The sequence below is a fragment of the Lucilia sericata genome, unplaced genomic scaffold, assembly GCF_015586225.1.
Source record: "Lucilia sericata isolate MDLA Ls3-8-SP2 unplaced genomic scaffold, ASM1558622v1 Contig001148F_arrow, whole genome shotgun sequence".
Classification (NCBI taxonomy): domain Eukaryota; kingdom Metazoa; phylum Arthropoda; class Insecta; order Diptera; family Calliphoridae; genus Lucilia; species Lucilia sericata.
Window position 1 is genome coordinate 1 of NW_023995119.1, and position 72,089 is coordinate 72,089.

Here is a 72,089-nt window from a genome sequence, read left to right on the forward strand (position 1 = left end):
TGGTTCTTACTCATGGTTTATGTCAGGATTATTTTGTTTGGCTAATATTATGAAACGAACAGGAAGACGAAGATTATTAATTAATAAGGGGATATTAAATTTTATACCTTCTATAGCATTATGATGATTTTTATTAAGATCTGCTAATATAGCTGCTCCACCTACTTTAAATTTATTAGGAGAAATTTCTTTAATTAATAGAATTGTTAGTTGATCATGAGTTTCTATATTTATATTATCATTATTGTCTTTTTTTAGAGCTGCTTATACTTTATATTTATATGCTTATAGTCAACACAGGTAAAATTTTTTCTGGAATTTATTCTTTTAGAGGAGGTTCTGTTCGAGAATTTTTACTTTATTTTTACATTGATTTCCTTTAAATTTGTTAATTTTAAAGGGTGATATATGTATATTATGATTATGTTTTAAATAGTTTAATAAAAATATTGATTTGTGGTGTCAATGATAAGAGATTTTCTTTTTAAACCGTGAAATATATATCAATTTGCTACAATTAGTTTTGTAAGATTATTTTTTTTTAGATTGTTTTCTTTTTTTATAGGACTTGTTTTTATTATAAATGATTACAGAATTTTTATTGAGTGGGAAGTTGTTTCGATGAATTCAATAAATATTGTTATAACTTTATTATTGATTGAATAAGTTTAATTTTTATATCTTTTGTTTTAATAATTTCTTCATTAGTTATTTTTTATAGTAAGGAATATATAGAAAGTGATTATAAAATTAATCGATTTATTATATTAGTATTAATATTTGTTACTTCTATAATATTATTGATTATTAGTCCTAATTTAATTAGTATTTTATTAGGATGAGATGGTTTAGGATTAGTTTCATATTGTTTAGTAATTTATTTTCAAAATGTTAAGTCTTATAATGCTGGTATATTAACAGCTTTATCTAATCGAATTGGTGATGTTGCTCTTTTATTAGCTATTGCTTGAATATTAAATTATGGAAGTTGAAATTATATTTTTTATTTAGAAGTAATAAAAAGTAATATAGAAATAATAATTGTAGGAGGATTAGTTATGTTAGCTGCAATAACTAAAAGAGCTCAAATTCCTTTTTCTTCTTGATTACCAGCTGCTATAGCAGCTCCTACGCCAGTTTCAGCTTTAGTTCATTCTTCAACTTTGGTAACTGCTGGTGTTTATTTATTAATTCGATTTAATATTTTATTAAGAAGTTCATGATTGGGTAATTTATTATTATTATTATCTGGATTAACAATATTTATAGCAGGGTTAGGAGCTAATTATGAATTTGATTTAAAGAAAATTATTGCTTTATCTACTTTAAGACAATTAGGATTAATAATAAGAATTTTATCAATAGGTTATTATAAGTTAGCATTTTTTCATTTATTGACTCATGCTTTATTTAAGGCTTTATTATTTATATGTGCTGGGGCTATTATTCATAATATAAATAATTCTCAAGATATTCGATTAATGGGAAGTTTAAGATTAATAATACCATTAACTTCTTCTTGTTTTAATGTAGCTAATTTAGCTTTATGTGGTATACCTTTTTTTAGCTGGATTTTATTCTAAGGATTTAATTTTAGAAACAGTTTCTTTATCTTATATTAATATATTTTCTTTTTTTTCTTTATTTTTTTTCAACAGGTTTAACTGTATGTTATTCTTTTCGGTTAGTTTATTATACAATAACTGGTGATTCTAATTTTTCTTCTTTAAATATATTAAATGATGAAGGTTGAGTAATATTGAAAAGTATAATAGGTTTATTAATTTTAAGAATTTTTGGTGGGAGAATGTTAAGATGATTGATTTTTCCTACTCCTATAGTAGTTGTTCTTCCTTCTTATTTAAAATTATTAACATTATTTGTTGTATTGTTGGGGGTATTATAGGTTATATAATTTCTAATGTTTCTTTATTTTTTTATAATAAGGCTTTAAATAATTATAATTTTTCTTATTTTTTAGGTTCTATGTGATTTATACCTTATATTTCTACTTATGGAATTATTAATTATTCTTTAATTGTTGGAAATATAGTAGTTAAATCATTTGATCAAGGTTGATCAGAATATTTTGGAGGTCAACAATTATATTTAAATTTAGTTAAAAATTCTCAATTAAATCAAATATTACAAAATAATAATTTAAAGATTTATTTATTAAGTTTTATTTTTTGAATTATAATTTTATATATGTATATAATTTGTTTATATTCAAATAGCTTATATTTAGAGTATGACACTGAAGATGTTAGGGAGATTAATTTAATCTTTGAATATAGTGAATTTTTTTTAGTAATTTATAAAAAAAATATTTTTAATTTTACAATGAAAATGTAATGTTTTTATTAAACTATATAAATAAAGAAGTATAAATGGAATTTAACCATTAAAAGAAAAAAGTTAGCAGCTTTTACTTGAACATCATACTTCTTTAATTGGAGTATTGATCTCATTTCTATCATTAACAGTGATAAGCCTCTTTTTGGCTTCAATTAAAGAATAAGGGTAAAATTACCTAAGATTAGGTCGAAACTAATTGCAATAAATCGCTTCATATTCAAGGTAGATTGAAATTTCAATACTTTTTGAATGCAAATCAAATGTTATAATTAACTACAACCCTAATTAATTTGATCAGTTTAATATTCCTTGATTTCATTCATGATAAAGACCTAGTAATAAAATTAAAATAAAAATAATTGATGTAATTGTTCATATTATTAAATTAGAAAATTTAATAATTAAGATAATAGGAAGAATTAAAGCAATTTCTACATCAAAAATAAGAAAAATAATTGTAATTAAAAAAAATCGAAGTGAAAAAGGTAATCGAGAAGATGATTTTGGATCAAATCCACATTCAAATGGGGATGCTTTTTCTCGATCAACTAATGTTTTTTTTTGAAAGAATTGAGGCTAGTAATATTACTACAATTGAAATTAATAAAATAATTGAACTAATTGTTAAAATTGATAAAATTATCTATACTATTAATAATAGACCATATGATTGGAAGTCAAATATACTTTTTATACTATATAGATTAATTAATTAACCTCCTCATCAGTAAATTGAAACATAAAGGAATAATCAAACGATATCAACAAAATGTCAATATCAAGCAGCAGCTTCAAATCCAAAATGATGATTTTTAGAAAAATGATTGTTTAAGTGACGAATTAAACATACTAATAAAAAAGTAGTCCCAATTAAAACATGAACTCCATGGAATCCTGTTGCTATAAAAAATGTTGAACCATAAACAGAGTCAGCAATTGTAAATGGAGCTTCAATATATTCGTATGCTTGAAGAATAGTAAAATAAATTCCTAAAATTACTGTAAAAAATAATCCTTGAGTAGTTTGGGAGTGATTTCCTTCCATTAAACTATGATGAGCTCAAGTTACAGTAATTCCTGAAGTTAATAAAATTACTGTATTTAATAAAGGAATTTGGAATGGATTAAATGGAGTAATTCCTATAGGAGGTCATATAGCTCCTAATTCAATTGATGGAGAAAGACTACTATGAAAAAAAGCTCAAAAGAATGAAACAAAAAATAAAACTTCTGATAAAATAAATAAAATTATTCCTCATCGTAAACCTGTAGTTACTGCGTCAGTATGAAGACCTTGAAAAGTTCCTTCTCGAGAAACATCTCGTCATCATTGGTAAACAGTTAAGATAGTAATAATATTACCTAATAAGAATAATGAAACATCATATTGATGGAATCACTTTACTATTCCAGCGACAGTTGTTATAGCTCCAATTGAAGCTGTTAATGGTCATGGACTATAATCTACTAAGTGAAATGGGTGGTTTGAGTGAGTTGACATTAGTTTACTTCACTAGAATATAGGGTTCTAAGAACAGCAAATACATAAGATTGAATTATAGCAACAGCTGATTCAAGAACTAATAAAGCAATTTGTGTAATAATTAAAAGTCTTAATAAAATTGTTGATATAGAAGGACCTGTATTACCTAAAAGAGTTAATAATAAATGTCCAGCAATTATATTAGCTGTTAATCGAACAGCTAAAGTACCTGGTCGAATTACATTACTAATTGTTTCAATGCAAACCATAAAAGGTATTAAAACTGCTGGAGTTCCTTGAGGTACTAAATGAGCAAATATATGTTGTGTATTATTGATTCATCCAAATAATATAAAACATAATCATAAAGGAAGAGCTAAAGTAAGAGTTAAAGTTAAATGACTTGTACTTGTAAAAATGTAAGGGAATAATCCTATAAAATTATTAAAAAGAATTATAGAAAATAATGAAACGAAAATAAAAGTTGATCCATTAGCTCCTATAGGTCCTAAAAGAGTTTTGAATTCTTTATGAAGAGTTAATAAAATATTATTTCAAAAAATATGGTAACGAGAAGGTATTAATCAATATCTAGAAGGAATTATTAAAATTCCTAAAAATGTTCTTAATCAATTTAATGATAAATTAAAAATACTAGAAGAAGGGTCAAATACTGAGAATAAATTTGTTATCATTTTCAATTTAATGAATTTGTAGATTGTGTTTTATTAATTAAATTTGATTTAGGTATAGAAGGAATAAATGAATAATAATTTATTACATTAAAAATTACAAAAGCAATTGAAAAAATAATAAATAAGCTTAATCAACCAATAGGTGCTATTTGAGGAATTAAAAAATATCAATAAATTGATAATTTTAGTTTGACAAACTAATGTTATATATTTAACTAATTTTTTCATTAGAAGTAAGTGCTAATTTACTATAAAATGGTTTAAGAGACCAGTACTTGCTTTCAGTCATCTAATGAAGAATTTATATTATTAGAAATTCACTTAATAAAGTAATTTACTGGAATTCTTTCAATTACAATTGGTATAAAACTATGATTAGCTCCACAAATTTCTGAACATTGTCCGTAAAATAAACCTGGTCGGTTAATTAAAAAATTTGTTTGATTTAGTCGACCAGGAGTTCCATCTACCTTTACTCCTAGTGCTGGGATAGTTCAAGAATGAATTACATCAGCAGCAGTTACTAAAATTCGAACTTGAGAATTTATTGGTAAAACTACTCGATTATCTACATCTAATAAACGAAAGCTATCAATTGATAATTCGTTAGTAGGAATTATATATGAATCGAATTCAATATTTGCAAAATCTGAATATTCATAACTTCAATATCATTGATGACCAATTGCCTTTAAAGTAATTGAAGGTTCATTAATTTCATCAAGTAAATATAAAAGTCGAAGAGAAGGGAAAGCAATAAATAATAAAATAATTGCAGGTAAAATTGTTCAAATAATTTCAATAGTTTGTCCGTGTAATAAATATCGATTTACATATTTGTTAAAAAATAATATAAACATTAAGTATCCTACAAGTACAGTAATTATTACTAAAATTAAAAGTGCGTGATCATGGAAAAAGATTAATTGTTCTATTAAAGGAGAAGAACTATCTTGTAAACCTAAATTTGCTCATGTTGACATTTATTATTCTAATAAAAGTAAAATACTTTATATATGGAGCTTAAATCCATTGCACTAATCTGCCATATTAGAAATTAGTTAATAAAGGCAATTCAGAATAACTATGTTCAGCTGGTGGAGTATTTTGTAATCATTCAATTGATGAATTTAATTGAACAGGGAATAAAACTTGACGTTGAGATACAAGACTTTCTCAAATAATAAAGAAGAAGAATAAAATTCCTAATAAAGAAATTGTTGACCCAATTGTAGAAATTACATTTCAAGTTGTGTAAGCATCTGGGTAGTCTGAATATCGTCGTGGTATTCCTGCTAATCCTAAGAAATGTTGAGGGAAGAATGTTAAATTTACCCCAATAAATATAATAGCAAATTGACTTTTTAATATCTTAGTATTTAAAGTTAATCCTGTAAATAAAGGATATCAGTGAACAAATCCTGCTATAATAGCAAATACAGCTCCCATTGATAAAACATAATGGAAGTGAGCTACTACATAGTATGTATCATGTAAAATAATATCAACTGAAGAGTTAGCTAAAACAACTCCAGTTAAACCTCCTACAGTGAATAAAAATACAAATCCTAAAGCTCATAAAGTAGCAGGGGAATAGTTTAATTGAGTTCCATAAAGAGTTGCTAATCAACTAAAAATCTTAATTCCAGTTGGTACAGCAATAATTATAGTAGCTGAAGTAAAGTAAGCTCGTGTATCAACGTCTATTCCTACTGTAAATATATGATGAGCTCAAACAATAAATCCTAATAATCCAATAGCTAATATGGCATAAATCATCCCTAATGAACCGAATGTTTCCTTTTTACCTGATTCTTGACTAATAATATGAGAAATTATTCCAAATCCAGGTAAAATTAAAATATAAACTTCAGGGTGTCCAAAGAATCAAAATAAATGTTGGTATAAAATTGGATCACCTCCTCCTGCAGGGTCAAAGAATGATGTATTAAGATTTCGGTCTGTTAAAAGTATTGTAATAGCTCCTGCTAATACTGGTAATGATAATAAAAGTAATAAAGCTGTAATTACTACTGATCAAACAAATAAAGGTATTCGATCAAAAGTAATTCCTGTTGATCGTATATTAATAACTGTAGTAATAAAATTTACAGCTCCTAAAATTGAAGAAATTCCTGCTAAATGAAGAGAGAAAATAGCTAAATCAACAGAAGCTCCTCCATGAGCAATATTAGAAGATAGAGGAGGGTAAACTGTTCATCCTGTTCCAGCTCCGTTTTCTACTATACTACTAACTAATAATAAAGTTAATGCAGGAGGTAAAAGTCAAAAACTTATATTATTTATTCGAGGGAATGCTATATCTGGAGCTCCTAGTATTAATGGAACTAATCAATTTCCAAATCCTCCAATTATAATTGGCATTACTATAAAAAAAATTATAATAAAAGCATGAGCTGTAACAATTACATTATAAATTTGATCATCTCCAATTAAAGCTCCAGGATGTCCTAATTCAGCTCGAATTAGAATTCTTAAAGAAGTTCCAATTATTCCGGATCAAGCTCCAAAAATAAAATATAAAGTTCCAATATCTTTATGATTAGTTGAAAATAACCATTGTTGCGATTAAATGGCTGAAGTTTAGGCAATAGACTGTAAATCTATTTATGAGAATTATTTCTCTTTAATCATTGGCCTTATAGTCAATAATGACATTAGACTGCAATTCTAAAGGAGTAAATAATTTACTAAGGCTTAAAAGATTATTCTTATATTTATAGCTTTGAAGGCTATTAGTTTATTTAACTTAAAGCCTTTAAAATAAAAAATATAAAGAAGAAATTAGGAATAACCCAAAAATTGAAATAAATGAAAAAGTTATAAAAATTTTCATATAACTAGATTTGAATATAGAATAGTTTAATCAATTATTTTCATAATAATTTAATATAAAAGCTCTATATGATAATCGTATATAAAAATATAAAGTAATTAATGTTATTAATACTATAAATGTTAATAAAAATAATTGATTATTAATAGTTAAAGATTGAATAACAATTCATTTAGGGAAAAATCCTAAAAATGGGGGTAATCCTCCTAATGATAATAAATTAAAAAATAAAAAAAATTTTATAACCTTTGAATGAAAAAATAATGAAAATAATTGGTTAATATGAGAAGTTTTAAATATATTGAATATAAAGATTATAGCAAATGAAAGAAATGAATAAAATAAAAAATATGTTATTCATAATAAATTTCTATTATATATTGCTGCTAATATTCATCCTAAATGATTGATAGAAGAATAAGCTATTAATTTACGTAAAGAAGTTTGATTCAATCCACCTAAAGCACCAATTAATCTTGAAAGAATAATACTTGTAATAATTAATGGCTTAAAAATAATATAAGAAATTAATATTAAAGGTGCAATTTTTTGTCAAGTCATTAAAATTAATGTATTTGTTCATGAAAGTCCTTCTATTACATTAGGGAATCAAAAATGAAATGGAGCAGAACCTCTTTTTAAAAGAAGAGAAGAAAAGATTATTATTTCTATAAAATAATTTGAATTTGTTTTACTTGAATTTAGTAAAAACAGAATCACTGCGAATAGAAATACTGAAGATGCTAATGCTTGAGTTAAGAAATACTTTAATGAGGCTTCTGTTGATATTAATTTATCATCTCTTATTAGGGGGATAAAAGCTAATAAATTAATTTCTAACCCTATTCAAGCACCTAACCATGAATTAGCAGAAATAGAAATTAATGTTCCTATTATTAAAATTCCGAAAAATATAATTTTTGATGAATTATTAAAAATTAAAAAGAAAAGGATTAGAACCTTTATAAATGGGGTATGAGCCCAGTAGCTTAATTAGCTTATCTTTTTATAATTATATTTTGGTGTATGATGCACAAAAGTTTTTGATACTTTTAGAAATAGTTTAATTCTATTAAATATAATGAATGTAATATTATTACATGATTTACCCTATCAAGGTAATCCTTTTTATCAGGCAATTCATTAAAAGTAGGTTTCTCATGTTTTTTTTTTTTTTTTTTTTCTTTATACTAAAATTTTTGAAAAAGAAATAATTTTTTTTATTATTATAATTTATTTACATAAAAAATTTAGTAGTTATAATTTTTATAAAAATTTTTTATATGTAAATAATTAATTTTGCATATATATATAGAGATAGAGAGAGAGGAGGCAGAGAGGGAGAGAGAGAGGAAAAGAGGAAGAAACAGAGAAAGAGAGAAGAAGGAAGAAAGGAGGAGAAGGAAGATAAAACGAGCCCAACAGAAAAAAGAAAAATCAACAAAAAAAGAAAAACTTATTAATAAAGATTTAATTAGTGATATTCTTAATTGAATTTAAATTTTTTTTGATCTAAATTAATAGATATCTATTAATTAATTAAATATTTATATATTAATAGATATCTATTAATCTATATTGGTATATAGACTAAAATTCAGATTTTGCACGCCTCAATATAAAATTTGAGAGGTATAAATTTAGAAAATGTTTTATATTATAATATTTTTAAAAAAAAAAAAAAAAAAATAGATCCTTTTTAATTTATGGATTTTTTTTAATATATTCATATATATTTATGTTAAAATTTATTTACTAATTTAATTTATATATATTAAAATTAAATTATGAATATTTATATAATGAATTTATTATATATATATATAAAAGTTATTAGGGGATAACTAAATTTTTATTGTATGAGTATTTACCAATTTATAATTATCTTAATAAATTAAAAAATATTTATTAGTAAATAAATAATTACTAATTTTTATTATTAATAACTTTAATTAATTTATTTATTTATTTTTATTTATTTAATAAAATAAAGAGTAAATATTAATAGGGGTAATATTTTATTAATTTATTAAATAAGTATTTATATATGAGTAATTACCAATTTTTGATTATTAAAATTAATAATTAATTATAATTGTATAAAGAAAATTTTATTATTAGAAATTATTTATTTAAATTAAATTATGATTTTAATTTACTTATTTAATTTATTTAAAAATTAATTTATTAAAAATTCAGTTAAATTAAAATTTTTAATTAGTTGTATAAAGTTTTATTTTGGCTTGTAAATTTATTATTAGTTTAATTTATATGTAAATTTTTATATGAATATTTATTTATTTTAATAATAAATAATTTTTTTTTATCCGCAGTAATTAATATTATTAATTAAGGAAACTTAGAAATAGTAATACTAAAGAGTATTGGCTAAATTTGTGCCAGCAGCCGCGGTTATACGAATAATGCAAATAAATTTTTTTTAGTTGAAGTTAAATTGTTTATTTATAAAATAAAAATAAATTTATTAGGTGAAATTTTAAATTTATAAATTTTTTTATTAGAATAATTGAAGCTTGAAAATTTTAGTAATAAACTAGGATTAGATACCCTATTATTTAAAATGTAAATTAAAAAACTAAGGTAGTAGTAGTTATGTTCTTGAAACTTAAAAAATTTGGCGGTATTTTAGTCTATTCAGAGGAACCTGTTCTGTAATCGATAATCCACGATGGACCTTACTTAAGTTTGTAATCAGTTTATATACCGTCGTTATTAGAATATTTTATAAGAATGTTAATTTTCAAAATTTTTTAAAAGAAAATATATCAGATCAAGGTGTAGCTAATATTTAAGTAGAAATGGGTTACAATAAATTTATTTAAACGGATATAAATTTGAAATATTTATTGAAGGTGGATTTGATAGTAAAATTATAAAGATTAATAATTTGATTTTAGCTCTAAAATATGCACACATCGCCCGTCACTCTTACTACTAAGGTAAGATAAGTCGTAACATAGTAGATGTACTGGAAAGTGTACCTAGAATGCAATTTAAAGCTTATTTAGTAAAGTATTTCATTTACATTGAAAAGATTTTTGTGCAAATCAATATAAATTGATTAGATTTTATTTATTAATAAATTTTTTTTATATTTTAAATTATTAAAAATAATTATAAGTTGAATTGTTTTAGTATTTAATAAAGAAAAAATAATATTAATTATAGTGTAATAGTATTGTGAAAGAAAATTGAAATAATTTGAAAAATTTTTATTTTAAAAGAAAATTTAATTTATTGTACCTTGTGTATCAGGGTTTATCAAATAAAAATTATTTAAAATAATTTTCTCGATTTTAAAAGAGTTAATATATTATGAAAGTTAATGTGGCAAAATTATTTTTAATAATATATTAGAAATGAAATGTTATTCGTTTTTAAAGGTATCTAGTTCTTTAAGAAATAAATTTAATTTAGAAATTTTATATTATTTAATTAAATAAATTAATTAAATAAATATTTAATTTTAATATTTTATGGGATAAGCTGTAAAATAAATTTTTAAAAATAAATAAATATGTTAATAAATATAAGCTTAGAAATAGCTATTATTAATAAAAGTGTTATAATTTATTTTATAATAATTATTATTTATTAAAATTTTAAATTTTTATTAAAGTATTCATTTTAATAATTAAAATGAAAAAACTATGATAAAATTAGTATATTAAAATGTATAAATAAATATAAATGAAAAGTTTTTATAAAGAACTCGGCAAAAATAATGTTCGCCTGTTTAACAAAAACATGTCTTTTTGATTTTTTTTTAAAGTCTGACCTGCCCACTGAAATATTTTAAATGGCCGCAGTATACTAACTGTGCAAAGGTAGCATAATCATTAGTCTTTTAATTGAAGGCTGGTATGAATGGTTGGACGAGATATTAACTGTTTCATGAAAATTTATAATAGAATTTTATTTTTTAGTCAAAAAGCTAAAATTTATTTAAAAGACGAGAAGACCCTATAAATCTTTATATTTATATTATTATAATTTTTTAGATTCTTTTTATTATAATAATAGATTATATTTTATTGGGGTGATATTAAAATTTAATAAACTTTTAATTGTTTAAATCATTAATTTATGAATAATTGATCCGTTATTAGCGATTAAAAAAACAAGTTACTTTAGGGATAACAGCGTAATTTTTTTGGAGAGTTCATATCGATAAAAAAGATTGCGACCTCGATGTTGGATTAAGATATAATTTTAGGTGTAGCCGCTTAAATTTTAAGTCTGTTCGACTTTTTAATTCTTACATGATCTGAGTTCAAACCGGCGTAAGCCAGGTTGGTTTCTATCTTTAAAAAATGAAAATATTTCAGTACGAAAGGCCCTAATATTTGATAAATTATTATTTTTATATTGAATATAATTAATATAATTACTATTTTGGCAGATTAGTGCAATAAATTTAGAATTTATTTATGTAATTTTTATTACAAATAGTACTTGTTTTTTATAGAAAATTTATTATTTATTATTGGAAGATTATTATTAATTATTTTTGTATTAGTAAGAGTAGCATTTTTAACCTCTTTTAGAACGAAAGGTTTTAGGGATATATTCAAATTCGTAAGGGACCTAATAAGGTTGGAATTGCAGGAATTCCTCAGCCTTTTTGTGATGCAATTAAATTATTTACTAAGGAACAAACTTATCCTTTATTGTCTAATTATATTTCTTATTATTTTTCACCAATTTTTTCATTATTTTTGTCTTTATTGGTTTGGATATGTATACCTATATTTGTTAAACTTTTTTCGTTTAATTTAGGGTTGTTATTTTTTCTTTGTTGTACAAGTTTAGGTGTTTATACAGTAATAATTGCAGGTTGATCTTCAAATTCAAATTATGCTTTATTAGGAGGTTTACGAGCTGTTGCTCAAACTATTTCTTATGAAGTTAGATTAGCTTTAGTATTATTAAGTTTTATTTTTTTAATTGGGGGTTATAATATGTTAATATTTTATAAGTATCAAATATTTATTTGATTTTTATTTATTATATTTCCTATAGCTTTAGTATGATTTAGAATTTCTTTAGCTGAAACTAATCGAACTCCTTTTGATTTTGCTGAAGGGGAATCAGAATTAGTTTCTGGATTTAATGTAGAATATAGAAGAGGAGGATTTGCTTTAATTTTTTTAGCAGAATATGCAAGTATTTTGTTTATAAGAATATTATTTTGTGTAATATTTTTGGGAAGTGATGTTTTTCATGTATTTTTTTTATGTTAAGTTAACATTTGTTTCTTTTATATTTATTTGAGTTCGTGGAACATTACCTCGATTTCGATATGATAAATTAATATATTTAGCTTGAAAGAGTTTTTTACCTTTTTCATTAAATTTTTTATTATTTTTTGTAGGGTTTAAGATTTTTTTATTTTATTTAATTTAATGAATTAATTTTAGTAAAGTTAATAGAAAATTTGATTTCTATCTTATGTTTTCAAAACATATGCTTATTTCAAGCTCATTAACTAATTTAATAAATTATCTCATCATTTAATAATTAGAGGATTAAATATGAAATATGCAAAGTAAATTACAGTTAAAATTTGTCCTACTAAAACATAAGGTTCTTCAACTGGTCGAGCTCCAATCATGTTAATAAGATTACTGTTACTACTATTACTCAAATAAAATTTGATTAATAGGGTAAAATTGAATTCCTCGGAATTTTCTTAAGTGATAAAATGGTAAAATAGCTAAAATTGCAATAGAAAGAACTAGAGCAATTACTCTTCCTAATTTATTAGGAATTGAACGTAAAATAACATAAGCAAATAAGAAATATCATTCTGGTTGAATATGAATTGGTGTTACTAATGGATTAGCAGGAATAAAATTATCAGGATCTCCTAAAAGGTAAGGATTAATTAATACTAATAGAAGTAAAATTATTGTTATAATGATAAATCCTACAATATCCTTGAAAGTGAAATATGGGTGGAATGGAATTTTATCAATATTAGAGTTTAATCCTATAGGGTTATTTGATCCAGTCTCATGTAGAAATAAAATGTGAATTAAAGTTGCAGCTAATACAATGAATGGTAAAATGAAATGGAATGTAAAAAATCGAGTTAATGTAGCGTTATCTACGGCAAATCCTCCTCATACTCATTGAACTAAATCAATACCTAGGTAAGGAATGGCTGATAATAAATTAGTAATAACTGTAGCTCCTCAAAAAGATATTTGACCTCATGGTAAAACATATCCTATAAATGCTGTTCCTATAACTAAAAATAAGATAATTACTCCTACTAGTCAAGTTGGAGTAAATAAGTATGATCCGTAATAAATTCCTCGTCCTACATGTAAATAAATACAAATAAAGAAAAATGATGCACCATTAGCATGTATAGTTCGTAGTAATCATCCATAATTTACATCTCGACAAATATGATTAACTCTATTAAAAGCTAAATTAATATCTGCAGTATAATGTATTGCTAAAAATAAACCAGTTAAAATTTGAATTATTAAACATAAAAATAATAAAGATCCAAAATTTCATCAAGCTGAAATATTAATAGGTGCTGGTAAATCTACTAAAGCACTATTAGCAATTCTAAAGATTGGGTGTTTGATTCGTAAAGGTTTGTTCATTAGTTAAATATTGGTCGAAGAGGACCCTTAAATAATTTAGTAATTTTAACTACAGCAATTAATGTAATTAATAAGTAATTTATTAATAAAACTGTTAATAAATTAGTTGGATAATTATATAATTTATTAAGAGATAAAGAATTTTCTATTAAGTAAGAATTTATATCATAAATAGATTTAACTTCTAAATTTTGGTATTGTAGTAAAATATTTTTGTCTATAAAAAATAATGTAATTATTATTAATTATTCTTAATGAAATAAATAATAATTTAATTGAAAATGAAAATATTTCGTTTGATGCTAAAGAAGTTACATAAATAAATAAAACTAATATACCTCCTAAGAATACTAAAAATAAAATATATGAAAATCAAAATCTTTTAGTTATAAGACCTGATGTTAAAGATACTAATGTAGTTTGGATTAATAGAGTTAATCCTATTGCTAATGGAGGTTTTATATTTATATTTATAAAAATAAAATTAAAAATAATTAAAAGAGTTAATAAAATTCATTGTATAATATCAAGAGGTAGTTTAATTAAAATATTAATTTTGGGGATTAATGATAAAGAAATTTCTTTTCTCTTGAAGTTTTAAAAGAAATAATCTTATTTTTGATTTACAAGACCAATGTTTTTGTTAAACTATTAAAACTAATGATAGCAATTTTAAATTGAAGCTTACCAAGTATTTTATTTATTATAGGAGTATTTACTTTTGTTTCTAATCGAAAGCATTTATTATCTATATTGTTAAGATTAGAATATATTGTTTTAAGATTATTTCTTTTATTATTTATTTATTTAAATATATTAAATTATGAAAATTTTTTTAGAATAATATTTTTAACTTTTAGTGTATGTGAAGGAGCATTAGGTCTTTCAATTTTAGTATCAATAATTCGTACTCATGGAAATGATTATTTTCAAAGATTTAATATTTTACAATGTTAAAAATTATTATTAGAATTTTGTTTTTATTTCCGTTGTGTTTAATATATAATACTTATTGAATGGTACAAAGTTTATTATTTTTATTAAGTTTTGTTTTTATTTTAATAAATATGTATAGAAATTATTTATATCAATTTCTTATTTATTTGGATGTGATATAATTTCTTATGGATTAATTTTATTAAGATTATGAATTGTATCTTTAATATTAATGGCTAGTGAATCTATTTATAAGTATAGAAATTATACTAATTTATTTTTATTAAACATTATTTTATTATTAATTTTATTAGTATTAACTTTTAGTAGAATGAGATTATTTATATTTTATCTATTTTTTGAAAGTAGATTAATTCCTACTTTGTTTTTAATTTTAGGGTGAGGTTATCAACCTGAACGTTTGCAAGCGGGGGTATATTTATTATTTTATACTTTATTAGTTTCTTTACCAATATTAGTTGGTATTTTTTATTATATAAGGCTACTGGAACTTTAAATTTTTATTTATTAAATAATTATATATTTAATTATGAAATTCTTTATTTTTCTTTAGTTATGGCCTTTTTAGTAAAAATACCTATATTTTTAGTTCATTTATGATTACCTAAGGCTCATGTAGAAGCTCCTGTTTCTGGTTCAATAATTTTAGCTGGAATTATATTAAAGTTAGGGGGTTATGGATTATTACGGGTATTTCCTTTTTTACAATTAATAGGATTAAAATTTAATTTTATTTGAATTAGAATTAGATTAGTAGGAGGAGTATTAGTTAGATTAATTTGTTTACGTCAAACAGATTTAAAGGCTTTAATTGCTTATTCTTCAGTTGCTCATATAGGAATTGTATTAGCTGGATTAATAACTTTAACTTATATAGGAATTTGTGGTTCTTATACTTTAATAATTGCTCATGGTTTATGTTCTTCAGGATTATTTTGTTTGGCTAATATTTCTTATGAACGAACAGGAAGACGAAGATTATTAATTAATAAGGGTATATTAAATTTTATACCTTCTATAGCATTATGATGATTTTTATTAAGATCTGCTAATATAGCTGCTCCACCTACTTTAAATTTATTAGGAGAAATTTCTTTAATTAATAGAATTGTTAGTTGATCATGAGTTTCTATATTTATATTATCATTATTGTCTTTTTTTAGAGCTGCTTATACTTTATATTTATATGCTTATAGTCAACACGGTAAAATTTTTTCTGGAATTTATTCTTTTAGAGGAGGTTCTGTTCGAGAATTTTTACTTTTATTTTTATATTGATTTCCTTTAAATTTGTTAATTTTAAAGGGTGATATATGTATATTATGATTATGTTTAAATAGTTTAATAAAAATATTGATTTGTGGTGTCAATGATAAGAGATTTTCTTTTTAAACCGTGAAATATATATCAATTTGTACAATTAGTTTTGTAAGATTATTTTTTTTAGATTGTTTTCTTTTTTTATAGGACTTGTTTTTATTATAAATGATTATAGAATTTTTATTGAGTGGGAAGTTGTTTCGATGAATTCAATAAATATTGTTATAACTTTATTATTTGATTGAATAAGTTTAATTTTTATGTCTTTTGTTTTAATAATTTCTTCATTAGTTATTTTTTATAGTAAGGAATATATAGAAAGTGATTATAAAATTAATCGATTTATTATATTAATATTAATATATGTTACTTCTATAATATTATTAATTATTAGTCCTAATTTAATTAGTATTTTATTAGGATGAGATGGTTTAGGATTAGTTTCATATTGTTTAGTAATTTATTTTCAAAATGTTAAGTCTTATAATGCTGTTATATTAACAGCTTTATCTAATCGAATTGGTGATGTTGCTCTTAAATTATGGGAGTTGAAATTATATTTTTTATTTAGAAGTAATAAAAAGTAATATAGAAATAATAATTGTAGGAGGATTAGTTATATTAGCTGCAATAACTAAAAGAGCACAAATTCCTTTTTCTTCTTGATTACCAGCTGCTATAGCAGCTCCTACACCAGTTTCAGCTTTAGTTCATTCTTCAACTTTGGTAACTGCTGTGTTTATTTATTAATTCCATTTAATATTTTATTAAGAAGTTCATGATTGGGTAATTTATTATTATTATTATCTGGATTAACAATATGTATAGCAGGGTTAGGAGGGTTAATAATAAGAATTTTATCAATAGGTTATTATAAGTTAGCATTTTTTCATTTATTAACTCATGCTTTATTTAAGGCTTTATTATTTATATGTGCTGGAGCTATTATTCATAATATAAATAATTCTCAAGATATTCGATTAATGGGAAGTTTAAGATTAATAATACCATTAACTTCTTCTTGTTTTAATGTAGCTAATTTAGCTTTATGTGGTATACCTTTTTTAGCTCGGGGGAGTTTTCCAGTTTTTTCCTACCGAGCGCGTCCCCGGGTGGCGGATAGGGGGTGGTGATGGACCATCTGTCCTCTCCCAGCTTTAATTTCACTTAAGCTGAGGGAGGGCAGATTGTCCACCACCTGGGAATATTATATTCCCCGCGGACAAAAAAACTGGAAAAAACAAATATGTAAAATAAAAAGATAAAAGTTACGGTGTAGGGCCTAAATAACCCAGTACCGGCGGCAAGTGTTGATCCACTCGCGAGTCACGTGTCGTCGTCATCCTGCAATCGTGAGCAAAATACTACTACGGAGGTGGGTACCTTGGCCTCCGTGGCGGACAATGCGTCAAGTGTACAGCATGCCGCTGGCAAAAATATGGTAGTGTAAGAGAAGGATGTACTCGGAGAGAGCTCTAAGCTACCTCAGCCTTTAAATATAGGTGAGGGTTCCGACTCTGAATCCTCAGATGATAATAATAATAATAATAATACCATTATAGCAAATCCCAAAAAAGATGAAGTAGAGCAAATGGTGAAAAAGGTGAGTGATAGCATAGCTAAACTACCTATTACTAAGAAAAGACTTTCTGGAGCACAGAGGAGGAAGTTGAAAAAGATGCTTCAGGAAATCATAGTTAGTCAATCCCACGACACTCCAAAGGAAAAATCGGACTCTCTCACAAGATCTGAGGCAAAAAGGATCAGGTCTCCCGGGAAGTTGACAACTGAGAATAAACCTAAGAAGAAAAAGCCAAGCCATACTTCACTCAAAGGAATCTCAAGTGAGAATCCTGCGAGTAAGGGTGACAACGCCAAGCCAGATATTCCGAAGACGAACACGTCGGCGAAATCAACCTCGAAGGTAAGGGAATCTCAAAAGAAGCCCCGAAAAACGAGGAAGGAGAAGCTAGACGGAGGAAAAGGAAAAGAGCCGCCATCTTACGCCAAAGTTGCCAGAAGTAGGCACCGGGACGATCTCTGCTATGCAGTTTACGATGCCGGTAATCCGACAGGCAAAATTCCAATAGACCAACAGAGTAAAATAGAAGACCTGGTCAACAATAAGATTGTGGACCATGCAATCGCTTCAAAGGGCAAACAACCAATAGAGAGCGAGAGCTGCGATTTCAGCATGGGCGTGATGTTGATGAGGTTGGCATCTCACCAATGTGTTAGCACCCTAAAGAACTTGGTAGAAAGTATCCCTCCTCCCTGGGACGGCGCTAGGCTGGGACTGGCAAAGAAGAGCGAGCTTCCGGTGCTCCTAAAGTCCACTGTCTACATAAAAGGATGGGGCAGTAAACTGGCTAATGAACGTATACTGGAAAATGCTGAGCTGGCCGTGGAAAAATGGGATGTCTTTTACAGGAAAGAAGAACCTGAGGGAACTTTATTTGTAATAGGTATGGACCAGAAAGGGCTTACTTCGCCTCTAAGTCTGTCATTTTCAAAATTGGGAAGGTGCCGATTGGAAGGGCTGTTACAACAATCCTCGAAAAGGACACTAAAAAACCTAAGACCACAGCATCAGTATCCACTACTGATAACGTTGAGGAGTCAAATCCTAAAATCGAGGAATTTACCATTAACTCGCCAGAAGAAAGTGTAGTTGCCCTTTCCAAAATTGGGAAGGCGCCGATTGAAAAGGCTGTCAAAACCGGCCCCGACAAGGACACTAAAACACCTAAGACAGTACCCAAAGCATCATTAGCAAGTACTAGCAATGTTGAGGAGTCAAATCCTAAAAGCGAGAAGGAAATCACTCACCCGCTAGAAGACAGAACAGCAGTGCTCTCCAGAATTGGGAATGTGTCTATTAAAAATACTGCTATTCCTATTCCTGATAAGGACACCGCAGTGCCATCAACAGTACCCACTGCATTAATAGCCACTTCAGGCTATCCGGAGGAGTCTAATCCAAAGAGCGAGGAGGTGACCACCAACTCGCTGGAAGACAGTTTAATGGATGACCATGATTGAGGTTATCCAAATAAACCTCCATCGGAGCGAGACAGCTACCAACGCTCTGATGGCTAAAATCAACACAGGTAAAATACATATAGCTTTAATCCTGGAACCTTGGACGATTCGTAACAAGGTTTCTGGATTAAATCACGTAAATTTCCAACTTTTCTACGCTGATACAGGATCTCGCCCGAGAACATGTATCTTATGTCACAAGAACTTATGTTTTCTCCTCTCAACAGGATTATCGACATCGGATGCAACGGTGCTGAAGCAAGGTCGTGGCAACATATTCCTTGCATCTATTTACCTGCCTTTCGATTCTCCGACACTACCACCAACGTCGGATCTGATGAAACTGGTTAAAGAGGCACAAAGAAAAACTAAGAAAGTTGTAATAGGTTGTGATGCCAACTCGCACCATGTAGCTTGGGGTAGTATAAACACCAATCGCAGGGGACAAGCCCTCATGGATTTCCTTAATACTAAAGACTTGATAACATTGAACTTAGGTAATAAAGCTACCTTCGTCAATAGAATCAGAGAAGAAGTATTAGATATAACTATATGTTCAGAAGAGCTTATAAACGAAATTCAGGATTGGAGAGTTTCGGACGAGCACTCCTTTTCTGATCATCGGTACATAAGATTCAAAATACTAAGGCCATCACCAAAGCCGATAAAGTTTCGGAATAAGTCTAAAACTAATTGGACAATGTTCGGGACCTTACTAAAGAACCGTTTAGGTCAGGACACTTTTCAATGTCGAAATAAAGAGGATATAGATGCCAAAGTGGAAACGTTCACAAGTGCCCTGGTTGAATCGTTCGAGGACAGCTGCCTTCTGCGAGAGCGGAGATCTGCCCAGGAAAAACCCTGGGTAACTGGGGAGATCCGGAACCTTGGGAAGACTCTTCGCAAACTATTTAACCGGGCACGGCGTAAAAAGACCGCAGTATACTGGGATGAGTATCGTAATAAACTTAGTGAATATAAGAAAATCGTTCGAAAAGCCAAATGAGACTCCTGGAAACTTTTCTGTGAACAGGTAGATAGCGTAAACGACGTATAGAAGATAAAAAAAATTCCTATCCAAAACTCATGTCTAACCGGAATCTATAATCGATGACACGGGCAGGAGGCTTGAGGATATGGAGGAGACAATGAAACTCCTAATGGATTCTCATTTCCCACCCGGTATATCGAATAACATAGATGAACCGATATTGGAGGAAGGGGAGGGTAACACGGAAATAGTTATTACAACTGACATGGTTAAAGGGGCAATCAAGAGCTTTGCTCTCTATAAACTGCGGCCGGATGCCTTTTCCCGGCACTTTTGCAGATGAAGGCGGGACTGGTTTCCGTACATCTGTCACAGATATTCACTGCATGCTTAAAATTGGCATATACCCCAGTTAAATGGCAGGATGCAAGGGTAATATTTATACCCAAACCAGGGAAACCTAGCTATGCGACACCTAAGTCCTTTCGACCGATAAGTCTTACGTCCTTCCTACTTAAAACCTTGGAACGGATAGTCGATAGCATGGTTAAAAGCAGCATACCATACAAAGACCTTAAATATAAGCAGCATGCTTATGTAAAGGGACGATCGGTGGAAACCATTTTAAATGAAGTTGTCCACTACATAGGTGAATCTTTCGATAGCAAACTGTATACACTGGCGGTATGCATTGACATCGAAGGCGCTTTCAATAACATGCACACTGACACCCTTATCCAATCCCTAGACCAGTTTTATGTTGACCGGGTGCTCCGTAACTGGATCAACTACATGCTAAGGAACAGATGGATAAGCTGCGAGATGTACGATATAACTATCAGGAAAAAGGTATTTCGCGGTATACCACAGGGTGGCATTTTGTCACCTTTACTGTGGGTTACCACGAATAATAGCCTCCTAAGGACCCTAACCGAGAAAGGACTTAGACCTGCCTGCTATGCAGACGATGTCGTAATACTTTTAAAGGGAAAGGATCCAAATTACTTGTGTAGAAGAGCTGAGGAGGCTCTGAATACGGCCTTGAGCTGGGCTCAACCGAGAGGCCTCAATGTTAACCCGGCGAAGACGGAAATCTGTCTTTTCACAAGAAAGACAAAAATTTCTACATATACTGAACCTTGCTTCCTGGGCAAGAAGATACCGGTGACAGACAAAGTTAAGTACTTAGGTGTAATACTTGACCGGAAATTAAAATGGAGACACCACACAGAAGATAGGATCAACAAGGCACATCGGTGCTGGGCGATATGTAGGAGAACTATACTCATGAAATGGGGTCTTAGTCCTACTATGACAAATTGGCTTTATAAAAGTGTAATTAGACCAATTCTAGCTTATGCTTCAATAATCTGGTGGACTGCTTTGGACAAAAAGTGTAATATCAAACTACTACAGGGAGTTCAGCGTACATGCTGCTTGGGTATAAGTGGTGCCATGTGTACTACTTCAACCAAGGCTCTGGAAACGTTGCTAGATATTCCACCCATTGAAACATATATAAGGTATGAGGCGGCGCTTACAGCCAAACGGCTCTTTACTTTAGGCGAACTGGCCAAAAACGGTTAAAGGACTCGTCATCAATGTATACTGGACACATTGAAAGGTTATGCACATTCATCGGACGTGCCTGATCGCATACCAGACACTGAATATGTCGGAAACTTTGAAACGCTAATCCCAGATAGAATGTCTTGGTCAAGCGGAACATTAGAGCAAATACCAATAGGAATCCGTTGCTACACGGATGGCTCTAAATTAGGGGACAAAGTGGGCCTGGGGTTCTATATTGATGACCCAGAAACAGAAATATACCACCGTTTACCTAATCATAACACAAGCTTCTAGGCAGAAGTACGAGCAATAACGGAATGTGTAAATTGGATTAGAATAAATATGGCGCCCACAGGGCTTAATATATTTACCGACAGCCAGAAGACAATTTGTGCGATATCAGGTGATAGAATTAAATCTAAGACCGTATTGGATTGTAAGAAAGCTTTAACTGAATACTCTCCAAGAGGTAAGGTTCACATCATATGGGTACCAGGCCACTCGGGAGTAGTCGGCAACGAAAGGGCGATTGTAATAGCTTTAAAGGGAAGGGAGCTCGATGTAGTTAACCTGACAAACGCAAAACCATTCGACGCAACAAAAGCTGAATTAAAAATATGGATGAGAGAATCCCATAAGGCCTCTTGGAATAATGAAACGGTGGGTAGAACCACAAAGATTCTATGGGGTGACCCTGATGAGAGCAAGACGAGAAATCTTCTCAAAATGAGCAAGTCTGAGGTTAGTATGATGGTACGTATTCTCAATGGACACACAGGATTACGAGCACACCTATACAAAATTGGACGTGCGGATTCAGACGAATGCATGTGGAGAGGACAGTGAAACTCTGGAGCACTTTCTTTGCAATTGTCAGGCATTCGTCGAAGTTAGATCCAAGTATCTTGGAAGTGATATTATTCCGGAAATAACATTCTTAACCAACACCGATTGGAAGATTATTAGGAAATACGTCCAGGAAACTGAGTTTCTGAACATGGAAAAATAATTCATTCAGTGAACAATTTTTTTTTTTTTTTGTCTTTCTTGAATTGGAGCGCACAACAGGCCCGATAGTGGCCTAGGTGTATTTCTTCGGATTTGATGTAGTATACATCCTCCTATCAACCTAACCTAACCTTTTTTAGCTGTATTTTATTTTAAGGATTTAATTTTAAAAACAGTTTCTTTATCTTATATTAATATATTTTCTTTTTTTCAACAGGTTTAACTGTATGTTATTCTTTTCGATTAGTTTATTATACAATGACTGGTGTTTCTAATTTTTCTTCTTTAAATATATTAAATGATGAAGGTTGAGTAATATTGAAAAGTATAATAGGTTTATTAATTTTAAGAATTTTAGGTGGGAGAATATTAAGATGATTATTTTTTCCTACACCTATAGTAGTTGTTCTTCCTTATAATTTTTCTTATTTTTTAGGTTCTATGTGGTTTATACCTTATATTTCTACTTATGGAATTATTAATTATTCTTTAATTGTTGGAAATATAGTAGTTAAATCATTTGATCAAGGTTGATCAGAGAATTTTGGAGGTCAACAATTGTATTTAAATTTAGTTTAAAATTCTCAATTAAATCAAATATTACAAAATAATAATTTAAAGATTTATTTATTAAGTTTTATTTTTTTTATTTATTTATTTTAGTTCGCCAATGAAATTACAATTTCTTACAGGCTAGCATGTTTTATACATCACAATTAAGTTTTATATATTCTATTATTACAAATTAAATAATATAACTGGAAATCCAAATTTAGCTATTGGTTTAAACACTGCAGGATACTCCTTTTTATGACACTAGGATTAGTCGAAAAGTCAATAAAATCATACAGATTATTAAATTCAACACACATTCTTCGCATCGGGTCAAAGTTGGCATAGTTTGTACGGAAATATTGGATTTTCAGAGGAATATAATTTCTTGTTGGACGATTTGGAATTATGAATTCGATTTTTCGAAGTAGGAGTTCCGAATTTGTTATACCATTCAATAAATTAACAATGAATGAAATGTTCAAGCATATTCTTCTACTTTTTAGAGTAGGGAGCTTAATAAGTGCCAGTCGACTTTTATATGATGGAAGATTAATATTAGGATTCCAAGGTAGATTGCGGAGACAAAATAAAAGAAATTGTTTTTGGACGGATTCAATTCTCTTTATATGGATTTCGTATTGTGGATCCCAAACAACAGACGCATATTCCAAAATTGGTCTCACAAGAGATGTGAACAATTGCTTTATGACATAAGGATCGTCAAATTCTTTTCCCCAGCGTTTGATGAAACCAAACACGCCTTTAGCTTTATTAATAATTTGCGAAATATGAGAATTGAAATTCAATTTGTCATCAAGTAGTACGCCTAGATCAAGAAAAACATCAACTTTATCAAGATGATACCCATAAATCGAATATCTACAGAGTACTGTACTTCGTCTGTAGAATGTCATTTGCTTACACTTTTTTAAATTCAGATCCATTAAATTATTATCGCACCATTTGCTGAAATTTTCAAGATCTGTTTGAAGTCAGGAACATTGATTGGAGTGATTTAAGCTTATGAATAGCTTAACGTCATCGGCGTACATTAATATTTTGGAATTATTAATGCAAGAAGGAAGATCATTAATAAATATTAGGAATAATATTGGACCAAGATGGCTACCTTGTGGGACTCCAGATATAACTTGGATAGTTTTCGATGTACAGTTTCTGAACAATACACATTGATATCTATTTTTAAGATATGTTGAAATCCATTTAAGAAATATTGGTGAAAGTCCAAGCTTCTCTAACTTATAAATTAGAAGCTCATGATTAACTTTATCGAATGCTTTACTGAAATCCGTATAAATAGTATCAGTTTGTAATCCGGAACAAAATGATGTAATCACTGTAGTAGTAAATTCCAGTAGATTAGTGGTAGTAGAAAATCCTTTTCTAAATCCGTGCTGGAATGGAGATAGGACTGTCGCAGCTTGGTGTGATAGGGTTTCAGTGACAATCTTCTCAAAGAGTTTAGGTATAACACTCAATTTAGCTATACCTCTATAATTAAGAATGTTGGATCTGACACCCGATTTGAACAAAGGAATAATGTATGATTTTTTCCAAGAATCAGGAAAATAACCAATAGAAAGTGATGCATTAAATAGATATGTTAACGGCAGAACAAGTTGGTGTAAACAGTTTCGAAGTATACAACTAGGTACACCGTCGGGACCACATTTATCCGAAATTTTTAACTTTTGTATAGCTTTCAATACAGTGGATGAATGTAATTTTGGACAATTGATTTGAGTCGTCTCAACAATTGGATATGGATAACTGGACAAACATGTCACAAATCTCCGAATCTTTTGAGGATTCCATGTCATCAAGTTTCATCATTGACGGATATCCAGAAATACGACGTTTTGTATTGACAAACTGATAGAAGGATTTCGGATTACTTTTGAAATTTGCCTTTACTTTAAGAATATAGTTATTGTAACATTGTGTGTGAGCCAAGTTGTATGCTGATCTGGATATTGAATATCTAGCGTAGTCAGTAGGTAGACCAGATTTCTTATATTTCTTATAATGTTTGTTTTTCATATTTTTTAGGCTTGAAAGTTGTTTTGTGTTCCAGGGTGGGCCATTATGAATTGTTCTTTTTACCATAGGAATAGATGCTTTAAAGCATTTAAATAAGCCATCATAAAATTGATTAAAAATTAAATCAAAGTTATGTGGATTTAAAATACTATATGGATGATATTCAAATAACTTTTCAGTTGAGAGTAGGAAATTCAATTTGGAATAATCTGCTTTTTGATTTATTTAAATAAACTTTTAAGAAATCGCAGAACTACAAAATCACGACCGAATTATAGCAGGGTTGCCAGACAGTGAATTATAATTTGAATTATAATTTTATATATGTATATAATTTATTTATATTCAAATAGCTTATATTTAGAGTATGACACTGAAGATGTTAGGGAGATTGATTTAATCTTTGAATATAGTGATTTTTTTTAGTAATTTATAAAAAAGATATTTTTAATTTTACAATGAAAATGCAATGTTTTTATTAAACTATATAAATAAAGAAGTATAAATGCAATTTAACCATTAAAAGAAAAAAGTTAGCAGCTTTTACTTGAACATCATACTTCTTTAATTGGAGTATTGATCTCATTTCTATCATTAACAGTGATAAGCCTCTTTTTGGCTTCAATTAATGAATAAGGGTAAAATTACCTAAGATTAGGTCGAAACTAATTGCAATAAATCGCTTCATATTCAAGGTAGATTGAAATTTCAATACTTTTTGAATGCAAATCAAATGTTATAATTAACTACAACCCTAATTAATTTGATCAGTTTAATATTCCTTCATTTCATTCATGATAAAGACCTAATTATAAAATTAAAATAAAAATAATCGATGTAATTGTTGTTGTAATGTTGTAATGTAAATTAGAAAATTTAATAATTAAGATAATAGGAAGAATTAAAGCAATTTCTACATCAAAAATGAGAAAAATAATTGTAATTAAAAAAAATCGAAGTGAAAAAGGTAATCGAGAAGATGATTTTGGGTCAAATCCACATTCAAATGCGGATGCTTTTTCTCGATCAACTAATGTTTTTTTAAAGAATTGAGGCTAGTAATATTACTACAATTGAAATTAATAAAATAATTGAACTAATTGTTAAAATTGATAAAATTATCTATACTATTAATAATAGACCATATGATTGGAAGTCAAATATACTTTTTATACTATATAGATTAATTAATTAACCTCCTCATCAGTAAATTGAAACATAAAGGAATAATAAAACAATATCAACAAAATGACAATATCAAGCAGCAGCTTCAAATCCAAAATGATGATTTTTAGAAAAATTATTGTTTAAGTGACGAATTAAACATACTAATAAAAAAGTAGTTCTAATTAAAACATGAACTCCATGGAATCCTTTTGCTATAAAAAATGTTGAACCATAAACAGAGTCAGCAATTGTAAATGGAGTTTCAATATATTCGTATGCTTGAAGAATAGTAAAATAAATTCCTAAAACTACTGTAAAAAATAATCCTTGAGTAGTTTGGGAATGATTTCCTTCTATTAAACTATGATGAGCTCAAGTTACAGTAATTCCTGAAGTTAATAAAATTACTGTATTTAATAAAGGAATTTGGAATGGATTAAATGGAGTAATTCCTATAGGAGGTCATATAGCTCCTAATTCAATTGATGGAGAAATACTACTATGAACAAAAGCTCAAAAGAATGAAACAAAAAATAAAACTTCTGATAAAATAAATAAAATTATTCCTCATCGTAAACCTGTAGTTACTGCGTCAGTATGAAGACCTTGAAAAGTTCCTTCTCGAGAAACATCTCGTCATCATTGGTAAACAGTTAAGATAGTAATAATATTACCCTATAAGAATAATAAAACATCATATTGATGAAATCACTTTACTATTCCAGCGACAGTTGTTATAGCTCCAATTGAAGCTGTTAATGGTCATGGACTATAATCTACTAAGTGAAATGGGTGGTTTGAGTGAGTTGACATTAGTTTACTTCACTAGAATATAAATTAAAAGTCTTAATAAAATTGTTGATATAGAAGGACATGTATTACCTAAAAGAGTTAATAATAAATGTCCAGCAATTATATTAGCTGTTAGTCGAACAGCTAAAGTACCTGGTCGAATTACATTACTAATTGTTTCAATGCAAACCATAAAAGGTATTAAAACTGCTGGAGTTACTTGAGGTACTAGATGAGCAAATATATGTTGTGTATTATTAATTCATCCAAATAATATAAAACATAATCATAAAGGAAGAGCTAAAGTAAGAGTTAAAGTTAAATGACTTGTACTTGTAAAGATGTAAGGGAATAATCCTATAAAATTATTAAAAAGAATTATAGAAAATAATGAAACGAAAATAAAAGTTGATCCATTAGCTCCTATAGGTCCTAAAAGAGTTTTGAATTCCTTATGAAGGGTTAATAAAATATTATTTCAAAAAATATGGTAACGATAAGGTATTAATCAATATCTAGAAGGAATTATTAAAATTCCTAAAAATGTTCTTAATCAATGTAATGATAAATTAAAAATACTAGAAGAAGGGTCAATGAATTTGTAGATTGTGTTTTATTAATTAAATTTGATTTAGGTATAGAAGGAATAAATGAATAATAATTTATTACATTAAAAATTACAAAAGCAATTGAAAAAATAATAAATAAGCTTAATCAACCAATAGGTGCTATTTGAGGAATTAAAAATATCAATAAATTAATAATTTTAGTTTGACAAACTAATGTTATATATTTAACTAATTTTTTCATTAGAAGTAAGTGATAATTTACTATAAAATGGTTCAAGATACCAGTACTTGCTTTCAGTCATCTAATTTAGAATTTATATTATTAGAATTTCATTTAATAAAGTAATTTACTGGAATTCTTTCAATTACAATTGGTATAAAACTATGATTAGCTCCACAAATTTCTGAACATTGTCCGTAAAATAAACTTGGTCGGTTAATTAAAAAATTTGTTTGATTTAGTCGACCAGGAGTTCCATCTACCTTTACTCCTAGTGCTGAGATAGTTCAAGAATGAATTACATCAGCGGCACACAGTGGTATAGGAAAAAAAAAGAGGGAAATAATTCGGTAACTTCTAAACGGTTAATCCGATTTTAATTTGGTATGCACAAAGAGGAGGTGCTATCGAGTTTAGGTTTTGAATTTGGACCTTATAGGCCAACCAGGGGCCCGGCGGGGGGTCCTCAAATTAGGACACCTCGGCTATGTTAAATTTTTAAAACGATCCTATTTCTTCATTTGAGTTCCGATTTAAAAAAAAGTTTCGTATATAGAATCTCCTCATCGAGCACTATAAAAAAATGCAGTAAATTATCTCTTATAGTTTAGGAGATATTCGCATTTGAAAATTTAAATTTTAAAATTTTTACCGTCCTTACTTTAGTTTTTTGATAATAGCGGGTCCAAATATTCGCTTAACAACAATAATTATATATCAAGCAGTGAAAGAATTATGTAAAAATCATGACTGAGTCCAAAGTTATAGGCATTTTAATTTTAATTTAAAAAATTAAAAAAAGGCGATTTTTTGCCATTTTTTGGGAAAAAAGTATCTTTTTCTTTTTAAGTTATCTAAAAAGTTTCTAAGAAGATGTATATAGAATTTATACTTTTTGGAAAGCTGACTTTACATAAAATACGATAAATGAAACAAAACCTAAAAATTTTTGATACCGAGGGGACCAGGTCCATCCAAAAAAACCCTATTTTTTATGGAAAATTCAATTTTGAGCAAAAATTCTCAAATCGCATAGTCGATATCAAATTATTGTGACCTGTTTTATATGACCCAATATGTTCTTAATCATTTTGTAACGGGTTTCGATAACACCGCCCCTGGTATGGATATAATAGGCAAAAAATCCCATTTTTTGGATTTTTTAAAACTTTTTTGGGAATTCCGGGATTTCTAATAAGAAAATTCGAAATTTTTATTTAATTTTGGATTTTGAGTAAAAAATCTACCTAACTGTAAAATTTCATCAAAAAATATTCATAAATAAAATTTTTATTGCAATTTGAAAAATGTGTATCTTCGCAAAAACTGAATAAAAAACATTCTTTAATTTTTTTAAAAAAAGTATTCCGCGAATTTTTTAATTTTCAAAAATTATATACAGTTTTGAAAAATAGACAAAATTAACTTTCCATTGATATATAACATGCCTACCTAATGTTTTTTAAGTGACAAATTAATTAGGGAAAACTCAACATCTTTTAGAGAATTTACCTAGTACTATTATTTTCATCCATACATTTGTTAAGCATGTTTTACTACCTAAATTTTTATGAATTTTTACAGCCACTTTTTACGATTAATCTTTTATTCTTTATCCCTAAAAAAATGAACAAGTATTTATTTTATATAAAAATAGTCTTTATTTATTCTTTTTTATAAATTAATATAATTTTGTAAAATAATCGGTATCACAGTAGTCCATATCTAAAAGATAAAGTCAATCTTTAAATTTATGAATATTTTCAAATGCTAACGTTTTGTAGCAAATCCAACGTTTCCTTATAGTAGATAAAACAGGATCAGAAGATAGAATCAGATTATTAAAAATGTCTTCATTTTGAGACTGCCTAGAACACTTCCTTGAGCTAAACTGATGAATATGCTTAAAGTCTCTATTCCTCGATTCTTGGGGTTCTTCAGTAAGCTCTCCTAAAGGCAGAATATTATGTTCTATGATGACCTTTCATGACATAATATCTTGTGAACTGTAGGTGTCATTTCTTTCCAGGGATATAATTCCAAAAGTAATTTAGAAACTTTTGTAGAATACTCTCCAAATTTTGTTGCGTTCACTTTATGTTTGCTATTTATCGCCATTAGAATAATATTGACCTTTTGCAGTAAATCCATATTAATTCCGGTTATTTCGGAAGTAGTTTCAAAATGTTTGAAAAAACGTCTAGCGGTATTACCATCGTTTGTGCTTCCATATCCTGTGAGTGGTTTATCAATATTTAATCCCATCCGCTTTTTAAATTCCTCTTGAATTCTTCTTTTCTCACTGGCTCTCATTTCCATTAACTCCTTATTGTTATTTGCATTTTTGTTTGCATTTTCCGGTATGCTTCTGTACTTTAAATCATATGCTAAATGTAGAAAATGTTCCAGAAATCGTATGCGAGCATGTAGGGGGGATATTCCAAATTGTAATGTTTCCTCATTTATTGACCTTTGCTTGGAAATATTCGAAAATTCTGATTTTTTTATCACCACATATGTAGCAGTACCAAGTAGATGATGTTCCTGTAATGGCATTTCCAACTTTCCCATCAATCATTGTAAGTTTTAAATCATAGGACATGTTAAACGAATAATTTTCTATTTCGATTGTTATAGGTTCCAAGTTTTTGATTTCTGCTTCAATACGATTTATCAAATCTTGCGTTGTTGTTTTGGATTCCTTTATATACTCAAAGCTTATTGGCCTACAAAAAGCTTTAGATCCTGTAGTCGAATTCTTCCAAATATCATCGAAACTGGTTGATGGAGAATCGCTGTCAGCATACTTTCGAATTCTTAATGGAACCAGCGATGCCATAAATACACTTTTATACTCGGAAGATGATTCACTTGTGTTGATTTGTTTATATTCCGAGAGTGCTGATAATATATCACATCCCCCCTTACAAATGAGTTGAAGATCACAAGAATTTATTTTTTTTAGTTGGTCTGAAGAAAAGTCAGAAGCAATCCTTAAAGCAGTATTTTCGAGTAGAGCGCCGAGTCCAATAACAGCCTTCCGATCAGTTATTTCAATAGGAGATGGTATAATGCTTTTCTTCTTTTCATTTATTTTGTCATAATGGTAAAACATCCACTCCTTTTTCAGATAGCGCCTTTCTTAACGTTATGTAGTTACCTCGACTTAATCCCAGCTGCAACATAAGCGCAATAGCTTCTTCCTCAGTGAACGTTGTATCAGATGATGGTGTGGGTATACTCTTTACAATTCTTTTCAGTCGTCTTGGTGATGCGGTTGGAAGAATATTTGCAATTTTTATGGCATCCAAAGGCTGTTTTTCTTTTCTTAACATTGCTTTAAAAGTGTCCGAAACTTCTTCGTTAGATAAGGTTTCTAGTGAAGTTGATAACCTTTTCCTCTTTGATTTTGAGCTCAAATCCTCATACTGCTTACAGGGAGCACCAACAGTTGATACGCAAATAGCAACTTCTACACATTCATCCAGCCAATCAGAAAATTTCGATCGAAATTTAGCAATGGAATACCGAACACTCTTCAGTTTTATATCAACTGATTTTATAAAATTTTCAATTTTTCATATATCACTTTTATCTACTTTATTTTTATGTGCAGTTTCAATATATTTCAATAAGAAGTTGACTTTATCTTGAAAAGGAGCTCAAATAAAATGGAGCACAAATCATTTTTAGTACGATCGCCATGGTTAGAAAATTACAAATTATTACAAATAGATATAAACCTGTCTTATATATTAATTACAGGTACTTAATTAAATTATTTTTTAAAGGGTTATGATATTCTACCTAATATGTCTAACGTTTCCTTATGTGATGAATTTTTCCTCAATAGGTCACTTTAATAAGCTACCTATTAAAGTGACCTATAGGGGTAAAAATCATTACAGTTTCAAAAATAATACCTGAACATTTTTTAATATACATATTTAACAACTCAGTCATGATTTTATATAATTCTTTCACTGCTTGATATATAAACTTGTTGTTAAGCGAATAAAAAAATGGCGAAAATCGGGAATATTTGGACCCGCTATTATCAAAAAACTAAAGTAAGGACGGTAAAAGTTTTAAAATTTCAATTTTCAAATGCTATAAGAGATAATTTACTGCTACGACGACATTTTTGTTAGTGCTCGATGAGGAGATTCTATATACGAAATTTTTTTAAATCGGAACTCAAATGAAGAAATAGGATCGTTTTAAAAATTTAACATAGCCGAGGTGTCCTAATTTGAGGACCCGCCTTCGGGCCCCTGGTTGGCCTATAAATTCAAATTCAAAACCTAAACTCGACAACACCTCCTCTTTGTGCATACCAAATTTCATTAAAATCAGATTAACCGTTTAGAAGTTACCGAATTATTTCCCTATTTTCTTTTTCCTATACCACTGTGCGGCAGTTACTAAAATTCGAACTTGAGAATTTATTGGTAAAACTACTCGATTATCTACGTCTAATAAACGAAAGCTATCAATTGGTAATTCGTTAATAGGAATTATATATGAATCAAATTCAATATTTGCAAAATCTGAATATTCATAACTTCAATATCATTGATGACCAATTGCCTTTAAAGTAATTGAAGGTTCATTAATTTCATCAAGTAAATATAAAAGTCGAAGAGAAGGGAAAGCAATAAATAATAAAATAATTGCAGGTAAAATTGTTCAAATAATTTCAATAGTTTGCCCGTGTAATAAATATCGATTTACATATTTGTTAAAAAATAATATAAACATTAAGTGTCCTACAAGTACAGTAATTATTACTAAAATTAAAAGTGCGTGATCATGGAAAAATATTAATTGTTCTATTAAAGGAGAAGAACTATCTTGTAAACCTAAATTTGCTCATGTTGACATTTGTTATTCTAATAAAAGTAAAATACTTTATATATGGAGCTTAAATCCATTGCACTAATCTGCCATATTAGAAATTAGTTAATAAAGGTAATTCAGAATAACTATGTTCAGCTGGCGGAGTATTTTGTAATCATTCAATTGATGAATTTAATTGAACAGGGAATAAAACTTGACGTTGAGATACAATACTTTCTCAAATAATAAAGAAGAAGAATAAAATTCCTAATAAAGAAATTGTTGACCCAATTGTAGAAATTACATTTCAAGTTGTGTAAGCATCTGGGTAGTCTGAATATCGTGTCGTGGTATTCCTGCTAATCCTAAGAAATGTTGAGGGAAGAATGTTAAATTTACTCCAATATATATAATAGCAAATTGACTTTTTAATATCTTTAAAGTTAATCCTGTAATAAAGGATATCAATGAACAATTGATAAAACATAGTGGAAGTGAGCTACTACAAAATATGTGTCATGTAGAATAATATCAACTGAAGAGTTAGCTAAAACAACTCCAGTTAAACCTCCTACAGTGAATAAAAATACAAATCCTAAAGCTCATAAAGTGGCAGGAGAATAGTTTAATTGAGTTCCGTAAAGAGTTGCTAATCAACTAAAAATCTTAATTCCAGTTGGTACAGCAATAATTATAGTAGCTGAAGTAAAGTAAGCTCGTGTATCAACGTCTATTCATACTATAAATATATGATGAGCTCAAACAATAAATCCTAATAATCCAATAGCTAATATAGCATAGATCATTCCTAATGAACCGAATGTTTCCTTTTTACCTGATTCTTGACTAATAATATGAGAGATTATTCCAAATCCAGGTAAAATTAAAATATAAACTTCAGGGTGTCGAAAGAATCAAAATAAATGTTGGTATAAAATTGGATCTCCTCCTCCTGCAGGGTCAAAGAATGATGTATTAAGATTTCGATCTGTTAAAAGTATTGTAATAGCTCCTGCTAATACTGGTAATGATAAAAAGTACGCCCTTTTTCCTCCAAAATATTCAGATGAATATTAAAATAATTTATGCAAAATTTGAAGAATCTAGTTCTATTAGTTTCCCAGTTAAAAGAAATTTTGTATTTAATTCATATGGGAGGTACCGAGTACCCCATTGGAAGTCCGCCCTTTATACTCTAAATGTTCAAATGAGTTATTCAAGTAAAATTTAAAGATTGTAGCTCTAATAGTTTCTCAGATATACGAATTTTTCTATTTTATTCATATGGGGGCTCCAAGCCCCCCCAGATGAAAGTCCGCTCTTTTTTCCTTAAAAATGTTCAGATGAATATTAAAGTTCTTGGTGCAAAATTTTAAGAATTTAGTTCTATTAGTTTCCCAGATAAACGATTTTCTGTTTTTAATTAATATGGGCGGGGTTATCGAAACCCGTTACAAAATGATTAAGAACATATTGGGTCATATAAAACAGGTCACTATAATTTGATATCGACTATGCGATTTGAGAATTTTTGCTCAAAATTGAATTTTCCATAAAAAATAGGGTTTTTTGGATGGACCTGGTCCCCTCGGTATCAAAAATTTTTAGGTTTTGTTTCATTTATCGTATTTTATGTAAAGTCAGCTTTCCAAAAAGTATAAATTCTATATACATCTTCTTAGAAACTTTTTAGATAACTTAGAAAGAAAAAGATACCTTTTTTCCAAAAAAATGCCAAAAAATCGCCTTTTTTAATTTTTTAAATTAAAATGCCTATAACTTTGGACTCAGTCATGATTTTTATATAATTCTTTCACTGCTTGATATATAAACTTGTTGTTAAGCGAATAAAAAAAATGGCGAAAATCGGGAATATTTGGACCCGCTATTATCAAAAAACTAAAGTAAGGACGGTAAAAGTTTTAAAATTTCAATTTTCAAATGCGAATATCTCCCAAACTATAAGAGATAATTTACTGCGACGTTTTTGATAGTGCTCGATGAGGAGATTCTATATACGAAATTTTTTTAAATCGGAACTCAAATGAAGAAATAGGATCGTTTTAAAAATTTAACATAGCCGAGGTGTCCTAGTTTGAGGACCCGCCTTCGGGCCCCTGGTTGGCCTATAAATTCAAATTCAAAACCTAAACTCGACAACACCTCCTCTTTGTGCATACCAAATTTCATTAAAATCGGATTAACCGTTTAGAAGTTACCGAATTATTTCCCTATTTTTTTTTCCTATACCACTGTGCGGCAGTTACTAAAATTCGAACTTGAGAATTTATTGGTAAAACTACTCGATTATCTACGTCTAATAAACGAAAGCTATCAATTGGTAATTCGTTAATAGGAATTATATATGAATCAAATTCAATATTTGCAAAATCTGAATATTCATAACTTCAATATCATTGATGACCAATTGCCTTTAAAGTAATTGAAGGTTCATTAATTTCATCAAGTAAATATAAAAGTCGAAGAGAAGGGAAAGCAATAAATAATAAAATAATTGCGGGTAAAATTGTTCAAATAATTTCAATAGTTTGTCCGTGTAATAAATATCGATTTACATATTTGTTAAAAAATAATATAAACATTAACGGCTGTATTTATAAAAACTTATTTTAGGTTTATTAAACAATTTTAGGCAAAATTCAGGAAAATCGTATTTATAAACGTGAAATAGCTTAAAACACCTTCAATAAACCATTGACAATTAGAAGAATTTTATTGTAGGCTCGACCCTTCTTTAAGCCAACAATAACTTGATTTTTAACAATTTTTTTCTCAGATAAGGATTTTTCCGGTAATTTTAGGTTGATTGCGAAAAGTAATTATGGTTTCTTTTAAAATAAAATCTAAAAATTCTAATTTTAACGTTTACAAATTTGTAAATAAAATCCCAGAAAATTTTTAAACGCTTATATTTTGAGGAAAAAACTCAAATCTAGGCATTATTGGATTAATGCATGAATATTTGACAATATTCCAATTGTCCAGCACTATTTTTAGGCAATTTGGAAATGCCCGTCTGTCAACCAAATGATGGACAAAATCATTTGATTTGGCTTTTTCAAAGTTTGTTGGTTAAATATAATGCCATAAAGTAATTAACCATGTAAATTATATTGATTAGTGTTATACTAATGCAAAATATATTCGCCGGCATTAAAATTAGTCAAATATCAAAGAAATTTATCAATATTTGCAAAAATTTATAAAAAATTACAAGGAAAATAAGTAAAAATAAGAAAATGTGTCATAGTGATGTATATTTTGTCGCAAAATATCCGTTATTCGAATACTTTTAATAATAATTAGAAATTATATGTTATACTTATACATCTGAACTAAATAGACATTTATTAAAGCCATATATATATATATATTTATTTTTCTTAAAAGTTTGTTTTTATTGTCAAAAATCTATTATAAACAAAAATATGAAATTAAGAAAACCGAATCAACGAATATTTTATCCTAATTGTACGCAACACTAACACATAAAATGACAGCCATATTGTACAGTGCTGCCAACTTAAACATAAATCAGCACAATAGTTAATATACGTTTATTATTTGTTTATAAACATCATAATTTTATTAATGGTTTTTAAGGCTAAAGTGTGCTTTAACTATTGAGTGCATTAAAAGCAAAATAAGATTTTTTTATAAATACAAGCGTAAGTGTCCTACAAGTACAGTAATTATTACTAAAATTAAAAGTGCGTGATCATGGAAAAAGATTAACGGCTGTATTTATAAAAACTTATTTTAGGTTTATTAAACAATTTTAGGCAAAATTCAGGAAAATCGTATTTATAAACGTGAAATAGCTTAAAACACCTTCAATAAACCATTGAGCCAACAATAACTTGATTTTTAACAATTTTTTTCTCAGATAAGGATTTTTCCGGTAATTTTAGGTTGATTGCGAAAAGTAATTATGGTTTCTTTTAAAATAAAATCTAAAAATTCTAATTTTAACGTTTACAAATTTGTAAATAAAATCCCAGAAAATTTTTAAACGCTTATATTTTGAGGAAAAAACTCAAATCTAGGCATTATTGGATTAATGCATGAATATTTGACAATATTCCAATTGTCCAGCACTATTTTTAGGCAATTTGGAAATGCCCGTCTGTCAACCAAATGATGGACAAAATCATTTGATTTGGCTTTTTCAAAGTTTGTTGGTTAAATATAATGCCATAAAGTAATTAACCATGTAAATTATATTGATTAGTGTTATACTAATGCAAAATATATTCGCCGGCATTAAAATTAGTCAAATATCAAAGAAATTTATCAATATTTGCAAAAATTTATAAAAAATTACAAGGAAAATAAGTAAAAATAAGAAAATGTGTCATAGTGATGTATATTTTGTCGCAAAATATCCGTTATTCGGATACTTTTAATAATAATTAGAAATTATATGTTATACTTATACATCTGAACTAAATAGACATTTATTAAAGCCATATATATATATATTTATTTTTCTTAAAAGTTTGTTTTTATTGTCAAAAATCTATTATAAACAAAAATATGAAATTAAGAAAACCGAATCAACGAATATTTTATCCTAATTGTACGCAACACTAACACATAAAATGACAGCCATATTGTACAGTGCTGCCAACTTAAACATAAATCAGCACAATAGTTAATATACGTTTATTATTTGTTTATAAATATCATAATTTTATTAATGGTTTTTAAGGCTAAAGTGTGCTTTAACTATTGAGTGCATTAAAAGCAAAATAAGATTTTTTTATAAATACAAGCGTAATTGTTCTATTAAAGGAGAAGAACTATCTTGTAAACCTAAATTTGCTCATGTTGACATTTGTTATTCTAATAAAAGTAAAATACTTTATATATGGAGCTTAAATCCATTACACTAATCTGCCATATTAGAAATTAGTTAATAAAGGTAATTCAGAATAACTATGTTCAGCTGGCGGAGTATTTTGTAATCATTCAATTGATGAATTTAATTGAACAGGGAATAAAACTTGACGCTGAGATACAATACTTTCTCAAATAATAAAGAAGAAGAATAAAATTCCTAATAAAGAAATTTTTGACCCAATTGTAGAAATTACATTTCAAGTTGTGTAAGCATCTGGGTAGTCTGAATATCGTGTCGTGGTATTCCTGCTAATCCTAAGAAATGTTGAGGGAAGAATGTTAAATTTACTCCAATATATATAATAGCAAATTGACTTTTTAATATCTTTAAAGTTAATCCTGTAAATAAAGGATATCAATGAACAATTGATAAAACATAGTGGAAGTGAGCTACTACAAAATATGTGTCATGTAGAATAATATCAACTGAAGAGTTAGCTAAAACAACTCCAGTTAAACCTCCTACAGTGAATAAAAATACAAATCCTAAAGCTCATAAAGTGGCAGGAGAATAGTTTAATTGAGTTCCGTAAAGAGTTGCTAATCAACTAAAAATCTTAATTCCAGTTGGTACAGCAATAATTATAGTAGCTGAAGTAAAGTATGCTCGTGTATCAACGTCTATTCCTACTATAAATATATGATGAGCTCAAACAATAAATCCTAATAATCCAATAGCTAATATAGCATAGATCATTCCTAATGAACCGAATGTTTCCTTTTTACCTGATTCTTGATTAATAATATGAGAGATTATTCCAAATCCATGTAAAATTAAAATATAAACTTCAGGGTGTCGAAAGAATCAAAATAAATGTTGGTATAAAATTGGATCTCCTCCTCCTGCAGGGTCAAAGAATGATGTATTAAGATTTCGATCTGTTAAAATTATTGTAATAGCTCCTGCTAATACTGGTAATGATAAAAAGTACACCCTTTTTCCTCCAAAATATTCAGATGAATATTAAAATAATTTATGCAAAATTTGAAGAATCTAGTTCTATTAGTTTCCCAGTTAAAAGAAATTTTGTATTTAATTCATATGGGAGGTACCGAGTACCCCATTGGAAGTCCGCCCTTTATACTCTAAATGTTCAAATGAGTTATTCAAGTAAAATTTAAAGATTGTAGCTCTAATAGTTTCTCAGATATACAAATTTTTCTATTTTATTCATATGGGGGCTCCAAGCCCCCCCAGATGAAAGTCCGCTCTTTTTTCCTTAAAAATGTTCAGATGAATATTAAAGTTCTTCGTGCAAAATTTTAAGAATTTAGTTCTATTAGTTTCCCAGATAAACGATTTTCTGTTTTTAATTAATATGGGAGGTGCCGCTCCCCTCATGGGTAGTCCGCCAATTTATTACCCAAAATGTTTAGATGGATGTTAAAGTTCTTCGTGCTAAATTTTAAGAATTTAGTTCTATTAGTTTCCCAGATAAACGAATTTTTGTATTTAATTTATATAGGAGGTACCACGCCCCTAATGCTAGTCCGCCTACTTTTTGTCCTAAATGACACCAAAGTGGCTCCGACAAAATTTGAGGACTCTAACTGTTATATTATCTCAAATATACGGATTTTATAGTTCCTTAATGTGGGCGTGGCTCATCGCCCAATTGAAATTTCGAAGTAGCACATGTAAACACATTGATTCACAAAACAGCAGAATAGAAAATTGAATAAGCCAACAGAATATAATTTAATTTAACTTCAAAATTTATAAATCAACTAGCTATACCCAGTGTGCTTTGCTACCCTAAAAGGAATATGTATAAATAAATACCAGATTTATTATATGTTACATATGAAAGATGCCAATCAAATTATTGCAAGTTCGCCAGTTTCTATCTATCGCCTATTTCTATCTATCTATAAAAAATTTGAATAATATAAGAGTTTCCAAGATGCACGAAATTTTGTATTTAATTCATATATGTTGTGCCAAGCCACCCATTGAAAGTCCGCCCGTTATGCACTAAATGTTCACATGAATTTCAAAGTTTTCCATGTAAAATTTGAAGATTCTAGCTCTAATAGTTTCTCAGATATACGAATTTTTCTATTTAATTCATGTGGAGGCTTCAAGACCCCCCATATAAAAGTCCGCTTTTTTTTCCTCCAAAATGTTCAGATGAATATTTAAGTTCTTCGTGCGAAATTTGAAGAATTTAGTTCCATTAGTTTTCCAGATAAACGAATTTTTGTCTTTCATTAATATGGGAGGTCCGCCAATTTATTACCCAAAATGTTTAGATGGATGTTAAAGTTTTTCGTGCAAAATTTGAAGATTCTAACTGTAATAGTTTCCAAGATAAACGTATTTTTGTATTTAATTTATATGGGAGGTACCACGCCCTCTAATGATAGTCCGCCTACTTTTTGTCCTAAATAATTATATTGACACTTAAATTTGTTCCGACAAAATTTGAGGACTCTAACTTTTATATTATCTAAAATATACGGATTTAATATTTTCTTAATATAGGCGTGGCTCCTCGCCCACTTGGAATTTCAAAATAAAAAGTAGCCTATTATCTATTCCAGACATACAGGAATACGCTGTGAAAATTTGAATAAAATCGGTTCAGCCGTTTAGTAGTCTATAACGTTCAAACATACAAACAAACACACATTTATTTATATATATATATTATAACTTTTAATTTTTCAAAACTTTTTTTCACTCGTTAATTTAAAATTTGCAAAACAAATAAAAGTACAAATTTCAAGAGAGCACCTGTCAAACTTTGGATTAATGATGCCATATGTGTGTTATTTCTAGAGTATTACCACCTCAATTACATAAATAATTATGAAAATACACTAAGAAAAAATTGCATAACTTTAAAAAATTAATGATAAGAAAATACGAAATATTTTTAGAGAATAATTTAATTTTAAACAAATTTTTGTTTCCATAGTAGAAAAGGTAAATTAATAAAAAATCCCTACAAATGAGCATAAAATAAGAAATCAGTCCCTTTTTCCCTACAACATAAATTTTTGCAAAAAATCCCTACAGAAAGGGAATTTTCCCTACAATTGGCATCACTGCCCCCACTACATTCCATATCCTTCACAGCTATGCAAACGACTCAGGTAGAGCTCTTACTTTCAAAAATCTTAATAATAATGATTATATCGATCTGGACCTTCTAAATTAAACATTTTTTCATCAGAAAAAACAAGATGTTGATATAGCTTTTTATAACCATGTGTTCACGTGCAAACTGAAGAGGATTTCTCTTTACGAGTGGCAATTGGAGTGGCTTTTATTAATTTTTTAATATTTCTAAAGCCTTGGCCCTTCTTACAATTCGTTTTACTGTAGCTAGGCTTGCTGTAACACCCACTTTTTCTCTAATTTTTGCTACAGAATCACTTGACTTGGAGGCAAATTTTATGAAATCTCTTCTTTCCGCTTTTGTTTTGACTCTATATGTAGTTCCATTTATGTTTTCTTAATATTCAAACTGTTTTGTTATAAAATTGCGAATAACATTCTGAATTTGCCCCATTTTTTTGCCAAATTCCTGTGATTTTGAACAGTTTCCAAAAACGGTTGAATATTGTCATTTTATTCATTAGTTAATGACTTACCGCAACCTATTTGTTAAAAAAATATATTGTCTATATTCGCAGACACTAGAATATGAATAGATTTTCACTGCCAGCAGTAAACTGATTTTATTCTGATTGAACCTAATCAAGTAAGCCAAAAAAATATAGCTAAAAAACGTAGTATGTTAGAAAAAAAAATATTAAAAATCCGCTATTAGATATTGCGCTAATTTTTGTCTCACTAGTGATACCTAAGATATCATGTTATTATTTAAAATTTTAATATTACCTATCAGTCCATTATTTTTTGCAAAAAATTAATTTGAATGTAAACAAAACAGTGAACCTATTTAAGTGAACGGGAGTGTATTAACAATTAATATCAATGTTAATCTGTTAATCCTTGTTTTGTCTTCTGGAGTTCGACAGTTTTCGTCTAAATATTAGCTGAATAGTTTTGGTGATTCCATATAAAATAATAGTATTTTATTACAACTATAACTTCTATAAATTAAAATTACCGTAACAATTTACGTTATGTAACTTTTCTTCCCAACTATATAAGCGCAACTGAATCATGATGTGTTATTCTTAAAACACATATATAAAAATATAAAATATTTTTTTTTGGATTTTAAAATTTTTCTTTTCATTTGTCAAAAATTTATGTAGGCCTATAAGCTAGTAAAATTTTATTCACCTCATATCTATCAAAAATTTACATTTTCAAGCAAATTGTTACCGATTGGCACACACTCTAAATAATAATTTTGAATAACTCCAGCACACATTTTCCATTTACAAATTCCGAATTTTTTTTAATTAGAGGAAGACGTGGATATTTTAATAAGTAAAATTATTTATTATTTTGTATATCTAACGATATTCTTCATATTTTTTAGAACAGAAAAAAACTTAATTTTATTATTTTTAAAGAAATTTGAAATCTTACAAATTTTTCATAATTTTGCGCAGAATGTTTCATAATCGTTTCAGAGTTTCTTCAATTGCCTGTACTTTTTCAAATAGAAAGAAAATCGCTTGAAATTTTGTACGGTTAATGGTACGTATTTTTGTAGTTAATAAAATGGCCCGAAGCCTTTTGTCTCTATACACGAGGAGCACTACAATTCAAAGTACAGTGTGACCGAATTTAAACTAAACAGCCCTTTAAATAAACTGCACATGGGAAAAATAAAACAACTAATTTCTAATCTAAAATACTACGTTTTTGAACAATATTTTTTGGCTTATTTGAATAGGTTCGTCGTCTTTAATTGACAAAACAACAATAAATTGCATTTTTCATGAAACATTTTTATTTTTATAAACATTTTTACAAGGTTTTAGAAAAGATTTACTAAGGAACATATCCGCCGTTATTTGATATAACTTCGAAAATTCGAGGTGATAAAGAGTTATAAAGATTCTTAAGTTATGACAAGGAAATTTCGGTCCAAGTATTTTTAGTTCCTTCAATTTAGGCTTCTTTTATGTCATACTGTCTGCCCTACCTTTACACATTACGAGAAAGAATATCTGAAATCTTTTCGATAATAAATAGGTGAGAAGATTATGGAGGCCACTCCAAAATTTTTACATTCTGGCTTCGAATCCATCCTTTTACAGCCCTGGCGGTATGGATGGGGGCATTATATTTTTGAAATATCCACGGCAATGGTTCAAAGGTATCCGAAAATATGAAAAAGCTGTTTCCAGTATGGCATTACAATTATTACAATTCTTACTAGGTGAAAGAAATTTAAGCTCACATGTTTCATAATAAGAAATTGCCCCCACTCAGTGTTGCTGCCAGATTTGACGATTTATCGTCATTTTGACGATTCTTCGTTTCAAAAATAGCAAAGTGACGATTTGACGATTTTCTCCGTGAAAATGACGATTTTAAAAAAAAAAAAAAAAAATTTATATATATATTTTTTTTATTTTACAATTAAAAAAGGGAATTAATATTAAACTTGGAATTCAGTAAAAATAGAATTTATATTATAATAAAAACTAGAAATTAAATTCTAGAAGAGCTATTATAAAATATTCTAAGTCGAAAAAGTGTGTTTTGAGTTTTAAGCTCTCAAAGCTTAAACATGTTTTACATCTAAATGTGTATGCTACACTGAAAATAATCCATGATCAACTTTGCGAAAAAAATTTCGTAACTTCTATTTTTGTAATATTTACAAAAATTTCGTGTATAATACGAAATATTATTTAATAAAACTCTTTTCTATTTTTACGAAAGTACGAAAACCTTTAGTAATATTTTTTTCTTAAATTTAACATTTACATTTTTATAAAACTTAAGAAAAAGTATAATATTATTCACGAATTATTTTCTTAAAAAAAATTAAAAATTCGTGTGGAGAATAATTTTGAACTAAAATTAGAAAAATTATTTTAAAATGAACAAAAATGTTTGCATAAATTAATATTTCGTAAATTTTACCATATTTATTCAAAATTCACTTTTTTCAATTTATGTATGTAAATTAATTTTTCCAAGATTATATTGCATTATACTAAAATATTTCGTACAATTTCTTATATATTACGAAAAAATTTTGTGGTGCGAAACAACGAACGATTCGTACAATGAACGACATTTTTCGTATATATTAGGCATGGATTTTTTCAGTGTATCTACATTATTTCTTATAACTTTTGAAGAGATCGACACATCTGAACCAAATTTTCACACTGTATAAGTTAAATCCAGTACAAACAAGTTTTGTAAAAGAACTAAATTTTACGAAGAAATCTCACCAAGTTTAATCTTTTTATATCTACACAGCAAAAAATAGTGCTTCCTCAGAAGCAGATGCCAGAACGTTGAAAACATTAAGAGAACATTAGAAAAGAATTAACATTACTGTCGAATATTCTTCAAAACTTAAAGTTTATTGAATTTTGTGCAATAATATTCCGTATTTTTCGAATTTTACATAAATATGTATTAATATTATAAATTTTTTAATATATTTCATCTTAAAATATTTGCAATATTTTTAATTTTTTATAAAAATTTTAAGCTTTTCATATTTTCCGATTTTTTTGACGATTTCTGAAAACCAAAATGACGATTATTTAAAAAGTTATCGGGAAATTGACGATTTTTTCAAAAATTTATCTGGCAGCCCTGCACACAAGTAATATGATCTGTCAAAATTTTGTGTAGAAGAGAACGGGTGGGATCGTCTAAACGCAATATGTAATGAAACCATCACACATTGAGAGAAAATACGGATGGAAAATTTGACAGTCGTACGGCTCTCTTCATTTTTTGAAATGATTCAAAAAACAAGCAAGTCGCATTAGATCAGGGATGTATTTTTATGTAAACACTACAAAAAAAGTGAAACAGCTGTTCCATCTTACTTTGTTATTGTTTTATACCAATCGTGTAAATACAAAAAATATAAATCATACGACTTTTATTCTCTTTTTTGCCATACGGATGGAATTTCATTTTACTTTTTCATTAGACTTGTACGTAAAGTGTGACCGTGTGAAGGGCCCTTAGATGACATTTTGGAAAATCCCTACACCAAGTACAAAAAATCATTTTTTCCCTACGCCAGAAAAAATTGTCCCTACATTTTTTCCCCACACTAAAAAAATAATGGAATTCTCAATATATATATATCAGTTAATTTTTTCTAAAATAGGATTTTTATTAATTAAAATTAATGTGCACATTAATTCCATTAGGTACATTTATAAAATAGAATAAATAACATAAAAAAATAAAAATTAACAAAGTTTTCATACAAAAAATAAATTTGTACATTATAAAAAAATGGAAAATTAAAATTAACAGACTTTATAGAACAGCGGTTCCCACCGATTTTTACTTCGCGGACCCCTTGAAGAACTTATTTAATTTCGCGGACCCCCATACATATTTTGATATCTTATTGTTCTAAATAATTGTCCATCCGAAAATTGACCTAGTTCATTAATTCCTAGGTCTAATAAATGTAGAGATGTCATATCTATAAAATATTCCCGTACATTGAGAATACATAATATTTCAGATAGGTTTTCAATTGCATGTTTTGAAGATAGAATGACTTCTTTGTTGATATGTTAACATGATGTTTAATTTTATGATCGTGAGATCTTTCATGTTCATTTTTCTTCAAGGTAGCGAAAAGGTTTCTTTATCACATATTGTTACATGTGCTTAAGGAGTCACGTTTCAAAAATTTGTTGCGATTGCAAAGGGTGAACTGAGTAAGTGAGCTAAGTTTTCGGGAAAATAATATAAAAAAGTTGGACTTCTTCTATGTTGTTGCGGAATGCGTTGTCCGCATAATATATGATTTGAACTCTTTGTTAAAGTACTGTGAATTTGGAACTTAAATTTGAATTTTAAAATACCAACGAATTATTTTACTTCATGGTTTTTTGCTACATATTTACGCGAAACGCTATGGATTTTCTGATGTTAATTTAATAATATGTATTGGTCGACAAAATCAAGTTAAAATCTGTGTATCACGTCGGATTGGAATATTTATAAAGAGATGCATAAAGAGTCACCTCTGTTTTGGAAATATATAATTTTAGTCCTTTCAAACAAGAACACTTTTGCTTACAATTTGATAAACTTAAATCTGTAATAAGCTTGTCTTTGAATTGAACTTCATACTCCGGAATACCAGTATCCCTAATTTAATTGTAAGGCAGAGTATTATTTGTCTGAAATAAAAACCATTATTTCAGTACATATACAGGAAATAAAAATTAAAAATCACGCAATACTTTAATTTATAAAAGTTATACAATAAATTTGTAGGGCCTAGCTTCTTCCTGATAAACAACCGAAAAAATAAAATTCAAAAAGTCACCAAAAGATTTGGGATTATTGCACAAAAATTGGAGATATTTGTACATACATATAAAAGCAGAATATTGTTTAATCATGGTTTTTTTCGTTCGTCTTCGCGGACCCCCTAGGATTTTACTACGGACCACTAGGGGTCCGCGGACCCCCATTTGGGAACCGTTGTTATAGAACATACAATAAATACATATTTAATTGTAGAGATCTTCTGATTTCATTTTACTAAAATGACAAGGAGAGCAGTTAAAATTAATACAGTTTAAATCACTTGACTGTAAGTGCGATCTTAAGATGCACATCGAATTTAAATTTGCATTGCTTAACTTATTACGCTTTTTGGTGCGTATATCTGTAACCAATGAAAAAATTCTTTCGGCATCTGCATTTGCATGTGGCAGGCTTAGAATAATTTTTATTAGTTTGGGAATAATAGTTGATTATTAAAATCCTTAGATTAAAAATTGAATTTTTTTTAAAAATTGCATTTTCTTTTAATGGTAGTCTTGAATTTGAATTTCTTCAAGAGCTACTTTATAAAATTTCAGACAATTTAATTTTATCTCTCGGACAGAGGATTTCGAAAAAGTTTGCATTCATGACCGACGCCACAGTGGTATAGGAAAAAAAAAGAGGGAAATAATTCGGTAACTTCTAAACGGTTAATCCGATTTTAATGAAATTTGGTATGCACAAAGAGGAGGTGTTGTCGAGTTTAGGTTTTGAATTTGAATTTATAGGCCAACCAGGGGCCCGAAGGCGGGTCCTCAAATTAGGACACCTCGGCTATGTTAAATTTTTAAAACGATCCTATTTCTTCATTTGAGTTCAAAAATGTCGTCGTAGCAGTAAATTATCTCTTATAGTTTAGGAGATATTCGCATTTGAAAATTAAAATTTTAAAATTTTTACCGTCCTTACTTTAGTTTTTTTGATAATAGCGGGTCCAAATATTCCCGATTTTCGCCATTTTTTTTTATTCGCTTAACAACAAGTTTATATATTAAGCAGTGAAAGAATTATGTAAAAATCATGACTGAGTCCAAAGTTATAGGCATTTTAATTTAAAAAATTAAAAAAGGCGATTTTTTGACATTTTTTGGGAAAAAAGTATATTTTTCTTTTTAAGTTATCTAAAAAGTTTCTAAGAAGATGTATATAGAATTTATACTTTTTGGAAAGCTGACTTTACATAAAATACGACAAATGAAACAAAACCTATTTTTGATACCGAGGGGACCAGGTCCATCCAAAAAAAACCCTATTTTTTATGGAAAATTCAATTTTGAGCAAAAATTCTCAAATCGCATAGTCGATATCAAATTATAGTGACCTGTTTTATATGACCCAATATGTTCTTAATCATTTTGTAACGGGTTTCGATAACCCCGCCCCTGGTATGGATATAATAGGCAAAAAACCAAAAAATCCTATTTTTGGGATTTTTAAAACTTTTTTGGGAATTCCGGGATTTCTAATAAGAAAATTCGAAATTTTTATTTAATTTTGGATTTTGAGTAAGAAAATCTACCTAACTGTAAAATTTCATCAAAAAATATTCATAAATAAAATTTTTATTGCAATTTGAAAAATTAGTATCTTTGCAAAAACTGAAAAAAAAAATTTTTAATTTTTTAAAAAAAAAAGTATTCCGCGAATTTTTTAATTTTAAAAAATTATATACAGTTTTGAAAAATAGACAAAATTACCTTTCCATTGATATATAACATTCCTACCTAATGTTTTTTAAGTGACAAATTAATTAGGGAAAACTCAACATCTTTTAGAAAATTTACCTAGCACTATTATTTTCATCCATAAGGTTAACTCTCAAATTTGTTACATATACATTTTTTATAGTGCTTGATGAGGAGATTCTATATACGAAATTTTTTTTTAAATCGGAACTCAAATGAAGAAATAGAATCGTTTTAAAAATTTAACATAGCCGAGGTCTGCTAATTTGAGGACCCCCCGCCGGGCCCCTGGTTGGCCTATAAGGTCCAAATTCAAAACCTAAACTCGACAACACCTCCTCTTTGTGCATACCAAATTTCATTGAAATCGGATTAACCGTTTAGCAGTTACCGAATTATTTCCCTCTTTTTTTTTATACCCTACACCACTTTAGTGGGGAGGGTATATTGGATTTGTGCTGATGTTTGTAACATACAAAAATATTCGTCCTAGACCCACCTTAAAGTATACCAATCGGCTTAGAATCGTTTTCTGAGTCGATTAAGCTATGTCCGTCCGTCCGTCTGGCTGGCTGGCTGTCCATGTAAACCTTGTGCGCAAGGTACAGGTCGCAATTTTCAAGATAATTGGATGAAATTTGGCATGCACGTTTTATTTGACCCAAGGACGAAGCCTATTGAAAATGGTTAAAATCGGTCCATTATTTCACCTAGCCCCCATAGAACAGAACCCCCTGAAAAGGGCTTCTGAGCTCATAATTATGTTAAATATACAGATATATCGATAAAATACGGCACAACTAAGTTTTATAGAAGTCTTGATGACCCTGCCAAATTTCATAAAGATCGGGCCCCATTTGACCCTAGCTCCCATACAAAGTCCCCTTCAAAAAATTACTTCAATGTCCCAAATTAACTTATAAACACAAATATCGCGATGAAATTCAGCACAATAAAATATTATGTAAATATAAATATATTCACAAAATTTTATCGGGCTTGGTCCATATTTGCCCCTAGCCCCCATATAAAGCCTCTTTCAGAAAATTAGTTTTTCATCCATAAATTGCTTAAATGTATCGGAACAGGGGAATATTGAAAATAAATGCTTTATTATGAAAAATAAATCACATTTAATATTCATAACTGGTGTAGGGTATCATATGGTCGGCCTCGCCCGACTATACTTTCTTACTTGTTTCCTATACCACTGTGCGAAGTATATGTCTTCAGTTGATAGGCAAATATCCGTCGTGTTTAAATTACAATCTGTTTTCAAATCATCCTTTTTTATAAAGTTTTGTCCAATTTAAAAAAAAAAATTGTGATTCTGAATGAAGAATATGGATTAACACTTTTTTTGATTGAAAAAGAGCATTTAATGTATTGAAATAATTTAGAACGTATTTAAGAAAAAGTAAATATGCCTTATTGACTTTATTATTCAATTCAATTAATATGTTGTCAGCTGATTTTAATTTGTCCTGGCTCGAAGTAAACTTAAAATATTCAATTAAAACTTCCCAATTTTCCAGAATCCTCTCTATACATTTTTGATGAGACAGCCATCTTGTAGCAGACTTTCTTAGAATTTTTCTTTTCTCTGCTGCCATTATTTCCTGAAATTCCTCCAGTTGGGCACACCTTCTCGAACTTCCAGATACATAAGTTCCAATTTGCTTATTAAATTTTCTGGAACTCTTGGTAGTATAAGACAAGCTTTGTTGGCTATTATAGCTGCTGAATGGCAAATACATTTCACAGTTATTATGTTTTCGTTGTCTTTCAAAAGTCTTGAGGTGAATGAATTGTTGCGGCCTACCATTACGTGAGCACCATCGCAACAAAGTCCAATAATGTTTTCGAAGGGAATATTGTTTTTTAATATGCATTCTTTAAATTTACTATAAATGGCTTCAGCGGTGCAATCAATAACCATAGGAATTAAGTCCAATAATTTTACAAAAGTTTTTTCCTCTTTATCGTCAAAGTAGCGAACCAAAACACACATAGATTTTTTTAAAACAACATCAGTACTTTCGTCGATAAGAACAGAGAATTTGTTTGTTTTAAGATAAGAGTTATAAGAGTTTCCAAGATGAACGAAATTTTGTATTTAATTCAAGTTGTGCCAAGCCACCCATTGAAAGTCCGCCCGTTATGCTCTAAATGTTCACATGAATTTCAAAGCTCTCCATGTAAAATTTGAAGATTCAGCTTCAATAGTTTCTCAGATATACGAATTTAATTCATGTGGGGGCTTCATGCTCCCCGGATGAAAGTCCGACCTTTTTCCTCCAAAATATTCAGATGAATATTAAAATATTTTATGCAAAATTTGAGGAATCTAGTTCTATTAGTTTCCCAGTTAAACGAAATTTTGTATTTAATTCATATGGGAGGTACCGAGTACCCCATTGGAAGTCCGCCCTTTATACTCTAAATGTTCAGATGAATGTCAAAGTTATTCAAGTAAAATTTAAAGATTGTAGCTCTAATAGTTTCTCAGATATACGAATTTTTCTATTTTATTCATATGGGGGCTCCAAGCCCCCCAGATGAAAGTCCGCTCTTTTTTCCTTAAAAATGTTCAGATGAATACTAAAGTTCTTCGTGCAAAATTTTAAGAATTTAGTTCTATTAGTTTCCCAGATAAACGATATTTTGTTTTTAATTAATATGGGAGGTGCCGCTCCCCTCATGGGTAGTCCGCCAATTTATTACCCAAAATGTTTACATGGATGTTAAAGTTCTTCGTGCTAAATTTTAAGAATTTAGTTCTATTAGTTTCCCAGATAAACGAATTTTTGTATTTGATTTATGTGGGTGGTACCACGTTCCTAATGCTAGTCCGCCTACTTTTTGTCCTAAATGATCATATTGACACTAAAGTGGCTCCGACAAAATTTGACTCTAACCGTTATATTATCTCAAATATACGGATTTTATATTTTCTTAATGTGGGCGTGGCTCATCGCCCACTTGAGATTGCGAAATAAAAAGTAGCCTATTACCTATTCCAGACATGCAGGAATACGCTGTAAAAATTTCAAGAAAATCGGTTCAGCCGTTTAGTAGTCTATAACGTTCAAACATACAAACAAACACACATTCAACTTTTAATTTTTCAAAACTTTTTTTCACTCGTTAATTTAAAATTTGCAAAACAAATAAAGGTACAAATTTCAAGAGAGCACCTGTGATGCCATATGTGTGTTATTTCTAGAGTATTACCACCTCAATTACATAAATAATTATGAAAATACACTAAGAAAAACAATGCATAACTTTAAAAAAATTAATAATAAGAAAATACGAAATATTTTTAGAGAATAATTTAATTTTAAACAAATTTTTGTTTCCATAGTAGAAAAGGTAAATTAATAAAAAATCCCTACAAATGATCATAAAATAAAAAATCTGTCCCTTTTTCCCTACAACATAAATTTTTGCAAAAAATCCCTACAGAAAGGGAATTTTCCCTACAATTGGCATCACTGCCCCCACTACATTCCATATCCTTCACAGCTATACAAACGACTCAGGTAGAGCTCTTACTTTCAAAAATCTTAATAATAATGATCATATCGATCTGGACCTTCTAAATTAAACATTTTTTCATCCGAAAAAACAAGATGTTGATATAGCTTTTTATAACCATGTGTTTATGTGCAAACTGAAGAGGATTTCTCTTTACGAGTGGCAATTGGAGTGGCTTTTATTAATTTTTTAATATTTCTAAAGCCTTGGCCCTTCTTACAATTCGTTTTACTGTAGCTAGGCTTGCTGTAACACCCACTTTTTCTCTAATTTTCGCAGACACTAGAATATGAATAGATTTTCACAGCCAGCAGTAAACTGATTTTATTGAACCTAATCAAGTAAGCCAAAAAAATATAGCTAAAAACGTAGTATGTTAGAAAAAAATTATTAAAAATCCGCTATTAGGTATTGCGCCAATTTTTGTCTCACTAGTGATACCTAAGATATCATGTTATTATTTAAAATTTTAATATTACCTATTAGTCCATTATTTTTTGCAAAAAATTAATTTGAATGTAAACAAAACAGTGAACCTATTTAAGTGAACGGGAGTGTATTAACAATTAATATCAATGTTAATCTGTTAATCCTTGTTTTGTCTTCTGGAGTTCGACAGTTTTCGTCTAAATATTAGCTGCATAGTTTTGGTGATTCCATATAAAATAATAGTATCTTATTACAACTATAACTTCTATAAATTAAAATTACCGTATCAATCTACGTTATGTAACTTTTCTTCCCAACTATATAAGCGCAACTGAATCATGATGTGTTTTTCTTACATTTGTTTTATTTTGAGTCGTTAATGTCGCGTTAGTTTGTATTTTTCAATAAAGTTTTAATGAAAGAAAAACTTTGTCGCTCATCTCGCCGTCAATATACATAAGTTGAAACGCGACAACTTACATGTTGCTGTCGATAATTTCGTCTTGAAAGAAGGTTCAATGACGACAAGTTAAAGACATTATGGCTCATTTTATTATGAAAATAACATGCAGTAGTCGCTCATCTTGCCCTTAAAAATGCTTAATGAAAGACAAATTCAAGAAATTTTCCTTATTATGTCATCTATTAAACTCAAAAAACGACAACTTTCACGACTGTGTTGTTAAAGTTGTCCTAAACTGGATATTATAGAGGACAAATTTGAAAAATTCTTCAAGACAACATCGATGAAAGTGTCGTCAATAACGATCTGGCCAACATATATATGTTGGGAATTTTTTTTGTTCAAACGTTTGAGCATGAATACCCAAACGAAAGAACGAGTATTGAGGATATGATGCTTTACTCCATGTATTTTAAATATTTGCGTGCACAAACACGTGTAAATAAAAATATAAATAACAAGAAGAGGCAATATAATGAGCGAGTATGTTCTTTGGTAGGAAAGTGCTGCATTTCTATTAATCATATGATAAATCGTATGTAAATTCTAAGAATTTGAACCTATTCAAATTATTTAGAAATAGCAATAAATTATGAATGACAAATATAATTCAAAAATATAAAAACTTTTCATTGAGTGCTGTTAAAAAATTAAAGAAGCAATAAAATGTTCATACATTTTTACCCTTTAATAAAAATATGGAGTAATTCCGAATAATTTTATGCACTTAGAAAGGTATATTTTTGGATATTTTCTAATACAAAAACATTTCATTCACTTTTAAATAATAATTGTAAAAAATCCTATAGTAAACTTTTACAATTCACTGAAGTAATAAATAACATTCTGATCTTTGCCATTTGACACGAATAAATAAATCAAGTAAATTATTACAGTTATGATGTATTTTCGAATAGTTCAAATACTGAAAAATTAATATAATAATAATTAGTGTAAAATGTATTCTGAAGTTAACAGTTTGCTTTAACAGATAACAAATTTAAATTTTTTTACCATATTTATTTTCAACATATTTATCAATTTTCATCGAAAGCAAAAGTAAGTATTTTAAATAAACCTTGTTAGGTTAGGTTGATAGGAGGATGTATACTACATCAAATCCGAAGAAATACACCTAGGCCACTATCGGGCCTGTTGTGCGCTCCAATTCAAGAAAAAAAAAAAATGTTCACTGAATGTATTATTTTTCCATGTTCAGAAACTCAGTTTCCTGGACGTAATTCCTAAGAATCTTCCAATCGGTGTTGGTTAAGAATGTTATTTCCGGAATAACATCACTTCCAAGATACTTGGATCTAACTTCGACGAATGCCTGACAATGGCAAAGAAAGTGCTCCAGAGTTTCGCTGTCCTCTCCACATGCTCTACATTCGTCTGAATTCGCACGTCCAATTTTGTATAGATGTGCTCGTAATCCTGACTTGCTCATTTTGAGAAGATTTCTCGTCTTGCTCTCATCAGGGTCACCCCATAGAATCTTTGTGGTTCTACCCACCGTTTCATTATTCCAAGAGGCCTTATGGGATTCTCTCATCCATATTTTTAATTCAGCTTTTGTTGCGTCGAATGGTTTTGCGTTTGTCAGGTTAACTACATCGAGCTCCCTTCCCTTTAAGGCTATTACATTCGCCCTTTCGTTGCCGACTACTCCCGAGTGGCCTGGTACCCATATGATGTGAACCTTACCTCTGGGAGAGTATTCAGTTAAAGCTTTCTTACAATCCAATACGGTCTTAGATTTAATTCTATCACCTGATATCGCACAAATTGCCTTCTGGCTGTCGGTAAATATATTAAGCCCTGTGGGCGCAATATTTATTCTAATCCAATTTACACATTCCGTTATTGCTCGTACTTCTGCCTGGAAGCTTGTGTTATGATTAGGTAAACGGTGGTATATTTCTGTTTCTGGGTCTTCAATATAGAACCCCAGGCCCACTTTGTCCCCTAATTTAGAGCCATCCGTGTAGCAACGGATTCCTACTGGTATTTGCTCTAATGTTCCGCATGACCAAGACATTCTATCTGGGATTAGCGTTTCAAAGTTTCCGACATATTCAGTGTCTGGTATGCGATCAGGCACGTCCGATGAATGTGTATAACCTTCCAATGTGTCCAGTATACATTGATGACGTGTCCTATAACCGTTTTTGGCCAGTTCGCCTAAAGTAAAGAGCCGTTTGGCTGTAAGCGCCGCCTCATATCTTATATATGTTTCAATGGGTGGAATATCTAGCAACGTTTCCAGAGCCTTGGTTGAAGTAGTACACATGGCACCACTTATACCCAAGCAGCATGTACGCTGAACTCCCTGTAGTAGTTTGATATTACACTTTTTGTCCAAAGCAGTCCACCAGATTATTGAAGCATAAGCTAGAATTGGTCTAATTACACTTTTATAAAGCCAATTTGTCATAGTAGGACTAAGACCCCATTTCATGCCTATGGTTCTCCTACATATCGCCCAGCACCGATGTGCCTTGTTGATCCTGTCCAATTTTGTTTGTGAACATTGGTTTTGATGCAATATATTAGAATCAACAATAAAATCGATTTTGAATTTTTGGTTAGTTAGGGCCGTTTGCGTTTCAGGTGAAAAAAGTATAAAGACTTTCTCTGAAAATTAGTTTAAATATATCGGAACCGAGGTACAATTCAACAGAAATGCTTTATTACATTTTATACTCATATCTGGGGTAGTTTATTATATGGTCAACCACGGCAGAATATACTTTCTTACTTAAATTACAATGAATTATAGTTACAAATTAAAATGAATTGTTCATGAAAACACTTAAAAAATGTTTGCATTTTTTTGGCATTTTAAAATCAATTTAGCATTTTTTCTAGCATTATTTTGGATGGGATTTAGCCGCAACATTTTTCGAGACCTGGTCACACTGCTGTGTGTTTGACGATAGTTACATACATGTTTGGTTGCAATACTTTACGATTACTACTTTTGTCATTCTCTGGTAGAGACTGAAAGCGATATTTATTGTGAAAACTATTTTCAGAAAACCACCAAACTAGACAATCTGATGGGCGTTATATAGTTCGGCTTCCATTTAAAGAAAATATTCAATACCTCGAGAAAGATGGGAAATAGTTTCTCCCTGAATGATTGTTTATGGCAAGGCTCTACACTTCAAAAAGATTTAATCCAAATAATGCTACATTAGCGAAATTACAAGAACGCTTTTATTGGTGACTAGCTATACCCAGTGTGCTTCGCTACCCTCATCGTAATGGAATATAATAAATATCATTATTGTAAATGTATATATATCTGCAATATCAAAAATTCCCCTTTTAGAGAACTCTTTAAGTTTGATTTTATGATTCTAGTCTCAATATTACAGAAAATTAAAAAAAAAAAAACAGTTGAAGAACGAAAAAGTATATTTTCATTAAATCAGGATGACGCATGTTTAACTTTCAACCACAAACTAAAAAATCGCATACAGATTTTTATACAATCAGGAAGCTGCATGTCCAATTTTATGTTTTTAGGTTCAATATTATAGAAAAGTGTTAGTAAAAGAACAAAAAAGTACCAAAGTATCCTTTCTTAATTTTCGTTCAATTGGGATACTGCGTGTTTAATTTTATGTTTATATGTTCAATATTTTAGAAAGCTCTAAAAGTACCAGTGAAGTACGAAAAAGTACCAAAAGACCTATTTTATTTAATTTCATGTTCCTAAGTTCAATCTATCTATATATATATAAAATTCTAACGTTACTGACTGACTGACTGATTCATCATCGCACAGCCTAAACGGTTAAAGCTAAAGAGCTGAAATTTGGACAGGGGGTTGGTCTCCCACCAAATAGATCCACTAAATGGTTAGGGGGTAAAAAAGGGTAAAAACGGGTAAATTCGGTAACCTCATATCTCCTAAACTAGAAAAGATACAAAAATAGTTTAAAGCTTATCGTCGTTCATTTAAAAAATAAGCGGACAGGTGTCTGGTACTTTTTTCAATTTCGGCCCCTTTAGGGAATAAACGGGTAAAAACTGTATTTTGGTACTTTTTTTGCACCCCATGTATCTTTTAAACCAGTGAACATTCAAACAATATTTTTGACTCCTTCATAACTTGACGAAAAAATAAAAATACAAATTTAGTACTTTTTGGTTATTCGGATGTTTTTTCATAAAACATTGATTTTGGTTTATTAACTTATACATATAAATACATAATAACGGGCTCCCACTACGATGTTGCAACATTTTGGAATATAATTTTTATTTCGTTAATAGGTACAAAAAAAGTACCAAAAGGGGTAAAAGCGGGAAATTTGATTTTATTCAAACACAATGATCCAATTTAGATAAAATTTTTAGATTTAGAAACACTAAATATGCTAATGAGGTGTTATTTTGAACCCCGGTACCAAGTGATGTTGTACTTTTTCATTCTTCATCTGGTACTTTTTGAGTTTTCTTTGATTTTGAAATCGAAACATGAAATTAATAATAAAGGGACTTTTCGCTACTTTTTCGTTCTACACAGGTATTTTTTTGAGTTTTCTTTAAAATTAAACCTAGAAGCATGAAATTAAGCATGTAGAGCACGGAGTAAATGAGAATCTATAAAAGGGGACTTTTTGGTACTTTTTCGTTCTACAAAAGGTACTTTTTGAGTTTTCTACAAAATTTAACCTAGAAAAATGAAATTAAGCATGTAGAGCCCGGAGTAAATGAGAATCTATAAAAGGGGCATTTTTGGTACTTTTTCGTTCTTCAAAAGGTACTTTTTGAATTTCCTATAATATTGAACCTAGAAACATGAAATTAAGTATGTAGAGGATGGATTAAGTGAGAACCTATAAAAGGGGACTTTTGGTACTTTTTCGTTCTTCAAAATGTACTTTTTGGATTTTTGTATAAAATTGAACCTAGAAACGTGAAATTAAGCATGTAGAGCCCGGAGTAAATGAGAATCTATAAAAGGGGACTTTTTGGTACTTTTTCGTACATCGACTGGTACTTTTAGAATTTTCTATAATATTGAACCTAGAAACATGAAATTAAGCATGTAAAGCCCGGAGTAAATGAGAATCTATAAAAGGGGACTTTTTGGTACTGTTTCGTTCTACAAAAGGTACTTTTTGAGTTTTCTATAAAATTTAACCTAGAAACATGAAATTAAGCATGTAGAGCCCGGAGTAAATGAGAATCTATAAAAGGGGACTTTTTGGTACTTTTTCGTTCTTCAAAGGGACTTTTTGAATTTCCTATAATATTGAACCTAGAAACATGAAATTAAGCATGTAGAGCCTGGATTAAGTGAGAACCAAAAGGTACTTTTTGGATTTTTGTATAATATGGAACCTAGAAACGTGAAATTAAGCATGAAGAGCCCGGAGTAAATGAGAATCTATAAAAGGGGACTTTTTGGTACTTTTTCGTCCTTCGACTGGTACTTTTTGAGTTTTCTATAAAATTTAACCTAGAAACATGAAATTAAGCATGTAGAGCCCGGAGTAAATGAGCATCTATAAAAGGGGACTTTTTGGTACTTTTTCGTTCATCAAAAGGAATTTTCTATAATATTGAACCTAGAAACATGAAATTAAGTATGTAGAGCCTGGATTAAGTGAGAACATATAAAAGGGGACTTTTTGGTACTTTTTCGTTCTTCAAAAGGTACTTTTTGGATTTTTGTATAATATTGAACCTAGAAACGTGAAATTGAGCCCGGATTAAGTGAGGACCTATAAAAGGGGACTTTTTGGTACTTTTTCGTTCTTTAAAAGGTACATTTTGAATTTTCTATAATATTGAACCTAGAAACATGAAATTACGCATTTAGAGCCTGGATTAAGTGAAATCCTATAATAGGGCACTTTTTGTGTTTTTTATAATATTGATCCTAGAAACATGAAATTAAGCATGTGGAGTTAATTAGAATCTATAAAAGTGGGCCCTTTGGTAGACATAAAACTAAGCAATCAGGGACTTGAGTGAATGAAAATTTAAACTGGAATATTTTCTGGTACTTTTTCGGTCTTTAATTGGTACTTTTTGAATTTTGTATAATATTGAACTTAGGAACATGAAATTAAATAAAATAGGTCTTTTGGTACTTTTTCGTACTTCACTGGTACTTTTAGAGCTTTCTAAAATATTGAACATATAAACATAAAATTAAACACGCAGTATCCCAATTGAACGAAAATTGGGAAAGGATACTTTGGTACTTTTTTGTTCTTTTACTAAAACTTTTCTATAATATTGAACCTAAAAACATAAAATTGGACATGCAGCTTCCTGATTGTATAAAAATCTGTATGCGATTTTTTAGTTTCTGGTTGAAAATTAAACATGCGTCATCCTGATTTAATGAAAATATACTTTTTCGTTCTTCAACTGTTTTTTTTTTTTTTTTTAATTTTCTGTAATATTGAGACTAGAATCATAAAATCAAACTTAAAGAGTTCTCTAAAAGGGGAATTTTTGATATTGCAGATATATATACATTCACAATAATGATATTTATTATATTCCATTACGATGGGGGTAGCGAAGCACACTGGGTATAGCTAGTATTATAGAAAATTCAAAAAGTACCAATTAAAGACCGAAAAAGTACCAGAAAATATTCCAGTTAAAATTTTCATTCACTCAAGTCCCTGATTGCTTAGTTTTATGTCTACCAAAGGGCCCACTTTTATAGATTCTAATTAACTCCACATGCTTAATTTCATGTTTCTAGGATCAATATTATAAAAAACACAAAAAGTGCCCTATTATAGGATCTCACTTAATCCAGGCTCTAAATGCTTAATTTCATGTTTCTAGGTTCAATATTATAGAAAATTCAAAATGTACCTTTTAAAGAACGAAAAAGTACCAAAAAGTCCCCTTTTATATGTTCTCACTTAATCCAGGCTCTACATACTTAATTTCATGTTTCTAGGTTCAATATTATAGAAAATTCCTTTTGATGAACGAAAAAGTACCAAAAAGTCCCCTTTTATAGATGCTCATTTACTCCGGGCTCTACATGCTTAATTTCATGTTTCTAGGTTAAATTTTATAGAAAACTCAAAAAGTACCAGTCGAAGGACGAAAAAGTACCAAAAAGTCCCCTTTTATAGATTCTCATTTACTCCGGGCTCTTCATGCCCTTTTATAGGTTCTCACTTAATCCATCCTCTACATACTTAATTTCATGTTTCTAGGTTCAAAATTATAGGAAATTCAAAAAGTACCTTTTGAAGAACGAAAAAGTACCAAAAATGCCCCTTTTATAGATTCTCATTTACTCCGGGCTCTACATGCTTAATTTCATTTTTCTAGGTTAAATTTTATAGAAAACTCAAAAAGTACCTTTTGTAGAACGAAAAAGTACCAAAAAGTCCCCTTTTATAGATTCTCATTTACTCCGTGCTCTACATGCTTAATTTCATGCTTCTAGTTTTAATTTTAAAGAAAACTCAAAAAAATACCTGTGTAGAACGAGAAAGTAGCGAAAAGTCCCTTTATTATTAATTTCATGTTTCGATTTCAAAATCAAAGAAAACTCAAAAAGTACCAGATGAAGAATGAAAAAGTACCAAAAAATATCACTTGGTACCGGGGTTCAAAATAACACCTCATTAGCATATTTAGTGTTTCTAAATTGGATCATTGTGTTTGAATAAAATCAAATTTCCCGCTTTTACCCCTTTTGGTACTTTTTTTCTACCCATTAACGAAATAAAAATTCTATTCCAAAATGTTGCAACATCATAGTGGGAGCCCGTTATTATGTATTTATATGTATAAGTTAATAAACCAAAATCAATGTTTTATGAAAAAAGTACCAAAAATAGGTACAATTTTCACCCCTTAAACATCCGAATAACCAAAAAGTACTAAATTTGTATTTTTATTTTTTCGTCAAGTTATGAAGGAGTCAAAAATATTGTTTGAATGTTCACTGGTTTAAAAGATACATGGGGTGCAAAAAAAGTACCAAAATACAGTTTTTACCCGTTTATTCCCTAAAGGGGCCGACATTGAAAAAAGTACCAGACACCTGTCCGCTTATTTTTTAAATGAACGACGATAAGCTTTAAACTATTTTTGTATCTTTTCTAGTTTAGGAGATATGAGGTTACCGAATTTACCCGTTTTTACCCTTTTTTACCCCCTAACCATTCGAATTTCCAAAAATCCCGTCTTAGTGGATCTATTTGGTGGGAGACCAACCCCCTGTCCAAATTTCAGCTCTTTAGCTTTAACCGTTTAGGCTGTGCGATGATGAATCAGTCAGTCAGTCAGTCAGTCAGTAACGTTAGAATTTTATATATATAGATAGATATACAAAAAATGTACAGACAGATTTTGATTCATGAAGCAGATCGTCCATATCAACGAATTTTGTTCCGTAATAAAGCAGACGGATACTTTAATTCGCTCCAATTGAATACTGTGACCTTTGGGGTGAATAGCGCTCCTTTCTTGGCAATGAGGACTAGAGCAAATATTAATTTGATAGGTAGGTTTTTCACCACAGTATCGCATAGAGATACATGGCTTTTGTTATGCCTCAGAGAAGGCGTATTGTGGTTCTGTGTACATCAGGACGAAAGGCCAAATTGATATTAAACTGTTAGTTGCAAAAACAAATGTTGTTCCAATTAAGAGGACTACAATTCCGAAGCTCGAGTTTTTTTTTACTTGTTTGGACCGATTTACTGCGAGACCACCAGTAAATCCACCTCATATGGGTGGCCTCTGGGAGGCTGCAGTGAAGAGTATGAAAATCCTTCTGAAAAAGATCACTGCAAACTTATCATTTACCTATGAGGAATTTTTTACACTTCTTGTTCGTGTCTAAGCAGTTTTGAATTCGAGATAACTGTCACCAATAACGGAAAACCCAACTGAAGTTTTACCACTAAGGCCAGAAGCTCCAGATGAACCCTCTATAGAAAATATGCCCCTTTTGAAACGCTGGGAGAGAATAAAAGTCCTTCAACATATTTTCGCCAGAAGAAGGAACACAAAATATATAAGCGAGCTTCAACGCCGCTTTAAATAGCAGAAAGAACGAGACGACATATAGTTATAGTCAAAGAAGACTTTATACTCATCATTCCTATATTTTTTGCTGAATTAAATTGAGTTATTTTGTTTTTGTTGTAAAATTAATTAAATAATTATCAGATCTCAACCTTCAAGGTTTTTAGTTTTAAGATGTATTTTTAGTTGCTCATTAACACTCAATGCATAAAATTGTTAATTAACCTAATACCCCATTTACAGTACAGCGAAATGTAGTACTTATGAGATTTCGAGCAAATCCAGTTGATTTTTACTAGATTTCCCATACAAAACAAAATCTACTTCATTAGTAGATTTCGGAAAAATCTAGTAAAAATAGAAATGCAACTCCGTTTATTGCCAAATAGTACTAAAAAATACGACGCTTCAGAAGAAAAAATGACAATTGAAACCAAGGCGAATTCAGATAAGGTGGTGGCAGTTCTGCAACAACAACATTTTACATGTATTTTGTTTTTGCATTTGGTTTACGTAGATGTCAAAAACCATAAGTACGGCGAATTCTTTGATGAAAAATGTTTGTAAAATGTTTATATTTTATTGAAAAATAAAGATAAATATATTAAAATTTGTGAGGAAAATATATTCTGAATTGAATAATGTTTGTTTCAAACGAAAAATTCTATTCCGGCAGATTAATTTGCAAAATTTTTAATTGAGTGTCTGAAGTTAAGTAAAACTTAATTTTTTGTGAAAAATAAACATAAAAAAGTACATATTCATGAAAATATTATATTACGAATGAATGAATATTTCTTGCGAATGGATAATTCTACTCCGGCGGAGTAATTTTCAATATTTGGCCGTAATGTAGCAGCCGCCGGACGGATAAATACTTCATATGGGTTTTGTTATATAAAGCGTTCCGGAACAGATTTTTTTAGTTAATCTCTTTATCTACATAGTGTATATATAAATCAATATTGTTTAATTTGTTAACATTTAATAGATTTCAAAATTGAGCCATATGTAAAGTAAGCTGCCACTGTTCGGCTAAATTCTTCATATGTGTTTCTTTATATAAAGTGTTCCGGAAGAGATTTTTTAGTTAATCTCGTTTCTACACAATTTTAATATAAAATATAAAACTATATTGTGTAATATGTTAACATTTAATAGAAAAAAAATATTTTTCTTAAATAACATATTTGTATATATAGCAATTATGCCATTATTTAAATAAAATGATATTCGTTTACGAGATGCTTGGTATTTTTAGATTTTTTACATAAATAATTCAAAATATTAACGAAGTTTTTCTCCGTTTAACGGAAATTTTTAAATATAAAAATGTAAACAATAACAAACTTTGACAGCTACATAAACCAGGCGAATTAAGAAAAATATAATCAGCTGATTGAATAACACCACCTTATCTGAATTCGCCTTGATTGAAACCAAGCAAATAAAAAATGAAAATCAAGAAAATTTCCTAAAAAAGGGAAAACATGAATGAAAAGTGTTTTGAAGGTAAAATATAACGTAATATTAAATGCCGAATTCTGTACAATAAGTAAAATACTAATAAATATTTTATATTTTTCACTATTTTTTGCTGTTAAACAAGATTTATTTTTAAAATGAAATCCAGCCAATGTCAAAAAAGTGAAGTGTGAACGATCTAGATTTTGAGCAAGATTTGAAATCTAATCTACTGGATTTTGCTGTAATAAATGCGGTATAAAGCAACAAAAGTCTGTTAACTAATTTAATAGAATTTGAAGCTTTATAAAATGGTGGGTATAATAAAACACTTAATTGGTTATTTTATATAAAAACAAGTTAGAGTGCTATATTCGGCTGAGCCGAATCTTAAATACCCTCCACCAGCTACTTTTATATTAATACTTTATAAAATGGTGGGTATAATAAAACACTTAATTGGTTATTTTATATAAAAACAAGTTAGAGTGCTATATTCGGCTGAGCCGAATCTTAAATACCCTCCACCAGCTACTTTTATATTAATACTTTTCTAATTTTTGCAGAAATAAGCTTTCTCATGTCTTAAATAGAAAAAAGATTTAAAAAGCTTAAATATATTACAATTCCAAGATTTATTGAACATTACACACGCCATTTTCTTTATATTTTTATAGCGCTTAGCGAAATTTAGTAATTTGCATGTATGCATGTGTGTGAAAGAATTAAGGATTTTCAAAATATACTTATATAATCTTGTTCTACACAAATTGAAAATGCAACTAGTTAAATACGGTTAAGCGCTTTTAGGGGCAGGACCTAGTATGGGAGATATGACCAATTATAGACTGATCGTAAAAAATTCTTTAAGCTAAATTTCTGTACATAAAAGCTATATTTCAGTCAAATTTTGTATCTATATCGTAATTTAGTAATAAGTAATGTGTGTTTAAGTAATTTTCTGAAGGGAACCTTGTATGGGACCGACCGCACCCATGTTATGAACCGATCGTGAAAAATATTGAAATAGAATTTTTGTATACAAAACAAATATTTGTGCCAAATTTTGTATCATAGCTTTATTTGGTAATGAGTAATGTGCGTTTAAGAGATTTTCGTAAACGGACCTTGTATGGGAGCTATGACCAATTATGTATATGAAGACAAAATTTCAAAATTCTGTATCTATATTATTATTTGGTAATAAATATTGTGCATTTAAGTGATTTTCTGGAAGGGACCTAGTATGATATCTATGACCAAATATGGACTGATCGTAAAAGAATTTTATAGTGTAATTTATGTCTATAAGAGCAATATTTTTGCTAAATGTATGGATATCAATATTTGATAATGAGTTATGTGCGTTTAAGTGATTTTCGGGAGGGAACCTTGTATGGGAGCTATGACCAAGGATGGACCGATCGTGAAAACAATTTCAAAGTAATATTTCTCTGTATCTGAGCAATACTTGTGCCAAATTTTATATGGATATCTTAATTTAGTAATGAGTTATGTGCGTTTAAGTGATTTTCGGGAGGGGACCTTGTATAGGAGCTATGACCAATAATGGACCGATCGGAAAAAAATTTCACAGTAATATTTCTGTGCATATGAGCAATACTTATACCAAATTTTATATGGATATTTTAATTTAGTAATGAGTTATGCGCGTATAAGTGATTTTCGGGAGGGAACCTTATGTGGGAGCTATGACTAATTATGGACCGATCGGAAAAAACTTTCACAGTAATATTTCTATGCATATGGGCAATATTTATACCAAATTTGGACCGTAATGAATTATGTGCGTTTAAGTGATTTTCGGGAGGGGACCTTGTATGGGAGCTATGTCCAATTATGGACCGATTCAGAAAATTTTTTCTCTGAATGAATTCTATTGACATAATATTTTAATTTGTAAAATTTTGTGAAGATATCGGCATTGCGACGGAAGTTAATAACAAAAAACCCATTTTCCGGGAATATGTTATTTTGTATGGGAGGTATATGAAATTGTGGACCGATTCTGACAATTTTCAGCAGGTATCAAGCCCTTGCATAATTTTCGAGAAAATTACATCAGGAAGTGTAAAAAATGCTTATTTTTTTCGAAGTTGTTTTAAATTTTGATTCATAACTTTTCCCGGTGTGAACCGATTTTGCCCATTTTCAATACCAAAAAACAGAAGAACATTTTGGGTGAATTTGGTTAAATTCTATTGCTTCGTTTTATCGTGAGCGTGCTTTACACAGACAGACGGACATAGTAAAATCGACTCAGAATTTTATAAGGACCCAGAATATATATACTTTGTTTGGTTTCAGATGAATATTTCTTGATGTTACACACGGAATGACAAAGTTACCTCTACCCTCTATCACCACTGATGATAGTGGAGGATTTAAAAATAATTTATATAAAAATAATTAAATAATTAAAATTAAAATTCTAAAGTACAATGAAAAAATATTTTTCAAAAGTAGAAAAATTTTTGATATTAAATTCAAAGACATTTCGATTTAAAATATTTGTTGAAAAAAGTATTATTTTCAAATTCTTTGATTCGAAAAAAAAAAACTAGTTAAAAGTTATTTTGAGTTACTGATTACAATCATGCATTTGCATAGATATCCTTGCCCTGGTAATAACATTTAGAGATAGAATTTTTATAAAAATATTTTGGAATTACATACGTACTTATTCTTCACGCACTTATTCTACAAAAAATAAAGGGTTTAGTAGTTAATTACACGGTGTGACAAAATTACAAAAAATCAATACACTAATCGCGAGACATAGTGAAGTTGGTAGGTCTAGTAGAGTAGATTACAGTACCATCTTTAGAATCTTCAATATACCCTAAAAATCGGAAGATATTGGAAAAAACCGCTTTTTGTTGACTAGACAGACCAAAAAAAATATATCTCAAAATTTTCCTAACCGATTTAGTATTTTTCATCTGTTTTGGAAAGAGTTTCCTTTGTACTTTTCAAAAAGTACACACACTTTTATAGTTTTTAAGGAAATGTGTAAAATATTCAGATCTAAATACAAATTTTTATGGGTATAGGACGAATATTTTTGTATGTTACAAACATCAGTACAAACCCTATATATCCTCCCCGCTAAAGTGTAGGGTATAAACAGCGATATTTTTGTATATGGATGAGTAATGAATCCAAGTATTGATTTGAAATATTGGTTAAGGTATTTTCAGACTACAATACTGAGTATTAACACACTTCAAATTAAAAATATTATGAAAATAATTCGCATTTTCAAAAAATCAATCCGAAAAATACATTTTATGTTTACACTATAATATTTGTAATATTTTTTATCCAATTTTCAATTATTTATGCACTTTTCGTTCTTATTTTTAATGTATTTTACACTTTTTGTTTGTTTTTTATTGTATTTATAAAATACATACCAAATACGTATGAAAATAAAAAGTTTTTGAATTGTTTTAAAAAATTTATGAATACCGACCGTAAGCCAAAAAAATCAGTAATATTTTTGAAAATCAAATTACAAATTATATTTAGACTAGTAAATTGTATTATGATACAAACATTTTTGACAAGTATTGATACTCAGTATCGTAGTCTGAAAATACCTTTAGAGATACTATACATGCTTTTAGTTGGTCATTTTACATTTCATACAGTGCGAGACAAAAATGTGTAAATGATAGTAAAATATTTACCCCTTATTCACGAACAAATTTTTTATTTTATAAACAGTTTATAAATTAGATTTTGTATCGAAATTTTGTTTTGTAAACCTTTTATAAAATAAAAATGTTGTTTATGAATAAGGGGGTTAATCTTGTGGTCTAATATTTAAACTAAAAACGATATTTAAAAAGTTTTATGGTTTTTAAAAGGGTATTGATAGAAGATATTTTTGAGCTAAAATAAATCAAAAAAAAAACACTTAATTATACTTCAGAAAAATAAAAAATAAATTTAACGCGTAGTACTAAAGTAACATTTTTATTATAAATTAACATTTTCTTCCGTTTGGGTTCACGACAGTTTCAACTCTGAAAGTCATAATCTCGATCAGTTTGCTACACTCTTCTTGCGTTATAAACATCCATACTTCATGGCAGCTCTCTCAGAGGTCAGTTGTGTTTTTACATGGGTGTTCGTAATTGTAAACCCTATTTTACCAAAATGAATCGGGTTTAACTCTAGCGACTGTAGGAGCTAAAATTTTAACACTTTTTTGAAAAAGCTATTGTTTTAGGCCTTATATTTAGGGTCATTATCAACGTTTTGACCCCAATCATTAAAACTATCCCGATTAAATGGCTTCATAATATCAGTAGACATTTCGGCATTCATGTTACCATTGATTTTATAAATTTTTCGTACGGTTTCTGATGAAAAATATCCCTAAAATAAAAGATTTCCATCTCCAAATTTCACAATGGGCATTATGTCGCGGTCTTTTAATGGTACATTCGGTTTTCTATATACATATTTTGGCGGATCAGGTCCAAGAAGATTAATTTGGCTCATCTGTCTATTTATCATATCGCCAAACGTCCAGTTTTTGAAACCTTTTAAAGAATTCTAGTAGAAGAGCTTTGAGCTTTCTGTGAAAAGAGGCTTCATAGCCCTTTTCATGAATGTCGAAATTTCTATTGATATTATCAAGCCAATGATTAGGGTCGAAACGTCTAAAATACTTTGATGCAACTGGATAATGACCACAGAAATAAGGTAGAACCACTCGATTTCTTCCAAAAACTGTTAAAATTGTATTGCTACAGTGGCCCCTACAGTCGACAGACTTAAACCCGATTAAGAATTCATGGTAAAATCGGGTTAACAATTACGAACACTCATATAAAAACACAACACACCTCTGGGAGAGCTGCCATGAAGTATGGACGTTCATAACGCAAGAAATGTGTGGCAAACTGATCGAGAATATGACTTTCAGAGTTGAATCTACCGTGAACCCAAACAGAAGATACAAAATACTAAAAATTTGGCACTAGAAAATGTTAATTTATAATAAAAATTTTCGTTTAGTACTACGCGCCAAATATGTGTAAATAAGTTAAATTAATTTTTTTTATTTTTCTGAAGTATAATTAAGTGGATTTTTATTTGTTTTAGTTTAAAAATATCTTCAATAAATACAGTTTAAAAATAACGTAAAACTTGTTAAATATCGTTTTTAGTTTAGTTTTAGATTTGAAACATGTGTCACCGATTTTAATTTAGGAAATAGAAAATATTACAATCACGACCACAAGTTCCAGACCTCTAAATACAATATTATGAGTGTGCCTCGTAAAAAGTGGTATTTTAAAAAGTTTCACGTTTTCTCTAGCAATTTTTGTAGTTCTCCTCCATCCATTTTGTCGTTCTCCTACATCTATTTCATTTCGGGCACAACATCGTGACACATCTCAAATGGAGAGACATATCGTCGCCGGGGATTTAAGTGTTCTATATGCCAAAAATGCATTTCGAGTAAATCGATGTTGAAGTTTAACATAATTTTTCTCAAAAACTGCTAGATAGGATTTTGTGAATTTTTTTTTACCATATGTTTGTTTTGAAATGAAGATTCTGAGGGATATTTTTTATCTTCCGATCTCATCTACAACGGGTAAAAACAATGGCTTTATACGCCATCTCAAGCACATGCAAATACATACACGTAGAGCAAAATAGCATTAGAAAAGCAATAAAACACACCTAAAAATTTTAACAAAAAAAAAAAAAACAATTTATTCATTTATAATGTTATTATAGAATATGACAAATAAAAAATTAACATCTCAATTTATTTGAGTTAAGTAATAATTTTTGTCTGTTTCAGATATAAAACTAAATAACAATTTTAAATCAGTAATTTTTTTATTTTGAATTTTTTCTTTTCTCCTAACGATACTTAAATCTGTTTCAAAAATATTTAACGGTGTTGAGTTTTTAAATTTTATTGTAAATAAATTATTTTGGTTATATTGAAGAAGTTTTATTTTAGTAAATGGAAGAACCGAGAAATGTAATTGGTTTCTTAAAATCTGAAAATCGCATTTCTACAATCTTAAGTTTAATCTTATTTGTTTTAAAATTTTAATTAACGAGTGACAAAATACTATGAATTTCTAAACGTTTCAGATATTTGTCTAAAGCACTGTCAACGCAATCGACTTCTTGGATTTATGAATGACCAGGCTCAGAAAATTTTTGAATAATACTTTTGACCTGTAAATGGTCTGACAAAAATTGCGTTTTATTATCAGAAAAGTATTGGCTATAAGGTAGTGCTGTGGTATTTTGCCGTCCAAAAAAGTAATAACCCTAATGTATATACAAAAATATTTCTGGAATGCATCTAAATGAAAGTATATAAGAACATTATTCTTTACTTTAAATTTCAACTTAGATGAGAAACAGATTAAAATTTAAATTTTACTCATTAAAATTCATTGAATATTCAAAGCAATTTTTCTTAAGACGACTTTTTTCGACTATGCTGATCTTGTAGAATATGAGCGATATGTATTTATTTAGTTTTAGTTGTAAAATACAACAGTATTCTATACATAAAGAAGAACTCCAAATAAATACTTATAACAGAAGAATATATAGAAAAATATTAGTATTAAACAATTTTAACTCCATATTGAGCAAAATTTTCAGCACAAATCAATTTCAAGATTTTGTATTGAAATTTTGCTCTATATGCCATTAATTGGCGTATAGAGCAAAATGACATAAAAAAGTTCTGTTTTGTTGGATATAGAGCAAAACAGACACGATATATCTCAGCAACCAGACGATATAGCCGAAAACGGATTGCAGATTTGAAAAATTTGGGCTCGAAAACCTATAGTGTATAGTAAACACCCGGGCGACGATATCTCTTACTTCAGTTTTGATCTGATAAAAAATATCTTAAATTTTAAAAGTTAAAAAAATCGTACTCTCGACTTTACAACCATATAACTCACCAGTGGTTGATGGCACACTAATTTATCATAACTCATATGATTCTTTCTGAAGATTTAAACAAATTGTAGAAGACACTTTATTAAAATATTGAAGAACGCGACTGCGTTTTTTTAATTCATCTTTATTTGCAATCTATTTTACAATATTAAAATGCAATATTAAGTTCCAGTGAACTTAATACTTATACAAAATGTGCTCTACATTCGTCTGTTTCCGCACGGCCAATTTTGTATAGATGTGTCCACTCAGAATACGTACCATCATACTAACTTCTGACTTGCTCATTTTGAGATTTCTCGTCTTGTTCTCATAACATCCAAGTATATTGGAAGTGATGTTATTCTGGAAATAACATTCCTGACTAACACATTGCAAAATTCTTAGGAATTTCGTCCAGAAAACTGAGTTTCTGAACATTGAAATATAATATACTCAGTGAACAATTCTTTTTTCATATAAAAGGTCGCACAACAGGTCCGATAGTGGTCTAGGTGTATTTCTTCTGATTTGATGTACTATACATCCTCCTATCAACCTAACCTAAAGGGTAATTTCCTCACTGTCATTTAATAGATTGATTACTAACACATTTGTGTGGTTACTGAGTAATTTTGGTATCTTTCACTATAATATTTAATTTCACCTTTGACTTTTGCAATTTTTAGATCTTTGAGTATATTATTGTTATTTACAAATCAGGACGCATTAGTAATTAGTCTTAAAGTTTTAGACTGGTATCTCTGTAATATTTCAATGTTACTTGGGGGACTACCAAAGCTGAATGCCATATGTACATATCGGTTTAAGAATTGTTTATATAGTAAAACATTATTTTCTAAACTTATTTCTGATCTTGGGCTTAAACGCCAATGCATTTTCCTTGTTTTAGTCATGTTAGTCTGAAGGCCTAAATATTTGACTGTATTACTTTTTGGTTCCATTTAAATATGCTGAAGAGCAATCGCCTTTTCTTAAAGTAAATGTTACGTGAACCGATTTTTGTGACTTTAATTTTGTGTTCCATTTATGTAACAAATCTTGAATACAATTTAGTTGATTTTGTAGCAATTCAGAGGCCATAATTGGGGAGTGATGAGAAGATAATATAGCAGTGTCATCAGCATAACATCTGTGTGTTCTGTAACTTTCGAAAGTGGAAGACTCTAAGATTTCAATGTTTTTTTTTCTCGACTCGAAAGTTACAGACACGGGCACATGGAATTATTTTTTGTATTTCTAAAATTGGCAATAATCGCTCAAAAATCTTAGAAAGACAGCTTAATAGGCTAAATAGTCTGTAAGACGAAACTGCATTTCCAGTTTTGTAAGGTTTCAATATCATTACAATTTTTACAAATTTCCATTGAGAGTGTGTGTCAAATGATAGCAAAGTTTCTATGGTGGGAAATTTTTTTCATTTTGCTGTACCAAACGATCTTTTTTCTTGCTGAGATAAATTTTGACAATTTCCACTCAATAATCCCGAAAATTTAACACATGCAATAAAAATAAAAATTGTTTACGCCCTTTATGAATTTCATAAATAAATCTTTTTGAAATGAAATTGTAAATTTTTAATTTTTGGTTTTTCATTTATTTATTTTTTGTTTTGTAAATTTTTTATTTCATTTGTCGGAAATTTATGTAGCCCAATGAGCTAGTAAAGTTTAATTCACCTCATATCTATCAAAAATTATTTTTACCAGTAAATTGCAATCTTTTGGCACACACTCTGAGAAGGAAAATGATTTAATCTTAAAATTGAATTGAAAATAGTTGTAAGAAAAAGTATTCCTTTTCTTGGCAGAGATTTGACCACTTTCGACACTTGCTTTCCATATAGCCTAGGAAAATAAGGGTTTTGCTGCGGAATTTTCGATAGCTAAATGAAAATTGGCACACAGCTTCTCCTTAGCATAATTAGTAGGGATTAAAAGTCGCAGATATTATCGTGTACGCTAAGCAGATATTGTAGGTCAAAGGTTACAA

The 72,089-nt window shown here is 29.0% G+C and overlaps 9 pseudogenes; 2 read left to right on the top strand and 7 right to left on the bottom strand.

Moving 5' to 3' along the window:
* Window positions 1–497: 497 nt before the first annotated feature.
* LOC119610280 lies at window positions 498–2,228 on the top strand (annotated as a pseudogene).
* A 2,557-nt stretch (window positions 2,229–4,785) lies between these two features.
* LOC119610279 lies at window positions 4,786–5,519 on the bottom strand (annotated as a pseudogene).
* Window positions 4,832–7,125, bottom strand: LOC119610278 (annotated as a pseudogene).
* On the bottom strand, window positions 7,126–13,028 carry LOC119610277 (annotated as a pseudogene).
* A 614-nt stretch (window positions 13,029–13,642) lies between these two features.
* On the bottom strand, window positions 13,643–15,264 carry LOC119610281 (annotated as a pseudogene).
* Window positions 15,265–16,389: 1,125 nt separating this feature from the next.
* LOC119610282 lies at window positions 16,390–23,590 on the top strand (annotated as a pseudogene).
* Window positions 23,591–28,344: 4,754 nt separating this feature from the next.
* Window positions 28,345–33,175, bottom strand: LOC119610285 (annotated as a pseudogene).
* Window positions 32,890–34,044, bottom strand: LOC119610283 (annotated as a pseudogene).
* Window positions 34,045–38,055: 4,011 nt separating this feature from the next.
* LOC119610284 lies at window positions 38,056–38,846 on the bottom strand (annotated as a pseudogene).
* Window positions 38,847–72,089: the final 33,243 nt, after the last annotated feature.